This window comes from Myotis yumanensis, unplaced genomic scaffold (genome assembly GCF_028538775.1).
Source record: "Myotis yumanensis isolate MYYU_CA2020_CCGP unplaced genomic scaffold, mMyoYum1.0.hap1 SCAF_11, whole genome shotgun sequence".
In the NCBI taxonomy this organism is placed as follows: Eukaryota; Metazoa; Chordata; class Mammalia; order Chiroptera; family Vespertilionidae; genus Myotis; species Myotis yumanensis.
Genome location: NW_027223762.1, coordinates 49,953,890 through 50,025,978, shown reverse-complemented (window position 1 = coordinate 50,025,978; position 72,089 = coordinate 49,953,890). Strand labels below are relative to the sequence as shown.

Here is a 72,089-nt window from a genome sequence, read left to right as displayed (position 1 = left end):
CTGGGGAGTTGTCTTGAAAAGTTAGTTTGTTTGCTTTCCAGGAGACAGGCCAGCAGACGTCCTAAGGAGGTGTCTTATCACTATTTTTTCCAAGCCCGTAAAACACGCTTAGCACCAAAGTTATGAAAAGTTCAAAAGAGGCTTGTCTGAAGGGGCTGAGGAGTAGGAGCAAATTATCCTGAAGCTGTTAAAACAGCAGGAAGGAGGGGGTTGAAAGAACGCAGCCTTGAGAGGAGCTTATCTTGTCCCACAGTTTGAACAGAGGGGATGTCTGAATCAGAGGAGGCAATAATATTGGGGTTTAATTACCAGGGGCTTCTCCTAAGTTGTGTGAAGGCCCCAGCAAAGGAAAGGAAAGGCCAGTTTTCTGTTCTTGCAATTTCTACTTCTCAATTTTGACAAGTGAACACTGTCAGAACAAACCTTTGACATGGTTCACACTTTCCAATTTGTTTTTTCAAACAAAAATCACTTTTCCTCTTCCCAGTCAATTTCAGCTACTTCTTCTCCCAGGTTTGCCTATTCACTCAGTATCTAGCAAAAATCTATTCAATCTTTCCTTACAACAGATAATAAATAAGGACTAAGATACAGACAATCTCCTTTTGCTCCCAAAGGGAAATGCAAGCAATGCTAAATCAAATAGAATAATATTGAAATGCCCAGGTAATCTAGACTCTAGTTTATCCTAACTACTCTTTATTGCTGCTCAGTAACTCAATGCTGCATTATTCCTCTTGGAATCAAGATCGATGTAAACACATTCACAATTTTTTTCCAGCTAGCTACAGTGTGTGGCTACACAAACTAGGAACAAAACAGACATATTTTTGAACTTTTTTTTCTCTGCCTTCTTGTTTTAATTCTTACTATACAACCTTTCATATCTTTTAAAATATGATGTTGTGTTAGCAGGTGAGCTGTAGGAAAAGGTTTACATAACATGCTTTGCCTTGATAGATTCTGTCTTTAAATCTCCCTTTCATATGTACTTCAAAATTTGTTTAGATTTATGACCATATACACATTCCTTTTTATACTTATGCAACATTCTATTGTTATAACACTTGTCAGTTTTACCCTCCTTACCCTCATTGATAGGAAGGAGCCCTGTGAGTGACACGGCATTTGCACAGCTTTGCTTTCTGGTTGCTCTGAATAGCACCATCTGGAAAGGAATTTTTACTAACACAAAGCATTAAACTATATGTGTGAAAAGGTCATCTACATAATTATTACTTAAAAAGGGGGAGGAAACTGGCATATTATTTAAATAAATATTTAAAACACTAAAATTGTTAAGGAATATTTTGTGAATAATATGTTTTCTCTGAGTTGAGAGTAGATAAATGAATTGGCTAACTTTGCTGTTCTAACAAAAAAGGACCAGAATCTCATTATAGAATTTATAAGACCAAAAGCAGTAGAAACTTCAAAGTTACAATGATTGTGTCAATTAAGTAATTGTGATTTCTGCTTACATTGAGAACCCACTAAAAAGATAAGTAATGTTTATTTATGTTCAAAGCCTGGGTAGAGCAATTTGTCAAATAGGACAAATTTGCATTCAATTCCTTCCTTGGTACCTTTGCAAAATGTCTTTCCTTGGCACTGTTTCTGCTTCATTTCCTTATGCCCAGAATCTGTTTTACACAGACATGTATGGTATAGAAACTCACATCCGAGAGTCCCTTCATGGGAACCCAACTGAGGAATGAACCCACAACCAGGTCATGTGCCCTGACCTGGAATCAAACCCATGACCCTTCAGTGCACAGGACCATGGTCTAACTAACTAAGCCACGCTGCTAGGGCGCCATTGGTATCTTGATAGGAATTGCATTGAATTTATAGATTGCTTTGGTTAATAGGGACATTTCAATGATGTTAATTATCTCTATCTATGAACACGATATATGCTTCTGAAGGGTTAACTGGAAACACAGGCAGATGGGGCATGGGTCCAGTGGAAAACAAAGGGAGGTGGAACATAGGCAGAGGCAGACACAGCAGTTTAAGAAAGCCTTATCACAGAAACCAACGAAGCAAAAATAATAAAATGTTTTTTGGACACAGAGTGGGAGGCATGAGAAAACAAGGGAGGGCCTGCAGCAACAAGGTGTACATACACATGGAAACAGAGAAAGTTCAGGTCCGTTGCTAGGCAAGAACATTTAGGAAATCAATCAGATAGTGACACAGGTAGACATAGAGCAGGCTTGTAGCAAATATATATCCCTGGACTACACGGCTAAAGGGGACAACCTGTTATTTGTGCCCCCTCCCCATTGGGGAGTCTGAATCTGCTTGTAATAAATTTTCCACACTTTTGCTTAAATCTTCTGGTCCACGGAGCTCATTCTTCAGCATCATACGAACCCGGGGAAAAAACTTCAACTCACTGGTCTGGTTATCACTTCCGCTTATTTATATCTATTTTCAACTTCTTTCTTCAGTGTCATATAATTTTCTGAGTGTGTCTTTTATGTCCTTGGTTAAATTTATTACTAGGTGTTTCTTTTTTAGTATTTTTATGCAATTGTGAGTGGGATTATTTTCTTAGTTTCCCTTTCTGACAGTTCATTATTGGTGTATATAAAACAAATGATTTCTGGGTATTTATTTTTTATCCTGCTACTTTACTGAATTTATTCATCAGTTCTAGTAGTTTTTTTGGTAGAATCTTTAGGGCTCTCTATATACAATGACCTGTCATCTGAAAATAATGACAGTTTTATTTCTTCCTTTTCAATTAGGATGCCTTTTATTTCTTCTTGTCTGATTGCTGTAGCTAGGATTTCTAGTAGTATGTTGAAAAAGAGTGGTGAAAGCCGACATCCCTATCTTGTTCCAATCTCAATAGCAATTGTTTTAGTTTTTACCCATTGAGTATGATATTAGCTGTGGGTTTGTCATTTATGGCCTTTATTATAATGAGGTATGTTCCTTCTATTCCCACTTTACTGAGAACTTTTATCTAAATTAGTGTTGGATTTTATCAAAAGGTTTTTTGCATCTTATCAATATGGCATATGATTTTAATCCTTCATTTTGTCTATGGATGTATTTTGTTTATTGATTTATGGATATTGTACCAAACTTGCATCTACAAAATAAATCCAACTTGATCATGGTGATTAATCTTTTTAATGTATTGCTGGATCCCAGTTTGCTAATATTTTGTTGAGGATTTTAGCATCTGTGTTCACTAAGGTTATTGGCCTATAATTTTCTTTCTTTGTAGGGTCTTTATCTGGTTTTAGAATGCTGGCCTCATAAAAGGAGCTTGGAAGCCTTCCCTACTCGTGAATTTTTTGGATTAGTTTGAAAAGGAAAGGTGTTAGTTCTTCTCTGAATGTTTGGTACAATCCACCTGTGAGCCCATCTTGTTCAGGACTTTTGTTTGTTGGGAGTTTTTTTATTAGTGCTTTAATTTCACTAGTTGTAATTTGTCTTTCCAGATTCTCTGATTCAGTTTTGGAAGATTGTATGCTTCTAGAAATTTATCAATTTCATCCAGATTGCCCAATTTGTTGGCATATAGTTCTTCTTCTTCTTTTTTTTAATCTTTTGCATTTCTTTGCTGTCAGTTATTACTTTTATTCTTTCATTTCTGGTTTTATGTATTTGGGTCCTCTCTCTTTTATTCTTGATGAGCCTTGTTAAAAGTTTGTCATTCTTATTTATCTTTTCAAAGGAAAAGTTCTTGGTTTCATTGATCTTTTGTATTTTTTTAAACACTCAATTTCATTTATTTCTGCTGTGATGTTTATTATTTCCTGCCTTCTGCTCATGTTGGGCTTTGTTGTTCTTTTTCTAGTCCCTTTTAAATATAAAGTTAGAATGTTTATTTGGGATTTTCCCGCTTTGTTGAGGTAGGCCTATGAGGCTATGGATTTCCCTCTTAGGACTGCTTTTGCTGTGTCCCATAGATTTTGGGTTGTTGTGTTCTTATTTTCATTTGTTTCAAAATATATTTTTTTATTTCTTCCTTGATCTAATTTTCAGCCCAGTCATTGTTTATAACATCATTTAGCCTCCATGTCTTTTTTGTCTTTAAGTTTTTTTTCAACTGATTGATTTCTAATTTCATGTTATTATGGTTAGAAGCATGTTTGATATTATTTCAATCTTCTTAAATTTATTGAGATTTTTTTGTGTCCTAACATATGATATATTCTGGGAAAATGTTCCATGTGCACATGAAAAGAATGCATATTCTGCTGCTTTGGAGTAAAATTCTTCAAAGATGTCAGTTAAGTCCATTTGATCTAGTGTATCATTTCAGGCTGCTATTTCCTTACTGATTTCCTGCCTGGAAGATCTATCCATTGATTTAAATTACATGTTAAAATTGTATAATATGAATGTATTACTGTTACTCTCTCCCTTTATGTCCATCAATGTATGCTTTCCAAATTTAGGTGCTCCTATGTTTGGTGCATAAATGTTTACAAAGGTGATATATTTTCTTCTTGGATTGCTCCCTTCATCATTATGTAGTATCCTTTTTTTGTCTTCTATTACATATCCTTTGTTTTTAAGTCTATTTGATCAGATACAAGTATTGCTATCCCAGTTTTTTATTTTTCATTCCCATTTGCATAAAATATCCTTTTCCATCCTTTAACTTTTAGTCTCTATGTATCTTTTGTTCTGAGGTGGGTATTTTGTACACAGCATATATATGGGTCTTGCTTTCTTATCCATTCAACTACCTTATGTCTTGATTGGTGAACTTAAGCCATCTACATTTAAAGTGTTTATTGATGGGTGCATATTTGTTGCAATTTTATTCTTTTAATTATGTTCCTCTATTGTTGTTTTTTCTTCTTCTACTTCTTTTTTAAAATATGTATTTAGTGATTTCAGAGAGAGAAAAAGAGAGGGAGAATGAGATAGAAACATCAATGATAAGAAAGAATAACTGATCAGCTGCCTCATGTACACCATCTACTGGGGATTGAGCCTGCAACCCAGGGATGTGCCCTGACTGGGAATCAAACTGTGACCTCACCCAGCCAGTGTGGCTTTGTGGTTAATCATTGACCTCTGAACCAGGAGGCTGAAGTTCAATTCCAGGTCAGATTACATGCCCAGGTTGCTGGCTCTATCTCCAGAGGGGGGTAGGCATTGAAGCAGCAGACTATTGATTCTCTCTCATCAATGTTTCCATCCCCCTCTCCCTCTCCCTTTCTCTCTGAAATCAATAAAAAATATATATATTTTTAAATGTAATCTCCACTGAACAACGTCAGGCAACTCTCACTCCTTTAGTCACTATAATTAACAAACTTTTTCCTATATAATCCATCTCCTGGAAGTCATGGGGATCCAGGTCTTTGAGCATTGACTCACCTGTGACTTTGGGTGTGGCACCATCTCTTCAATTAATAAAGTAAGACTATCTTGGCAGCTATTGGGCTTTGATGCATGTAGGCAAGTGGACCCCTGCAGTCCAGTAACAATGGCAGTAGAGCATTTACAAGTAGTTAATGGAAGTTGTTTTCATGTTGATCACATGCATCCTCATGTGCAAGAATACCTATAAATTGAGCCATAAAGTCAACTATTTATTGTAAACAGGAAAAGAATGATCCCTTGTACTCAATTTGAATTACAATGAAGGTAAAAGACTCCTGCAGCCTGGAACTTATCAATCTTTCATTATTTATCAACATAGTAATGTGATTATTAGCAAATTGCTTTTCTTTCTTCTTTTTAATTTTTTTTCATCAACTTGATCCATTTGACTTTTTCTATTCATTTCTATTGTAGGAAAAATAACTTAATACATGCTAATGAATTCTAAATTTACATAAATCATTTTCCTTTGTGATTTATAGTCCTGAATTAAATATTTCTCAAAATACCCAGGGTGCAAGAAAAGTCTATTTTATGTGTAGGCATAATTCTAATAATCATGCAATTTATCAGCAAAAAAAAAAATTACATGACCTCAAATTACTCAGAAATGAGCCTTTTTTCTTGTTTTTCACTTCTTTATCAGTCTTTCAATTAGAGAAATTAGGTATATTCCCATCATGTTTCACTTTTAGCAGTGCATTAATATTGGATGGGTAATTCTTTTGCAAAATTAGTTTGATTTTCTTACATTAAGGAAAGCACAAATACATATGAATTCACTTGTTTATTTATTTGTTCATTCTACAATAGATTTTAATCCAGCTTAATAAATCTCAAACACTATTGTAATGGCTGGAGATAAGACAGTGAATAGGAAAGTATATGTATACACTTGCTCTTATAGAGCTTACAATGAAAAAAAGAGAAGAGATAGGATAAACAAGCAAATAATTCAACAAGCATGCTAATTTGGGCTGATTAAGGAAATAAATAATAGCATGGTCTGAAGACTTGTCAGGGGATGGTGTTCTGTTTTTAGTTTGGCTGGTTTTTAGGGGTGTGATGAGAAATGTAATCTTTGAAGCAGTGACATTTAAGCTGAGACCTGTAAGACCAGGACAGTTAGCCCTTCAAAGATGTGAGCCAGCCATGTTTCAGGCACAAGAAAGTTAGGTACAAAGGAAATAAGAAAGGCTGAGCTCATCTCAGGAACACCAAGGGCAGTGCCACTGAATTTGGTGAGGAAATAGTAGGCAAAGGTCAGATCGTCTCAAATCTATATTCCATGCTAAGGAACTTAGACTTTATTTTAGGTGTGATGGGAACCCAAGGCAGATATTAAACAAATGGGTAACACAGTCTGCTCAGTTTATGCTCCAAGAGAGACAGAATCTCTGTTTGTTTATTGATATTTCTAAAATCTCTCAAGCATTGTCTGATATGGAATATATTCTCAATTAATGTATACTGAAGTGAAAAAGAAAACATAAATAAAATTTTTTAATATATATATTTTTTATTGATTTCAGAGAGGAAGGGAGAGGGAGAGAGAGAGATAGAAACATCAATGATGAGAATCATTGATCGGCTGCCTCTCGCACACCCGCCACTGAGGATTGAGCCTGCAACTGGGCATGTGCCCTTGACCGGAATCGAACCTGAGACCCTTCGGTCCCCAGGCCCATACTCAATACACTGAGCCAAATTGGCTAGGGCAATATTTTTTTTTCCTGCCAGTTTTGGGTACAGGGAAAATCGAGACAATGTTTTCTGAATCAGATGTACAGCCTTGGTCTAAGCAATTGTGATCTGGACCTTCATCATTCAATGTTTAGGGTCTGATAACACAAAACAGAATAAACAAATGAATAACAGGTTCAGATCTCTTATAGCCCTGTGACACTATTTATAAACTACTATTTTTTTTTCTTGAATTGTAGAAATTTGTACTTTATATCAGGGACAAATCCTGAAATAACAAGGTTTCTTAGGCAACAAAGTAGCAAGGATTTCAGCTAAAAACACACATGAAGACAGGTTTGTGAGCAGAAATGTAGTAGGCAGTGAGACAGGCATAAGCAGATTATGAACAGGCCAGATGTGAAATGTTGCCAGTTCAGAAAGCCCCAGGTACCCAGCAAAACTAGGAAAAGAAGGACCTCATCGCCAGGATGAGCTTTCCTCCGCTACCATATTGATGATCATTCTGTTCCGTACCCTCCCCTGACCTTTCCTTCGTGGCATGTTGTTAGTCCTGTAGACCCACTTAGAGGAGGAATAAGAAAGCCTGAGAACAGCCTCATAACGCTCCCATACAAGTCTTTGTACAACCACTCCCTTAAGCATTAAGCCCTAGAGATAACATCTAGGCCTCAGTTGTGTTCAGTTCCAGAATCAAAAAGCAGCAAAACCAGATGAAGTGACACTGTTGCTGACATCAGGACCAGATGCAATGACTAATGACCCTCCCCCGCACCTGCCCCTATTACCAACCAATCAGTACAGACCAATCAGACCTGGAAAAGATGATGAATATTCTATTGAGACCCTCCCCTGGGACCTCCCTTAAGATTCCTGCCTTAAGCCCTAACCGGTTTGGCTCAGTGGATAGAGCATCGGCCTGTGGACTCAACGGTCCCAGGTTCTATTCTGGTCAAGAGCATGTACCTTGGTTGCGGGCACATACTCAGTGGGGAGTGTGCAGGAGGCAGCTGATCGATGTTTCTTTCTCATCGATGTTTCTAACTCTCTATCCCTCTCGCTTCCTCTCTGTAAAAAATCAATAAAATATATATATTTAAAAACCCTCAGGATGGAGGACCCAGTGTGGCTGTCTCTTGAGAACACTCACCTTTCCACACCCTCTTTTCAGGCAGCTCTCTCTGAGGAGCCGCCACTATATTTTTCCACTCTCTTGCCCCCAGGGGTGTTTTCCTTGCCTCTCTCTTTCTCCTAAGCTCCAAGGGCTTTTCTTTTGCCTCTGAAGTTTGTTTCCTAAGCCCATATTTTCTACGGCTCACTTCTTCTTTGTCTGTGGCTTTTTAACTAAACTTCCTCTTATAGTTTGAGTCTTGGATCTGAATTCGTTCTTAGCCAGAACTCAAATACCAGGGTTGCTGAACTGAAGTCTAGTCTGATACCTGGTGCCATTTTGCTGCCAATAGAAATTTCTTCCTTTCACTGAGTACAAGGGTTAAGAGAATCAAGATTTCTCAGAAAAGGGATATATTCTTTGGAGTTTTCTGTACTGTTTCCACTTTGACAAATTTGGGACATATCTCTTTTTCCTCATGCCTCATTCAGTAGAGAAAGCCTAAGCTCAAGATCCCCAAAGAAACTCAAAGCTGAGAACTGAATTCCCTACACTTAAAAAGTTTGGAAGCTCTTCAGTTTCCTTACTTGCCGGGGAATCAACTCTAAATTGGAAACCATTTTATTTAACTTTTGGAAAGAATGGTATGATCACATAGTAGTTTTACAGAAAGTGCATGGCATTGCTATTTATTCTTTCATTTGTTCTTGTCGATACTGTGAGATTGGCATGCGTTTGGAATTATTAAATAAAAAATATATCATTTAATATTTTAAGGGTTTTCAAAAAGTAAAGTCAAGTTCCTAATAAATGGGAAGACTTACTTTCTTTATTCTCTCCAGGGAGAAATAGAATTATGTTGTAGTGTCCGTTGTTTATTTGCCTGTGATCAGAAAATAAAGAAGGGGCATTCAGATGTGGTAAACATGCTATTTTTACACACTTTATGTCATCGGGTTTGGCACCTGTGTTAGCTTTTATGGTTCCTCCTAGCTGTCTGTTTTAAAGATGTTGTTTGGCTTCAGTAAACCTAACTAATGATAGCTGTACATGCCATTTTCAGACTCAAGATTGGCTAATGTTCAAATACTTTGTCAAACCTCTTTGTAATATTTGGCTTAAAGTAATGAAAATAAAAGAGAAGGCAATGGTGAGAGAAATTTGCAGGCTGTAAAATCAGAACTCGAAAATGCTAATCAACTGTATAAGTTAATTGGATTTTGAAAAGAATCAAAATGAGAATGTTGAAAGCAGATTAAGTTCAGACTTAATCATGCTAATATTAATTCCGATCAATTTGCCTAATAATTTAGCCACTCTCTTCCTTAAGAAATGGCATCCCGGCTTATATCGAGAAGATCTTTAGAATGGCAGCATATGGTGCAGGCATCTGTATGTTACAGCTGTGAATTCGAGCTGCCATTTATGGTTTGGGCAAAACCACAGCCTAAATAACTATTTCTGGAGCCCCAACATAATAAGAAACACAGTGCAGAGGCTGAACTTGAGCACACAAGGAACTATACACAGAACAAACCTTCTGCATCCCTAGAAACTAAGAATGTTTGAATATGATGTTCTCTGTCTACTGTCAGATTCCCCAACCCTTATGTTCACAGTGACCTTCAGGAGCCCTTTGGCTACACAAGTCCATGCCCAAGCCTCAGTCCATGCACATCTAACCCTGGACACATCAATTATTTGCAGCTTCTTCTCCTACCATAACATTAACTTTTTCTCTTTTATATCCCATGAGCTTGGGATTTCAACCTGTGAGCTAAGTACCATAACTGAAAAGATTCAGGGTGTTGTCTTTTGTTTGTTTGTTTGTTTGTTCATCTATATAGTAACTATTTATCTAGAGATAATGAGGCCCGGTCCATTAAAACTCTTGGAGTACATTTTTCTGCTTTGAACATCAAACCAAAGAATATCATGAGAGTTGCATAACTCAAAGAAGTACCAGATGGAATATTAAGTCCAGGCCTTTCACCCATGAATGCTATGGTTGGGTAATTGTCAATTCATATTGAACAACTGCAAGCTATACATAGTGTCATAGTATTTCCTTTGATTTTAAACTGAAGTGGTATATAGAATTATGTTTATCTTATACACAAATAAATGTGTGATACATTTCATAAAAATTATTAAAATGTTAGCATATTGGCACTTAAGAAAACATTTTAATAAAATAGAAAATTCAGTTACATGTGAAATTCAGCCCTAAATACTGCTGCATACTTAGAGTCCATTATTTATCTATAAAAGAGGATGTGAGAAGATAGAGACCGAGGGCTTAGAGTGACATTAAAATTTTTAAAAATGTGTTTTATGTTTTATAGTGGGGCCCAAGTTCTCATTCATGAATCTGAGAATGGAATAATACATTCAGAGTTCATGTAGTGTCATTCTTAACCATTCTAGGCTTTCTTCCTGGCAAGATTGCTCATTCTATCTGTTTAATTTGGAAAGATTGCAATTACAGTAAATAGCATCTGAAAAACTAAATTCAAATGGATATTGAAATCTGTTGAGATGTTTGATGTCCCATAATTTCTGGGATTGAGATCATGTAAATTCAAATTAGAAAAAGATCCATATAGTAATCTCATAGAAGTTACATGTGATTGCTTTCTACCATGGAATATTAAGTCCAGCCCTTTCAGCATTTGAATTCTTTTTATTTAAATTACAAGCTGGTCTACCTGTGGAGGGGGACCTTAAGAACATTCTGCAGTTATTTAATATTTTAAATAATTATTATTCTTAATTTTAGCTTATCCCAAAGTTATTCTTCCAATAGTCAATTTATTAAAGTCCGAGTTAGTGTCAGTATATGAAAGAAATAATTTAAAACCAGTAATATGCAGTGTAGAACAGTCAGTAATTTAGAGCTAAATGGTTTACTTCACACAGTAAGTATTAGAGGAGGTCAAAGAGGAAAGCTTTATTCCAGAAGTGGGATTGTAATTGGCCATAATTTAAGTGTTCTGAAAGGGAGAAAAGATATTTCAGCTAAGAGAGCTATTTCTCAACAGTAGTGAATAGGGTATGATTACAACAGGGCAGTTTACCAAAATCTGGAGTTTCAAAGCTCCCGTTATATTTTGGAGGTCTCCAGTTAAAGGTGTTATTTCCTGGAGGCCAAGACCACAGGTTCAAATTCACATACAAATTATAGCTATGCCAATTGGTAGTTGTGTGAACTGGGGATTTACTTAATTTCTCTGCACCACAGTTTCCCATTCTGGAAATTGACAAAAATAATAGTATTTACCAGTTGGGAGGCTAACAAGAGATAATCTAAAAACAATTCTAAAAAAACACAAAAATCACCTTTACTCTCTTCCTGGTATATAGTAAACCTGTCATTTCACTACTCTTATTTCAGAAGTTTGCTGATGATTTTAATTATAAATGGAGGAGATATGTGCCTTTAGTGTATCTCTTATGACATCATAAATTCTACCATTAAAAATGTATCCTCATGGGTCATGCCTACACCATTCTTTATATTGTGTATAATGGCAAATGCATATAATGGAATATATCATTTCTTGTCTTATATGCTTTGTCAATCCATTAATTGATCAAACATTTTCAATTCCTACTTTTTTTTTCATGGCACCTTTTACACGGTTAGTGATTATAAAATGGTAGAACCATGAAATAGCTGTGCTGCTATTAGGGAACATGATTAATAGAATTACCTGAGAAGTGTAATAGTCCCCATATTTTAGCTATATACACCACATTTTTGTGTTTTTTAAAACCACACAGTTATTTCCCATTCTAGATGTCACTTAACAATATGCTTTTCAATGAACGCCTGAGTTCACTTCTGTCTTGCACCCAACAGTTTTATCCAATTTTGATAGGAACTCCATCTAGTTGCTCTAGTCAATCAAAACCTGGAGTCATTCTTAACTATTCTCCTTAGTTTATATCCTACATTTGATCTGTGAAAAAAAGAAAGGAAAAGAAAATCTAACTAGTTGTGTACAGTATCTGTTCATTTCCCTCTAGCTTCTCTGTGGCCACTGTGGTCCTAGCTACCATCATCATCTTTCATTTGAAATGTTGCAATAGCCACATAACACATGATCCTGTTCCCACCCTTGACTTTGTATTATTTACTGCAAATTAAATAAATAATGGATTTATTTAAACACAAGACAACCTAGGTTCTCTTTTTAAACTCCGCCAATGGACCCTTGTTCTACTCAATAAAAGCAGAAGTACATTAAGGCCCACTTGAACTTGTCATCTGTTATAACCTTGATTAATGTTGTAAATCAAAGTTGAATATCCCCTGCATGGTTCCCTCCATTCCAGACCTACAGGCTTCCTGACTGTCCTCCAAACAGTAACCATGCTCACACCTTATAGTGAGTTCTCAAGTTCCCTCCTTTACCTGGACTGCTCTTTCCATAAATATGTATATCTGATATCTTCACCTTTTTCAAGCTAAATTCTCACTTATTTAAATGTCAGATACTTGCCTTATATTGGGTATTTTGGGGAATGATCTTTTTGTAATGTATATCAAATATAAGAGGGAGGCAGCAATCTCTCTCCTGCTCCAATAGATCCCGTATGTCAGCTGCCTCCCCATTTTAACTTAAACTCAGGTATTAGGAGCATTGGAGATGATTTCAAGAGGCCCAGTCTTCTGCTTTCAGGAAGACAGAATAAATTTCCCCTGTTTTTTATTTTATATAACATGAGTCTCAACCACATTAAGTAACCTGCTCATAGTCAGAGTGGAAGCAAGGGACTGGGAGACTTGTATCACCGGTGCCTTCTGCCTTCTGTTTGTAGTGCCACATAGAGCTCTGTCCCTGATGCCAAGAGTGAACAAACCCCAGAGCGGACCCCTCCTTGGCATTTGGAAAATGTATCAATGGTACCCAAAGCCAATCTAATAATCAAAGTTATGAAGCAGAGGGATTTGTCCGCATACATGGATCTCTGAAGAAAAGTCTGACCTGGATGTTTCATAGATGCCAATGTCGTCTCAAAAGCCATTGGGCTTTTTTTTTTCCTTCCTTTTTAATGTCTGACTATAAAAGTTTGAAATATAAAGCTCCAGCATGAAAACCCTGACGCAGCCTTAACTACTGTAAAACAAGCAGGAAAAGCTATAATAATTTCACTTTTATAATATAATCTGAAATTGAATTACTCTCATTTCATGGCAAAGTCAATATTGCTAATGGATTAGAAACATGGCTGATAAAAGTATCATTGAGTTCATATTTGGGGAATCACGTGAAAAAAAATGATTTTTCTTGTGGTCTATGGCACCTGAAACTTGGCACTGATCTGAAAAGTAACTTTAGTGTATAAACCACTTCAGTAGGTAAATGCTTAGTCAAAATAAATGAATCTAAAAGGGTCTGATAAAGCTGTTAAAAATCTTTCTCATCCTCCCCATTCTATTACTAAACTACCAGTGGAGGCCTGGGGCCCAACTGTGAAAAGGCCTAATCTACCAGGTGACAGTCATGGTGCGGGGCTATCCATGAACTGGAAGCCTGTGATTTCCTCCTGCATATTCTATATATCAACCAGTTGAACAATGAATTGGGAATCCTACACAAGAGAGTAATCCAGGCCACTTTTTAGCACTGTGAATTTGGGCGAATCATCCTCTCTTTGTGTTTGCGTTATCAACCAAATAAGAGGCTGGCCTACAAGAATGTGACTATTTTATGCTTCTGTAACTCTACAATATCCGGTAAGGTTGCTATGTTCCTCTCATTTAAAAAGGTTCCAGCCCAGCCAGTGTGGTTCAGTTGGTTGAGCATTGTCCCATGCACCAAGGAGAGGCTGCCAGCTCAATTACTGGTCAGGGCACTTGGCTGGGTTTCGAGCTCAGTCTCCAGTGGGAAATGTGCAGGAGGCAGCAGATCAATGTTTCTCTCTCCTTGATGTTCCTCTCTCTCTCTTCCCTCTCCCGTCTCTCTCTAAAATCAATAAAAACAATTAAAAAATAAAAATGTTCCCAATTTTCAAATGTTAAGAGTTACCTTGCATAGGCCTGCTTTTACACTGGATACAGCTAGCCTCTTTGCTTTAAAGATAAAAGTTCTCCATTGTAAAAAGCTGAGTCAAATAGTAAAGAAATTATGAAGTCAGATATTAAATAAATTCAAAATTATTGCAAAGAACCAGATGAAAAATAAACAATTGAACATTCTAATACAAAAAAAGTGACTGCAATTGCCTCAACAGATGGGCTTCACAGCAGATTAAAACAGTTGAAGAGAATTAGTGAATTGAATGGCATAAAAGAAGAAACTGTGCTGACTGAAGAATGCCAGTAAAAATAATGAAAAATTTAAAAAAATAGGAAAACTATAGGAAGAGAGTAAAAGGTGTAATACAGGTACAAAAATAGAATCTCAGAAGAATAGAACAATGAGCACAGGGTAAATGATAGAATAAATAATGAAAGATATTTTTCCAAAACTGAGAAAATACATCAAGCCATAAATTCAAGAAGTGCAACATAAGCAAGATAAAACTGTAAAGCAAATAAAGAAAAAGTATAATCTTCTAAAGAATAACACTACTGAATTTTCAACACAAATATGAAAACCAAAGAAATTATTTATTCTGAAAATAAATTATTTTAAATGAAGTTAACATAAATATTTTAGAGAAATAATAGCTATGCAATTTTCATGATGAGTTACACACACACACACAAAACCCTACCTAAAGTATATTTCAAGCAGAAAGTAGATGACTCCTGATAATAAACTTAGAGATGCAGGGTGGGATCCAGAGTGGGGAAGAGGGTATCCATGCGGGTATATCTGTTATAGTACTGACAATAAAAACAATTATTATTTACTAGCGGCCCAGTGCATGAATTCATGCATGGGTAGGGTCCCTCAGTCTGGCTGGGGGGTGGGGGGGAGCTGGCTGGCCAGGAGGAAGGGCCCTGGGAGGTTGGCCAGCCGGCCCCCTGATCAGGGCCTATGTGGGGGCAGGCTGACAGGGTGGAGGGACCGTGGGTGGTTGGCTGGCCGGCCCTGCCCCTGATCAGGGTGGGGGGGCCAATTGCGGGTGGGGCCGGCTGGGGGGAGGAGCCACGGGAGGTTGAGGGGGCCCAGATCGGGCCATTTGGCTGCTGCAGTGCCCATAATAGCTACCAGTCATTCTGGTTGTTCTGGTCATTTTGCCGTTCCGTCACTGGGCTTTTATATATATAGATTATAGAGTAGTAAGCATATATAGCATCAAAATACATGGTGATAACAAAACACTGGGCAGAAGTGGGAAAAAAAAAACAAAATATTTTTAGAACTTCTTCTTTTGAAAAGTAGATAAAAGACCAATTTATATTGGTCTTTATTAAATAAAGTGTATATTTTATAATAGCTATGGTAAACACTAAAAGAAAAAAATAAGAATGTATAAATAATAAAGTAATTGAGGAAGAAAATGGAACAATGCATTAATAATTAACTTACCCAAAACAAGAAAGAAGAGATTTGTGAATATAGAATGTGGATATAAAAACAAAAACAGTAGTAAAATTGCAGATTTAAACTTGAATATATGTCATTATATTGTAGACAAATTAACTGATTTAAGTTATAAAGATGGTCTGGTTAAAATAGAAGCACCTTAAATAGATAATATAGATGGATAGACAATAGAGAAATGTGTCAAAACAACCAAAGTGACTGATGTCTGTTACACTTGTTTATCCTAATGTTAAGCCCTGTGATGATTACATTACTATGTTATCATTTTACAAATACAACAAATTTAATTTAAACAAATATTAGATATTTGGTGAGTTTTAGTGTCACCATAACCCTGATACTATGAACCTTAACTTATGCCAACATTAAATAAATATCATACCAGGATTCTATTCAAAGTTTGTAAAGCCAATTAACCCAGCTGTGTATCACAGACCTATCAAACTTGTTATCACTCAAGTTCAAGTTATTATGGTCATGTTTCCTTAGGACGCTCATTCTCAGACAATGCAGAGCTTCCTTTCACCATGTCCTAATGGCCTGCTGGTCCCCTGTTCTCTGGAGCTCTATTACACACAAAAAAATTTTTTTAAATATATTTTATTGATTTTTTACAGAGAGGAAGGGAGAGGGATAGAGAGTTAGAAACATCGATGAGCGAGAAACATCAATCAGCCGCCTCCTGCACACTCTCCACTTGGGACGTGCCCGCAACCAAGGACGTGCCCTTGACCAGAATCGAACCTGGGACCCTTGAGTCCGCAGGCCAACGCTCTATCCACTGAACCAAACCGGCCAGGGCAACACATAAATTTTCATATTTATTTTTCAGTTGTCCCTTTGTTCTTTAATATGTCCCATTCTTGTGACCTTCATTCTATAAACATACAATTCCCTGGATCTTTTTCACCTGAATCCCTGTGCTTCTTTAGATATATTCTCCAACATATCACATTCTGGCTGTATTCTTTCAAGCCCAAGCTTGTTCTTTGCCTCCCATAATAACACATTTTCTGTCTGTGTCCTTCTATTTCATCACTCTTACTGCCTTTACCCTACCATAGTTATTGTGCATAATTTCCTTTGTTTTCAATTTAGCAACCCTTCCCTACCTAATAACTTTGTTTAGTCAGTGTAGAATTCTTAGTCCATCATTTTGAATTCACATTTATAAGCAGTCTCAATCCCCTGGCCCACTTGCAATTCCATAGCTCTCCCTGAACTAAACTGCACACTTGGACCAATATAAATAATTGCCTTTTTCCATTCTTGTGTAGCTAAAAGAAAATCACCCAACCATGAAGTCCTCCCCAATTCAATGCGATGGCAAAATCAGGATTACCTGGGTAGCATTCAAAACTTCAGTACTGGCCGCTAATAAATTTTCTCTACATATTTGTTGAATTAAATGGAGTGTTTCATATTTTGTGCAGTGCTTTTTCACTAAAAAAATAGTAGAAAGATAAATGTACAATCTTGCATCTCAATAATGAAGACATGTTGAAGTATTACACTGATGTACATATGCTAGATTAGAATACATCAAGATGTTTCTTGTTTGTAGAAGTAAAATAAAATAATAGAATTTTTCAATTGCAATGGAAAATTTGTGATTAGAATTAATATTAAGTGATTATTCATGCCTGTCCTCTATTTTAAGCTTTGGCAGATTTTTAATAATGTAGATGCTAACATGCATTTTGTGGATAAGATTCTATCAGTAGGATGTATATGTGGTGAATTTATGTCCATTAATTTGAAATGTGAGTTTGGGAAAAGAAAATCTATCTAATAGGATAGATTGTTCAACTTGTAAGATTTATTATTTCATTTTGAATTGATCCCTTCTATCAAAAAGCATAGGTTTATTTGATATAATTAAACAGCCAAGGTATTTGCTGTTATTTAGTAATCCTAGCATATTTACAGGGCATGGTGCAGTAGAAGAATTGATCTACCAAACACAATTACACCTGTTCATGGGGCTTACAAAAGAATATTAAGAAATTCCAATAAGTAATTTCAATCTGTTCTTATAAATGGAAACTACATCTGAAAAGCTGTTGGATATGAGACAAGAAAGAAAAGAAAAAAGGTTATTTTGTTTTGCAAATTTGTACTTTGATAGTTCTTACATTTATCTAGTGAAAATAACAACACACATCAGTCTGGCATAACAGAGAGTCAAATGTAGATTTTTTTTTTCTATATCGCACAGTCGTCTATTATTTAAATAGGTACAGAGTTTTCAGATATTGAGCAATTGTTCTCCATGCTTTCAGCACAGTGAAAAAAACAAAGCAAGGCTATTTTCAGACAGGAAAGATTATGCTGTAAAGATAGGAAAGACTTCTTAGATTTCAGTAATGTGGTCAGGGTCATCTAGCCCAGTGTAACCTCTAATGGTAATGCAGACTCCAGATATTTGTGTGGGTCATCAACGGGGTGAAAACAGCTGCTTTCAGAAGTCCAAGAGCAAGTGAATAATGAGATAAAATTTATTCATTATATTTTGTTCCTTAGTAACATGAAAGGTATAATACATATATAATGAGTTTGCAGTACTTTCAGTTAAAACCACAAAACGAAACAAATCAAAACCAAGCAACTAAGTCACTTAACTAATGGGTTTTTTGTTTTGTTTTGCTTTTTCTTCCACTCAGTAAGAAGTCTGGAAGCAGGCAGTCTATATCCAAGGCTGCTACTGAAGCTCAGTAAAGCTTTTGGGAGCAGAGCTACATCAATATTTTTACTACATTATCTTTAGTACATAGACCCTCATTCTTATGCTTGCCACTTTCACTATGTAAGATAATCTGGGAAATGCTGTGATGTTTAAGAACTCCTATAATTCAGAGGCTCAGCACAATCCACATGTATTTTGCTCATCCAAAGTCCACTGTGCATCCAAGTGAATCTCCGTGACAGCTCTCCTCCATGCAATGGCAAAGCAATTCAAACCACTTGGATCTATTGGTTAGGCATCTCAGCACATTGCTTCCATGGTCCCCAATGCAAAGGAAGAAAGAGAACAGAGTGGCACAAAGGTTTTTCACTGCCTCAGCCTGGAAGTGACATTTCCATTTATATATCATTGAACAAATTCAATATAAGGAGTAATGAGTATAGTTTGGCATCCAGCAGTGATGGGGGGGAGGGGATGTAGGATATTGGGAGTAATAGTAATGGATAACTTAACTCTCTGTATGGTTAAAATGACAGTTGTACCTTCAGGCTCTATATATGCTTCCCAAAGATAGAAGACAGAGAGAAAAGAGAGAGAGAGAGAGAGCAAAAATACTTTTACCTGCTTCTATTTACTTTTTATTTGGAGAAGCACATTACTACTAAGAAAGCCTTGTCATAATAAAAAAGTTTGGTTGTGCTATTTTGCAGAAATAATTTTGTAAGAATATTTTGCCTCAGAGAACATTACAGAGTGTTGTCCAGATGGTGGTGAATGCGCTATTTGAATTGCAAACATTAAGGATACATTTTCATTTATTATCTAGCTTTGAGAAGAAGAGGTCCCTACCGTCCCATCACACCAAGGTACTATGGTATGTGTTAATGTTGACAGCATTGGGCTCTTACATAATGTGATTCACGAAGCTTGGAAGTAAGTCTTCCTCCCAGGTATCACACAGGCCAAATTTACAGTATCCACCTAGGTGTCATAATGACGTGTTGGAGGCCAAGGAATCATATAAATTATAGAGGATTTTACAATTTGGAATGGAGTCAAATAAATTGCAAAGAGTGAAGCTTGAGAGGTAAATGCCGCAGGATGCTGTAGACCCTGGGCTAACAGCAGCCAAAAGAAGACCTGGTGAAGAACCGATCTGAAAGGTGCTAAGAGCCGCTAGTGACTTTTAAGCTGGAACACTATGTTTTCACTTCTAGGACCTTCTGCATGGCCAGTCTATTGGTGGAAAGGCGTGTTTCTGGCTAAGCCACAAGTGTACTGGCATATGCTTCCACAATATCAGATGGTGTGTTTGGGGAAGGAGAAAGCACTGAGGGAAAGTTAAAAACATCTGGGGACTTACTGAAATCAGAACCCCTCCCTCATACCTTTTCCTCTCTAGTAATATTTTTTTAAATATATTTTTTATTGATTTCAGAGAGGGAGGGAGAAGGAAAGAGAGATAGAAAAATCAATGATGAGGGAGAATCATGGATCAGCTGCCTCCTGCACACCCCCTACTGGGGTCAAGCCCAAAACCCGGGCATGCGCCCTTGACAGGAATTGAAACTGGAACCCTTCAGTCCACAGCCTGATGCTCTATCCACTGAACCAAACTGGCTAGGGCCTCTCTAGTAATAGTTTAAAATGCCAATGCTAAGAAAAGAGAAATAGTCAAAAATTACTATCATGATTCTTTCATTTTTAATTATTATGATTCTTAGTAGTTTTTCTAACTCAGGACTCAGAAGGATTGTAAATAGTATCAAGTTTATATCATGAAGATCAACCACACCTACAGTGAAGGAATTATAAATTAGTGACTTTCAAACAGAAAATATGCCACATACACCATGCCATATACCATGTTTAGTAGAAATGCCCCCCTGGTCTGCTTTGATTTTGTCTCTAGTTAATCATTACCCAAGCTTGATAGAGTCCTTAAATGATATGATCAGCAAGCAAGGTGGTTAAAACTAAATTCTGTAACCACATTTTGTGCATCTGATTACTGGTTTGGTTACTTTATGATCTTCAAGTAAGTTAATTAAATTATCTGATTTTGAGTTTCTTCTCATGGAAATCATTAATAACTACCTAAGATAATTCTTGTGAGTTAAAATACAAATGCATTTAGAGTTCTCTATTATTATTATTAGCCTGATGAATCCAGAAATACTTTATCTAAAATGGGGGACTTCTAGTACCAATAGCAACTGTTGCCCCAACATTATTGTCCGTGACACTATTAATAGCCGGGGTTGACCAGCAGCCCCTGAACGACGGATGAACAGATTATTCTGACACAATTTCACTTTGAAAGAGAAGCTAAGGGTCAGCCCGGCTATAACAGCCAGGCATCCTCAATTGCCTGCCTCAGTTAGGCATTTATTGGAATTTTTATCTTTAGATACAATCAGTAGGGTGAGTAATCTTGGGAGGACACAAGTGTTTACATTATCCTCTGGGCAAGGGCATCCAGGATTCCAGTAAACACTGGGGTATGCACATGCACAGACTTGTTTGGAAAGGACAGGGAATAATTAGGGGTACCACCTTTGACACTCCCCTAATTCTCCCCTAAGTCAGAATTCCGATAAACAGGGCAGGCGGCCTTCCACATACTTCCCTTTTACCAGAATGTCCTCCTTACAAACTTTCCAACCAAGTCTCGTGTGCTCCCCAACAATTAATGTTAAAAATAGTCTAATGAGTACAAGCAATAAACATGTATGCTCTTATTTACAATGATAGATCTGGTACACATATATATTAGTTCAAGAAACAGATATTACAATTTATATACAAATTTTTCATCAAACTTAAGAAAATGTGGAAATTTTTTTAAAGCAATTGAACACATAATTAAATTTTGAATTTTTTCAAAGTGTCTTAAACTTAAAGGGGACTTCCATTCCTTAAGTGCTACTTTGAGAATAAAATTATTAAAATAAAGATTTACTCTTCTTTATCTTGCAATATTGAGGCTGCTAATGTATTCCTGGCAGTTGTGATATTTGAAACTATCTCTCTTTCTAACCCTATGCCTGCTAGTCATATAATGAAGTTTTTGTTTCTTGGTTAAATAAACAAATTAACAAAAGGATCTAGCAAACAGAATAATTATAACTTTACAATTAAGTGTTACCAAACCAAAATAAATGCAATATTTATGCAATTAATCATATGTTTGATCTCGGCATATTTAGGAAAGTCAGTTTTTAAACAAATAGATCATTTTTGTTATGGACTGAGAAAAAAGGAATAATTAAAATAATTAAAAGTGGCCATATTTTCATTTAGTTGTGAATGTTAGTAAGCAGTGATATGTCACTGAAAATTGCTGTCATAAACCAGACTAGTCTATATTAATACTTTGTACCCTATTTTCATTTCCATTAACTAAACAAAGGCAATGGCCTTCGTTAATGTTAAATAAGTTTTCAAAATAATTATCACCAAATGGAGCTGGAAATTTGTACATCTATATTTTAAAAAGAACATTGACTCCTACTTTGCCCATACAAACACAAATGAACAAAAATATCAATTTCTAGAAGAAAATATAGAGAAAAGCTTCAAAAAATTAAAGATTTCTTAGACACAAAGCATATGATTCTAATGAAACACATAGATAAATTGTTTGAATCAAAATTTAAAACACTTACTCTTTGAAAGTCACTGCTAAGAAAATAAAAATACAAGCCATGGACTGGGAGAAATCATTTGAAAATCACATAGAAGATTTAAAAAAGTCATGTTCAGAGTATGTATATAAAGAAGCATCAAATGCTATGATAAGAAATAAGTAACCCAATAAAATATGGGCAAAAGATTTGAATAGATGCTTCACCAAAGAAGCTGTTTAAATGATAATCACTTGAGAACGTGGTTGTATTTTATGTTTTCTTATGGCATATATATATAATCTCACATCTTCTTTATCCAATTATCAATGGAAGGACACATTAGTTTTTTTCCATGTCTTGGCCACTGAGAATAATCCTACAATGAACATGGGGTGCATATATCTTTGAGGATAAATGTTTTCAAATTTTTTGTTAAATATTGCCATTTTGTTGTCAGGCAGAGAAAGTTAAGAACCATATGAATTCACCCATATGTGGGATAGAAAACTGAAAGCAACAAATGAACAAGCAAGAAAAAACAAACGAAGAAAAGCTCATAGACACAGACAATAATATGGTGGTTACCAGAGAGAAGGGAGGTTGGGGGGATAGTAAAAGGTAAAGGGGGTCAAATACTATAATGACAGAAGGAGATTTGACTTTGGGGACAGGAATACAATGTATCACAGAATTGTACCCTTGAAATTGACACAATCTTATTAACCAAAGTCACCACATAAAATTTAATTTAAAAAAAATGGTGGTCAACATCATTAGTCATTAGAAAAATGAAATCCAAATACCAAAACCACAATGATGTATAAGTACATATACACAAAAATTGCTGAAATTTAAAAACAGAAACAAAAACTGACCATACCAAGCGCTGGTGAGGAGACAGAAGTCATATATTTATGGAGGGAAATGTAAACTGGCACAATTACTTTGGCATATAAATTGCCAGTTTCTTAAAAAAAATAAATAAACATAGACCTACCATATGATCTGGCTTTTATACTCTTAAAAGAAAAGAAAGCATATATACTCAAAATAGCTTAACCACATAAAGCAGTTTTATTTGTAATAGCTAAATCATTGAACAACTGACATTCTCCATCAACAGATAAATAGATAAACAAATTGTGATATATCCATACAAGGGAGTACTACTTACTGATATAAAAAAGATAAACTATTAATATTTAAAGCAACATAGATAAATCTATCTCAAAATAATTATATGTGAGAAAATAAGCCAGACAAGATAAGAAGTCATGTTGTATGATTTCATCTCTATAAAATCTGAAAAACGCAAACTAGTAAGTATTGACAGGAAGCATACCAATGATGGTATGGGGGTGAGAGGAGGGAAAATAAGAAGGTGATTATAAAAGAGGCATCAGGACACCTTTGAAAATAATAATGTTTGTTATCTTGCTTATATTGATGGCTTTATGAATATATTATATATATATATATAGTATAAAGTTGTACTTTATTTTTTAATATATATATATATATATGTCTATTATATTGATTTCAGGAGAGGGAGAGAAAGAAACATCAATGATGAGAGAGAATCATTGATTGGCTGCATCCTGAACACCTGCCACTGAGAATCAAGCCTGCCACCCAGGCATGTGCTCTGACCAGGAATTGAACCATGACCTCCTGGTTCATAGATCTATGCTCAACCACTGAGCCATGCCAGTTGGGCAAAATTGTACACTCTAAATATGTGCAATTTTTTATGTTAATTTTACCATAATGATGCTATTTTTAAAAGCTCATCAAACTCTATATATTAAATTGTATTAATAAAATTAAAAGTATTCTAAAATAATGTTCAGTAAAATAACCCCTATAAACAATTTAAATAAATGAATTTACTAAAAAATCATAAATAGAGTATGCTTTTCAAACTGTGCCTTTCTACTTTGCTGGAGATTCATTATGCCTCTGGCACTTGAGAATTTCAGTCTAGAGGACTAAGCCTACTTATAGCTACTTAGCTTGCTGACTTCAAAACACTAGCATGAACTATTTTTGTTCTCTTTAAAAATAACTCTTCAGACTTATAAAGGTCTTTATAGGCAAAAAGCTCTAAGAGCCTCATGTATATGTGTCTACTACAAGAGGGTCAGCTTTGTGAATAATATCACACTTGTATAGGCCATTATGTTTTCAAAGAACTCCTACATATGTGGTCTTGTTTGATCATCAGAAATCATCTAATTCAGTCAGTCTCCCAGCATCCTGCTCAGAGACAGCTGATTCCCTAGTATTCTGGCACATGCTCCATTGTCACTACCATGATCACCTTTAAACAGAATCCACATCTGATCCATGTCCACCTCTGCCTCCAGCCAAAGTCTCTCATGTATGGTTATTTGTGTTAAAACCATAGGATGCCAGGGTTTAAGACACTTCCAGAAATCACCACAAATCTCTTACTTTACAGATGACACTGAAGTCCATAAAACTTGGTCTTACTTAGGAACCTAAAAGGAACCTGAGGACTAGTCCACCAAATAGAAAGTCCTCTATCTGACATGCAAAACACTCTGGAGTTATACCATGTTATTCCCGACAATATTGCCTTTGTTCCCACTAAAGTGCTTCTTTCTTTCTTTTTTTAAATATATTTTTATTGAGTTCAGAGAGGAAAGAAGAAAAATAGAAACATCAATGATGAGAAAGAATCAATGATTGGCTGCCTCCTGCACCAGTAATTGAGCCCACAACCCTGGCATGTGGCCTGATCTGGAATTGAACCAGGGCCTCCCAGTTCATAGGTTGATGTTCATCCACTGAGCCACACCAGCTGGGCAAGTGCTCTTTGCTTCATGGCATTATCATCTTCATCATTTAAAACTACATATCCATTTCTCTAAATTTTATTTATTATTTTCTCTCACTGGTACATAAGGCAGTAAGCTCACTGAGGACCATGTCTATATCTGTTTTGTATAACACCAGAGTTCAGCACATTGTCCAATACTAACTGCAGCACAGTAATTCTTTCTTGGGTAATTGAAAGGATGGTGAACAATGCTTGATATGTTCACTTCATTCCAAATACACCAGGCTTCTTACCAACAACATTTCCTGTTCAGACACTTTTTTCTTTTCTTGTAGAATGCTCATTTATGGTGAAAATAAGTAGATATTATCTTCAATTGAAAGATGAAGAAAGTGAGGAATAGAGTACTTACTCAATGAATATTACTTAGCCAGCACCAGACATGGTATTTATTGCTTAAATCATTACACTTGAATATCTCCCTCACACCATGGAGAATTAATTATATGTGGATTTCTCTCCAAATGAAATGGAAGAGCCCCAAATTTTCACATATTTTAACTAGGTAATTGTGACATACAGAAAAATGGTTCAGAGTCACACACATCAACAGTATAGAATTGTGCATTATGCATAAATATCAATTCTTTTTTACTTTCTTGAAACTGCAATTGTATATCAGGCAGCTTCAACTACTTCATATAGATCCCAAAAATAGTTTGTACCCAAAAAAGCCTGCAAAATGTTCTCAGATCATAATCCATTTGCTTTCATTTCACTCTCAGTTCTAGGAAGCATGGATATATGCTTTTGTAGTACAGGCATTTTGAAGCATTAAGTTGGAAACACTGAGGAAAGACACTAACTAGAGTCTGAATGAACATATGTAGTCGGCAAAAGGACTTTAGAAATAGACCTCTCCCCAAAACACTAGCAGAAGCAGACTCAAGAGGAGAGGAAACCCAGACTCATAATTACCACCAAATCTGAATGTTTTATTTTTTAATTATCTTGATATAATTTCAGACTTAGAGAAAAATCACAAGAATAGTACAAATTTTATGAAATCCTTTCATCCAGATTCCTCCAAAAGCTTACATTTCACTATATTTGCCCTTTCTTCCCTCACCTCCCCACATTATCTCATTGTTTCACTCTGAGCCTTTTAAGATTAAGTTGCAGACATAATGACAGTTGATCCTAAATAATTCAGTATGTATTTCCTTAAAACACAAAAATTACCTGAGCCCTAGCTAATTTGGCTCAGTGGATCGAGCACTCGCCTGCGGACCAAAGGGTCCCAGGTTTGATTCAGGTTGCAGGCTCCTCCCTGGCCCAGGCCCTGGTCAGGGAGCATGCAGGAGGCAACCAATCAATGTGTTTCTCTCACTTATATATTTCTCTTTGTCTTTCCCTCACTCTTCCACTCTCTGTAAAAATCAATGGAGAAATATCCTCGGCTGAGGATTAAAAATTTTTTACCTGAATTAACTATGAAACCTTTCTCAAAATCAAGAAATTAAGATCAATGCACCTGCAGGCCCTTTTCGATGTCACCATTTATTATAATAACATCTTTTATAGTCTGCTTTAACCTGTAACAGTTCCTAAACCCATCTTTTTATTTCATGACTGATATTTTTAACAGAGCAAGACAGTTATTTTGCAGAATACCTCTTAATTTTGGCTTGTCTGATATTGTCCCATGGGTGGACTCAGGTTTTGCAGATTTGGCTGTGAAAATACAGCATGATGCTGAATTCTCAGTGCTTCATATTAAGAGGCACATGTTGCTAATTGTTATAGCTTGGCAATGTTATCTTTGATCACTTGATTAACGTGGTATCTGTCAGTTTTCTCCACTGTGAAGTCAGTATTTTGCTCTTGATAATATATACATTACAAAGTATTTTGAGATTATGTAAATATAGTGTTATTCCCTATACTTTCACTCAATAGTTTCCATATCCATCCACAACTCTTGCTTGAATTACTATCATAATGCTTATCTAGTATTGATTTTCTAATTTCATCATGTCTTCTACATATGTTCTTGATCTTTAAAAATGAAAAAGAGCAGCTTTCCCTCTTCTCTCTCTCTCTCTCTCTCTCTCTCTCTCTCCATATAGACATAAATATATATATACTAGAGGCCCGATGCACGAAATTCGTGCAAGAGTAGGCCTTCCCCCAGCTGCTGGCACTGGCTTTCTTCCAGCCGCCGGCAGGCACCTGGGACCCTCGTTTCCCTCACAGCCCTGGCTTCATCCGGAAGGATGTCCGGTCTAATTAGCATATATGCTTTTATTATTATAGATATATGCACACACACATATACACATGCACATATATTCTTAGGTATAAATATTTAAGATTATATATATGTACATACATACACATATATACAACATATATATGTATATGTATTTAGGTAAGTATAGAAATCTTAGAATATGTGTCTGTGTATATGTATGTATGTATTTGGTCAGTGGGAGCCCCTTCAAACTGGCTCCTTATATCTTTTAGTAAGTCCCCATAATTCTTTGAGCACTTTTTTCTTTCTAGATTAATGCCCCAGGCTTCTAATCCGTCATTTCTCTGAAGAGCTCTGACTCCTTTTACTTGATATAGGTTTGGAAACCAAGATTAAAGTAGTAGGTATGTTCATTTCCATATGGATTTTATTTCTTCTAGGTGCTTTAGTATAGATTAAAAATACACACCCATGTGTTTGTGCATGCACACATACATACTAGTATATACACACTCACATATATTTTCATTCATTTTTATATCTATTTTATGAGTTCATATTGATATTTCCAATTCTATTCTAACACCTCTAAGATTAGGAGCAAAGATAAGATATTTCTACTAGCAACACTGTAATTAGACAATGCGATTAGGCAATAGCTAGAAATCAAAGGTATACAAATTGGGGGAAAACAACTTAAACTTGTTTCTATTGTCATATTATATGATGATGTGCTTAAAAAGAACTAGAGAATCAATAATAAACCTAACCCAAATGATACAAAAATTTAATAAAGTGGCAAATTATAAAGTTAACATGTATAAATCAATAACTTTCATATACACAAGAAATAATCAGTTAGGGATATAATAGAATTTACCCTACTCCAATTAATATAGCAACAAAAAAGAGTTAAAAAAACAACGTCAAAACACTATATTTTTAAAGATCAATTTTCTCTTTCAACTAAGAACTGTTTAATAGAAAGTTATTAAATTTCTAGTTTGAATGGATTTTTAAATTTTGTTAAAAATTTCTAGTTTTATTGCATTGTGATCTAAGAGTGTTTTATTTTTACTTTATAAATCTTTCTGTTGTTTTTGTGATATAAGGTATGGTCAATTTCCGAGGCTGCCTCATGCACACTTGATAAGAGGTGTGTTCTCCATAAATAGTGTATAATGTTCAATATATAATCACTAGAGTCCCAGTGCACGGATTTTGCCCCAGTGGGGTCCCTCGGCTTGGCCTGTGCCCTCTTGCAATCCGGAACCCCTAGGGGGATGTCAGATAGCCTATTTCAGCGCAACCCCTGCAGGCCTGATCCAGACAGGAGGGAGCCTGATCCTGTGCATTGAGCGTCTGTCCCCTGGTGGTCAGTGCACATCATAGCAACTGGTTGACTGGTCATTTGGTCATTCAGTCATTCAGTTGCTTAGGCTTTTATATATATACTAGAGGCCCGTTGCACAAAGAGATTCGTGCAATAAGTTTTCCCTTCCCCTGACTGCCGGCACCGGTTTTCCTCCGGCACCCAGGACCCAGGCCTTCGCTCTGGCCGGAGCCTTCAGTGTTGGCTGCTCCAACGCTTCACACCTACATATGCAAATTAACTGCCATCTTTGTTGGGTTAATTTGCATACTCTCTTGGTTGGCTGGTGAGTGTAGCAGAAGGATGGTCAATTTACATGTTTGTCTATTATTAGGTAAGATAGATAACCTTATTCAATCAATTTTGTACTGAGAATGAAGTGTTAATGTTTTCTTAGTGTTTTTATATATCTTCTTGCATCTCTGGTAAGTTTTGCTTTTAAAAGTGGTTGCTCTGTTATTTAGTATATAGATATTCATATTCATTATTTCTCCATTGTAAAATGTAAACTTTATCATTAGAAGTTTAGTTTTTATAACATTTAATGGTTTGTGGCTCAAATTTTACCTTGGTTAATATCATTATCAGTGTCCATGGTTGCTTGCTTATTATTTCAGCTTAACAGGTATACCTTTGTGCATCCCTTTCTTTTCAGCCTTTTAAGTGATTGATATAGATATGTTTCATATACACCATTTAGTGTCTTTTTACAGTATATCTTTAAATTTTATTTATTGATTTTTGAGAAAGAGAAAATCATCTTGTTGTTCCACTTATTTATATTTCGCTGGTTACTTCTTATATGTGCCCTAACCAGAGATCAAACCCTCAACTTTAGTGTATCAGGATGATGTTCTAACTAACCGAGCTACCCAGCCAGGGACTATATTTTTCTTCTAAATAGATGAGTTAAGCCCATTTACATATGTTGATAAGAGTACTCTTATTTTCATTCTACTTAAATTTATTTTAGAATTATGTGATTATGTGATTGTTGCTGTTTCTTTAGTCTTTTACATTTTTTAAATTTCATTTGGTAATTAAGAAGCTTTATATTTTTGTTCTACCTTTTTAATGCCCTTCTTTAACCTTCTCTGCTTTGTAACGTAATAGAACACTTTCTGTTTGTTTAATTTAATGAAGCCAATTTCTCTGGAATATTGCTAATATTATTGCTTTCATTTTTTGGTACCTTCAATGGGGTGGAAAGGGTCCCCAGACCTTGGTTATAAAGAAGAAATACCTCAAAAATAAAGGCTGGCAACCAGTAGCTTCTGAAAGTGTGGGCCTCAGTCATAAAGTAGAGAACAGAGTAAGGACTTGAAGTAGAGTCAGTTAATAAGTGGCTTGTTCCACGTTTCCTTATGAGGGACTCTGTGGCTTGTTCCACATTTCCTTATCAGGGACGCTGTGGCTTGTTCCACGTTTCCTTATCAGGGACCCTTCTGTCTTAGGGCTTCATAGCGCATAGACTCGGCATACCCAAGCCAGTATGTAATTAGTCTTCCTTTCTGCAGTGAAGGGTATCTTTATCCTTTTGTTTTGTAGACCCTTAACTTTCTCACTATAAATGTAATTTTAAAGTGTTAGCAAGAAAGAGTATCAGAGTCAGTAAGGGCCCTGGTCCATGCCCTTCTTACAGAAAATCCACAAAGTATACAGTAGCACCTCATTTACCAAAGACACTGTTTTAAAAAAAAATACATTTTCACATTTAGAATATGCTTCCTTCTGCAATAGTATCCACTCCCTCTTCACTCAGAAGCATCTACAGCTCTTTATTATGTGATTATCATTCTCTTGTGTTTCTTAATAGGTAAATACCTACACTTTTAAATAATATATTACACTTGTGACAATTTGGAGAACTTGTGGAGAGTGAATTATATTCTATTTTTCTATAATTTTATTTTTTCACTAAATACATTAATTTTTCATTAATGCTGTTGCATGTAGCTTTGTTTACTGAATTTTCAGCACTGAATGTGATATAATTTTATAAATATTATATTTTTGTTATATAAATACCATTATACAACCTCTGTTACAAAACTACAGTCTCCCATTTACCCTTTGCTGCATTTTTAAGAATTATTCCAAACTGGATATGAACACTAAACATGGTTTTGAGATGGCCTGGCACTGGGCTGATTCAGATTGAGTTTATTGTGTCTAAAACTCCATAGTGATTTTTACATATGTCGATGTTAAGATTACCTGCTCTAGTCTTTATAATGACTGGCTTCAACAGATCCAATGTATTTATTTTTGTTCAATTGCATATGATTAGAATTATCTCTTGTCTCAGCCTATGGGGACTTTTGGATCCTCAGTCTGTCCTCTAGCAAATTTCTCTATTCTTTTGACACATTTATATTTGATGATCTGAATCATTGGTGGGCCAGGGCAAGATGGACGTGGTGGCGGCCCTGACACACATGTTCAGGAATATCATTCAGAATGACAGCTCTGTTAATCAATTTCATTTGAGTGGTTATGGGGTTGTATTCTATTCTACCTAAATGCCCATCCACCTAGCCCCTCTACTATCACAGGGACTGACAACTGACTTCACTGGAATTCAGCTCTGTCTATTGAATCTTTGTCATGGCAGTATGTGAAGTCTGTCAGAGAAGAAATTGAGATTGGTTAAAAAGGACTTGTCCTTTGTGATCCCTGCTGGGTTTTATGTCAATTGTGCCATTTCTAATGTGCGATATTCACCACTGACAGATGTCATCGAGCAGATGGGCATGTATTTGGGAACTTAGAAGTCTTTTCTTTTCGCTTATTTAAAGCATATTAAGCATACTGATGACTCTTCTGCTCATTTGCAACACTTCACCCAAGTTCATGTGCATTAAAAAACATTGCCCTGTGTATTATTAATCGCTCATTAACCATAAAGAAATTATTGGAGCAGGACATGCCTGTATAGATCGTTTAACTCAGTGGTCTTGGTTTTTAAACTGTGTTCCTCTTAGATCTGTACATCCCTGGGCAGCCAGGTTGTGTCCAGGGGAGCTGCCCACAGTTTTAGACAGGTCCATCTGCACTTTAATCAAGATGTCTCAGATATTTTTTTATTTATAGTCTGCATTTCTATTGACTTTTTTAAAGGTTCTGCTATAATTTTTTTTTTCAAAATGCAACCAGTCCAGTTTCCTGCCCTTTTCTTTCCACCACATTTTTGACATGAAGTCATCTGTCCATCCATGGTGTCACTATATCAAGCAGATTGCTAGCATTTGGGGGAATGGCTCAATATTATCTAGAGTTCTGAGTTTTCTTTGTCTTTTTTGAGCAGAAAGTAGTGAGTGTGGTAGAGGTAGCGGTCAGCATAATGGAGTGAAAAAGCAGAGACTATGTGTGTACATATATTTGTGAAATACAAGAGCTCAACCAGATAGAAATTGTACTATAACATAAGTATGTAAATCTAATCAATGGATTGTTATTCATGCCATTCCAATGCACACTGAAGACTTTTAAAATGTTTAGAGATTGCTGAGGAAGCTGGAATCCCCCAGCAGTTAAATCCCTAGTTTTCTTATTTAGCTCTAGCTTGTTTCATGATACCCTATTATTTCATCCCTCCTTATCTTTTAAAATATAAGAATTTTTACCAGTGATTTTTACTCTCATGATTTTTTTACACTTAAATTGCTGTCTCTGAAGGGACTATCTCTGTGCAAGCATAAAATCTTTTTTTCCTTTGGAAAGAGGTGTACTAATAATAATTGCAAAGGCACAAATAAGGTGAGATGGTCAAGATACTATTGCTATATAACAATCAACAACAAATTTTCAAGTGTAAAACTATCATTTTATTACATTCCTAAAACCTGTGGGTCAGAAATTCAGAGAGAGAGAGAGAGAGAGAGAGAGAATATACTCGCTTCCTTCTGTTCCACAATGTCTGGGACCTCATCTGGGAAAACTCAAAGGCTGGTAGTGACTCAGCCTTTATTAGAATCATCTGGAGATAGCTTCACTCACATGGCTGGATGTGGTTGCTAATGTCAGCCAAGGATTCAGCTAAGTTGATGGGCAGCACTTCCAAGTAACACCTCTCAAAGTTTCCACATTGAAAATGAACATTTCTCCCAGTGGGTATTTGGGCTTCTTTTTGGAATGCTGGTTGGTTTTTAAGCACAAGTATCCCCAAACCACAAGGCAAAAGGTTGTGGCGCTTTTTAATCTAACCTCAGAATTCATGCAGCCTCCCTTCTTCCATATTGTAGAGGTTGTGCAAGTCAAAAATACCCACCAAGAACATGGATGACCATATCAGGAAAATTCAATGTGCCCAGAGTCCATCCTCTGATTATAGCAATTTACATCTCTCCCACATACAAATTACCTTAATCTCAACATCCAGACTCTCCAGTCTCATGGCATTATGGCATCTGGTCCAGTCTAGGATCTAATCATCAGAATCAGGTACAGGTGTAATGAAACCTTTCATTCTATTCCTCTCAGTCTGAAGATCTAATGAGACTACAGTGGGGCCTTGACTTACAAGTGTCCTGACTAACGAGTTTTTTGAGATATCAGCTGTCTCTCCACCGATATTTTTGCATTGAGTTGACAGAGTAATTTGAGTTAACAAGCTCCTTAAGGAGCTCGGTCTCAGAACGAATTAAACTCGTAAGTCAAGGCCCCACTGTAATTATCTTCCCTACAAATGCAACATACAGTGGTGAGAAAGGATTAGGGTAACTGCTATGGACACTGTCATAAAAAAAAAAAGTAGAAAACACACTTCCACATTTGTGGAAATGGGTATATTGTTTTTGTTTTTAGTTTAAATACATTATTTTTTTTTTAATGTGGAAAATAGGAGAAACAGTTTCATAACAGTTCTGACATCCAGGTGTTGCCGATTGCCGGTGAATTGACTAGAGCCCACTTTGCATTTTCAACATTATTGTAGGAGACTGTCGACAAACCTTTTATAACTCTACTAGAGGCCCGATGCACAGAATTCATGCAAGGGCTCAGCCCTCGCAGCCACGGAGGCTTGCCTTGGCCCTCATAGCCCTGGCTTCATCTGGAAGGTTGTCCGAAGGTTATTTGGCTGTCTGATCTAATTAGCATATTACACTTTTATTATTATAGATAACAAAGTTCTCTTTTCCTCCAGCTTCAAAACACATTTTCCTTACTTTTTCTTAGGCCCTCACTGACACGTGAGGATTAACAGTGTCCCTAGCCCTGGCCGGTTTGGCTCAATTGATAGAGCATCAGCCTGCCGACTGAAGGGTCCCAGGTTCAACTCTGGTCAAGGGAACATGCCCAGGTTGTGAGCTCGATCCCCAGTAGGGAGCATGCAAGAGGCAGCCAATCAATGATTCTCTCTCATCATTGATGTTTCTATCTCTCTCTCACTTTCCTTTCCTCTCTGTTTAAAAAAAAAAAATACACAACACAACAGTGTCCTCTAAGTCCTTACATCCTTCCCCACCCTGCCCCCAAATTGTCCCAAAGATAATGCAATATACCTTGGCTTTTTTTTTTTCACAGAAATACCACTTTTCCAGATACCAACATCTCTTGGCTAATTATTGCTGTGTCACAAATCAAAACTAGGTTTCTTAAAATAACAACAATAATTATTGTACTAACAAGTCATCAGTTTGACCAGGGCTTTATGAAAATGAATTTTTGCTATTCAACTGGGCCTAGAGTATCCACTTTTGAGATAGCTGCCTCACCTGATGGGCATGGCAGCGCTGGCTGTCAGCTGAGAGCTCAGATAGGGCTGTGGGTCAGGGCATTTGTTCTTCTCTCTGTAGGGTCTCTCCATGGGCCGCTGGAGCTAATTTATGAATAATAGCTTGATTCCAAGAGCGAACATGCCAAATGAACTGAGGAGAAATGAATAGTACTTATATGCCCTAGTTTCAGAAATCACATACCATTACTTCCACTACTCAAACATAAGAGTATATAACTGGAATAAACATTCACCACAAAGAATATGTTTATAGGTGGATATATGTTTAATTTTAAAACTTCACCTGCAAAAGTAACAAAGATTTATTGAAAGAAAAGGGAATAAAAAAATCCACATGAAATAAAACATGCAAACCACACACACATTAAATCATTTACTTGATCTATTAATACCAAAACCTTCAAAAAATACACAGCCATCAATCACATCTGTGATCATTTTCTTTATGATTTAGTATAACTATGCATTGCACATCAACCTTACTCTCATAATGTTGTCTTCAATGGCTCTGCTATGTAACAGAATTTGGGGCTGCTGAAAAACTTGGAGCTTTAGCTGGAAGAATTGCAGGCCAGCCTCCCACTGCTATATATCTATTCAAGGTTTTAGTGCAATGTGCACTTCTGGGAAGAACAGACTAATTTCTCTCCCTAATTTAGTAATTTAATATAACAATATATTGAGATGTAAGAGTGGCCTCTTGGGTAAAGGCTGAATTGAGAATCCTGAAGTCTTCTTTGTGAAGTTCAACTCCATTAACTATGTTTAAAGGACCAAAAAGGCCAATTTAACAGAAAAGAGGAGCTTCTTCTGTGAGAAATAACCTGGTATTGCTTTGCTCAGCTGAACTCTTTGGGGAAAAGACTGCAAGTGTGAAAGCAGAAAGAACATAACTATGAACATTTAAAACAATTTGACCCCAAACTTTTTCTATGGAATATTTGAATTGCAAGTGATCATAAATGAAGTAAAATTTTCTGTGAATTTTCAGGGAGCACTACAGCCTTGGTACGTCAGCAAAGACCTTGAAAGGTGGCCATGAAAGTAGTGAGGAGGACACCAGAACTAGTGACCAGAGACTTCAAGGGCCATACGCTGTAAGGAAAACAGACTTTATCCAGCCAGTGTGGTTCAGTGGTTGAGTGTTGACCTGTGGACCAGAAGGTTACGGTTTGATACCCGGTCAGGACATATGCCCATGTTGCAGGCTTGATGCCCATGTTGTGGGCTCCATCCCCAGGGTGGGACACCCAGGAGGTAGCCCATCATTGATTCTCTCTCATCATTGATGTTTCTATCTTTATTTTCCTTCCTCTCTGAAATCAATAAAAAATATATTTTAAAAAAAGAAGACAGACTTTAGACAATTAGTTCAGAACAGTCACAAAATAAACAAATAAAAAGAACTGTAGCCTACAATACTAACAAAAATCACTTGTGAAGAGGAGTAATCTGAATTCCAGACTTGCCATATTATATTATTTAATATGTCCAGATTTCAGCAACAACAACAAAATTTTGAGATATTCAAAAAACCAACAAAGTATGGCTCATACAATGAGAAAAAGTAGAAAGTGACCTTTAGGAAGGCAAGTTATTGTATTTAGTAGAGAAAAGTAAAAAATAAAATTGCTATTTTATGTGTGTTAAAAGAGATAAAGAAAACCATGTCTGAGACTAAAGGAAAATATAACTGTAATGTCTCATAAAATAAGAATATAAAAAATAAGATAGAAATTATACCAATGAACCCAATAGAAATTCTGAGTTGAAAAGTATAATAACTGAAATAACAATGTAGTAGAAGTTTGGACAGCACATTTGAGCTGGCATAAGAAAGATTCAGAAAAATTAAAGAAGGGTCAGTTGAGAATATTCAGTTTTAGGATTAGGAGAAAAAATGGCTGGGGGGAAAAAGGCTGAGATTCAGAAACCTTTAAGACACCATTAAATACACCAACATACAGATAATGGGAAACCCCAAGGAAAGAAGAGACACAAAGTGTCAAAAAGAACATTGAAGAAATATTGGCTGAAAGCCTCCCAAATGTGATGAAAAATATGGACCTACACATCCAAGAAACTCAACGATTTATTAGTGGTATAAACTCAAAATGATCAATGTACATATATGTCAGAATCAAATGGTCAAAAGACAAAATCTTGAAAGCAGCAAGAGAATACAAATATTTGTAATAAACAAAAGATGAGAGAATTTGTTCCTCAGAGACAAGCCATACAAGATATACACAAGGGAGAACTTTAGGCTGAAATAAAATGACACCAGAGAGTAACTCGAATCCACATAAGAAAATAAAGAGTGTCAGCAAGGCTAACTGCCTACATAAATATACAAGGCAGAATACATTTACTTTTTGGCTTATTTTTTTATTAAAAAGACGTCTGAATAATGCAATAAAACTAACACTAAGTTGTTGGGCACACAATGTATAAAGATGAAACATAAAAATAACAGCAGAAAGGAGGGCAGTGGTAAAGGAGCTATAGAGAAGCAGAATTTTTAATGTAATATTGAAAATAGATTGTTATTAATCTGGACTAGATTGTTATATATTAACATATTAATAATAATATTCAGAACAATCATTAAGAAAATAAGTTAAAATGTATAGCAAAATAAATTACAAGAGAATTAAAATGAGATGCTAGCAAGTATTTATTTAACACAAAAGAATGTGGTAACGAATGAACAAAAAAAGGCATAAGACATATCAAAATGACATATGTAAGTCCTATCTTCACAGCATTCACACTAAATTTCAAAGATTGAACTCTCTAGTTAAAAGGCAGAAATTAGCAAAACGGAGTTTTAAAAATTTTTCAACTGGTATATGTTATATACAAGGAATACACTTCTTATTTAAATATTCAAATGAGTTGAAAGTAAAGGATGGAAAGAGATACACCATGTAAACTATAACAAGAAGAAAACGAGGGTGGCTATACTAATATCAGACAAAATAGGTTCACATGGTACTTGATCCAAGATAAACCATATGTTAAGAGTGCAACATCAGAAGGAAATGAGAAATTAACAATATGTAGAAATTTAGCACCATTCTTCTAAGTAATCTATAGGTCAAAAACAAATTCATGGGGAAAATCTAAAAAGAATTTGAATTTAAAAAATCAAATAAAAACTCAATATATGAAAATGTGTAGAATGCAACTTAAGTGATTCTTAGAAATATATATATATATATACCCAAAGTATTTAAATTAGAAAAAAGTAAAAGTCTAAAATCAATTATCTAAAATTTTAACTTAATCTAGAAAAAGAATAGTAAATTCAACCCAAAGCAAAGAAAAAGGAAAGATTAAAAGTAGAAACCAAATAGGGAACAGATAACAATGTAGAATATCTATGAAATCAATGGCCAGTTATTCAAAAGGATCAATAAAAGTTTTAAAATCTCTAGTAAGTTGATATTAAAACAAAAGAAAGAAAAACATGAATTTTTGATATTGAGACTGAAATAGAAGATTTTATTACAGAGTTTTACTCTCACCATTTCTTTTTCTTTCTTTCTTTCTTTTGTTTTGTTTTGTTTTATTTGTTAATCCTCACCCCAGGATATTTTTCCACTAATTTTTAAAGAGTGTGGAAAGGAGAGGGAGAGACAGAGAGAAGCATCAGTGTAAGAGAGACACATTGACTGGTTGCTTCCTGCACACACCCTGACCAGGGCCGGAGAACCTGCAACCAAGGTACATGCCCTTAACCAAAATCGAACCTGGGACCCTTTAGTCCAATGAGCAAAACCGGCTAGGGCACTATTTCTTTAATCAAGATTGGTCACGAGTTTTAATCAATGCATGGGGGGTGGGGGGGAGGAGAAGAAATGAACATAGTACAAAATTAATAGGAAGTAAAACCTTTTTAAATTGCAAAAATAAATAGAAAATTCTAAAACATTTATAACAAAGCTACCAGAACTAATAAGATCTTAGCATACTTGCAAGATTCAAGATCAATATGTAATATTGTTTCTAAACACTAGCAAAGAAATTAGAAATTAAAATTTCAAAATATGTTTGCATAAAAAACATAAAAATAAATTAAAATAAACATAAAACAAAACTTTGGTCAAAAAACTTTTAAAAGGCAATTCTCCTAAAATTGATGTACAGACTATGATTTAATGTGAAAATGGCAATTCTACTCAAATTGATGTACAGACTATGATGTAATACAATACTCCAACAGCATTTTTGAAAAAATTGAGGTGAATATCAAATGTATATAAAAAAATAAATGCCTAAATTAGCCACATTGATATTTTAAAAGAAGAACAAAGTCTGCCTTCCTGATTTCAAAATTTACTGTAAAGCTACAATAAACAAGACACCATGACATTGCCATAAAGATATATCAATGAAATAAAAATGTATCCACGCTTGTATGAACAATTCATTTTAACCAAAGTGACAGGGTAACTCAAGAGAAAAAATATATTGTTTTCAACAAATGATGCTGTAACAAGTGGATATGTATATTGAGGAGGCAATTAATCTCAAGTGACACTTCACATGATATACAAAAATTAACTTAAAATGAGCCATATGCATAACATAGCTAAGTGGATAACAATATATGTTTTAGGAAGATAATCATGACATCATATTTGACAAAATTCTTTAGAAAATATGCAAAAAATATACAAGAGAAATCTTAAATCAGATTTCTTTACAGTTTGATTTTTTTTTTTACTCTGAAAGATACTGTTATGAGAATGTAAAGTCAAGTCATAGGGAAAATACTTGTAAAATATATATTATTCAAAGAATTCATATCCAAAATATATTTTTAGAAGAAGTTCTCATAGTTATTATAATTATACAAACAACCATTTTTTAAATAGAAAAATAATTTGAAAACATATTTACCAAAGAAAATATGCCAATCATAAATGCATGCATACTAGTAAAAATATTTATAATCAGGTAAGTGCTAAAATAACACAATTCAAGAAAGCAGATCAACTGTTGCTTGGACTCAGAGTAGTGGGGAGAGAATTAACCACAAAGGGTCAAAAGGGATATTTTGGGGGTGATAGAAATACTCTATATCTTGATTATGGTTACCTGACCGCATACATTTTTTTTTTCAAAACTTATCTAATTTTACATTTAAAATGGGTGTTTCATTGTATAACAATTATTTTTAAAATTAATTTTTAAAATCATATAGATGTTTATTTGGCCTTTGTCACACAGGGCTATTGAGAAATGTCAAGTTAAATCTTTCTCCTTTGTTGGCAATATATCTTTTACTCTTGAACAACTGCCCAAGACAGTGATAATTATTTCACTATACTTAGCATGCCATCTGTACTCGGGAAAGCAACAAATACCACAGTGGCATGGCTGCTTAGAATGGATTAAAATTTGCTGGCCTTTTTGAAGGCTTTAGGGGTTTCTAGGATTAACAAGTTCACATCCACATCTCCAGCAGTACCCCACAGAACATGGTGCTAGTTATCTTCTGTTGGATATGCTTGCACTTGTTTCTTGGTTGATTGATTGATTGGTTTTCACCTTACACGTGGAGAATCGCTAACTGGTCATTTCTCTTCTCAACCTACCTTTGCCTACAGTATATCTATTGCCATAATTTCTAGCTGTAGAAGCCACTCGTTTTCATTTCAAAGTCATTATAAGATTTACCTCTTTACTTATGGAAAGAAATAGACCTTTAAGGAGGTAAATGTGTGGGAATAGAGCACCATATTAGAGAAGAGGCTTTCAGAATTTCAAAGAGAAATGGAGATGATGAAAGTATCACTGCTTCTCTTATTCCACTATGTATGAGATCCTAGGAGCATACATTGAAAAAAAAATCTCAAATTCAAGTATTTTGTAATTAGGAAATGAACCTTTGGCAATTATGCATTACACAGGTGTCAGTTGCTTTAATAGAAGTGAAATCAGTCAAAATCTACATTGACTTGAATACACAGCTCTGTCAAAAATTAAAACCCACTGTAATGAAGGACAAAACTTCCATTGTGCTGGTCCAAAATCCTCATGAAGAGGATTTATAAAATCTTGATTTCTATAGATATTTAAGTTGAATACTCACAATTATACTGCTACGGTTGGTTGAGTGATACTCCACACAAAAGAGGAGCTGGACTAACATTTCTTTATAATTTTTACTAAAAGGACATGATCATTCCTTTTTATTTCATACTTCTTTAATTGCCAAGAGGTAAGAAACTTTTGTTTTGTTTCTGTATTCCTTTATTTTCAAAACACCAATTTTGGAGCTATGTCCAATTTAAGAAGTGGGTGAAAAAAATAAATAAGTTTTTGCTGGGAACAAATATGCATGTCACAAAATGTAATTATACAATATAAGTGCTTACATGTAACCAATTCATAAATGAGAGAACATGGAGCATACCTATTGTGACTTGGTATAATTTTACAACATAGCAAGACAAAAATATGATGAGAGAAAACAGGAAGCATAACACATTTGGAGAGACAACAACTTTAACAAATGAACACATTTGGAAAAAGTCTGCAATAGAAACATGAAAGGGAGTTGATAAGTACAACTGAGAAGCGCATACAACATCAGAAGCAAACAAACAAAAAAGAATCAAATAATGTTTAGTTCTCCAAGAGAGAATAGATACATGATTTAAAACAATATGAAGAAACTTGCAAATCCTAATAAGTCAGCCAATACTTATCTCCAAGCTGAGAAACAATTGCAAATAGCTAAGAAATCCTCATGTATTTTTATTTACTAAAGCATCACAGTTTGAACACAGGCTCCTTCTTAGACCCTTAAACACTCACAGGTATCTTTTCAGGGTAAATAATGCACAAAGTAGGCTCAATCTCTCCTTTTAAGAGGAATCAATTACAGTAGAACCATAGAGTTCCAATGAGCAGACACAGCTATGAGATTCAGAGATGGCAAGCAAATTCAAGTCATTATGTGAATATCAGGTCAAATACAACAGGCCAGAGTTGATGAATGTTCTGTCTTTCCATTTTTCCTAAAGATTAAAGCAAACAATTGCCCATATTTATGGGACAGAGACCTCTTTGAGAAAACTGATGGCTAGCAAATTTTGTCTCTGTTGCCCGTGCCCATGCGTTACTTTTACCTGTGGCCCTAGTTTACTTCCAGGAATCTTATTTCTAAACTCCAATTTTATGAGGACCTGCTCCAAGTATCTGTTAACTAATAAATAAGGTTTTAGCACCAGAACATTACTTACTTGTTTTAACATAGTTATTATTTTTAGAGAAACCAAAATTCTCAGGCCTTGTAGCCAGAGTCCTGGTTCATTGCCAATAGACCAGTTTAGATCTTTGACACCAGAGTCAAATTTCAGTAACTATAGCTGTGGATCATGGTGGTAGAAGCATGACTCTGTAGAAGAATCCTGTTTCCAAATGGGCCCAGCAGACCTGCCTTGGTCCCAGTCCACATCCAGCATCAGGTTCAGGAGCCCTAAATTATGAATGACTTATTTCTTAGACTAGAACTTATCCATGTTAAAGCAAAAAATATGCTTTAACATTATCCACCATAAGCCTGAAATAGAATATGTGGTATGGACATATCTATAATAATAAAAGCATAATATGCTAATTAGACTGGACGTCCTTCTGGACATCCTTCTGGATGAAGCCAGGGCTGCGAGGGAAGCCCAGGTCCCAGGTGCCTGTTGGCAGCCTGAGGGAAGCCCAGGTCCTGGGTGCTAGAGGGAAGCTGGTGTCAGCAGCCGGGGGAAAGAAAGCCTACTCTTGCACGAATTTTGTGCATTGGGCCTCTAGTTTAAAATATAATGCTTTGGATCTTTACTAGGTGGCCCGCCATATGTGTATATTCCATTAATAACTATTTGCATTAAAATAAAGAACCTTGGAGAAACTATGACTTACCTGCTTGGGAAATTATAATCATTATTGCTATTCATCAGATGAGTCAACTAAAGCTCTGAGAAATTACGTATCTTGTACAAAATCATTTCTGGGAGCAAGATATGTTCAGATGACCTTTTAATTATGTTTTGAAAAATGAAATTCTGGACATCTATGATAATGGTTGCCAGATAAATATAGTTTGCACAAATAAATTTAAATTTCAGAAATATGAAATAATCTGTTACTATATGTATATACCAAGTATTGCACTTGGTATATACATATAGTATACACTATATATATTGTCTGTTTATCCAAATTTAAAACTTAACTTGGAGTCCTGTCTTTTTATTTACTAAATCTGGCAGTGCTACCAATGAGCCATATATATTATCATACATTTTGCCTGCATATCAGTAGATATCATGAAAAGCTCAGAATAATTTTGACAATACATGAGAACATATTAAAAAGCAATATTTACTCGTGAAGTACTGTGCTGAAATAGAAGATATATAAGGGAAGGTCCTCTACTTCCAGAAAGTTTATAATCTTGTCATTCAGAGAAAAATAATCCAGAGAAGGTAACAGTGAATAAAAGAATAATAATAAATGAGCTAGTAAGTACTAAATTGTGGGTTAAAAAGGGAGGAAAATCAAAACAAGGCAGAGAAGAGGTAATCAAGGGCATGGAGAGGATGAATAGCTGGAAAGTGATCCTGTCTAGGGAGAGTATTATTGTAAATTGCATCTGATTCCTTCATGTCTGAAGCATGGCAGAATTCAATAAATGTTAATACCTGTTGTTGAATGCAATGGAAGTCCAAGCTCTTCCCAAGCAGAGAGAGCAATAAAAATGTAGCCATAAAGTAAAGAATAATGAGCCCTAGCTGGTTTGGCTCGGTGGATAGAGCATTGGTCTACAGACTGAAAGGTCCCAGGTTCAATTCTAGTCAAGGGCACATGCCTGGGTTGTGGGCTCGGTCACAATAGGGGGCCTCCAGGAGGCAGCTGATCAATGATTCTCTCTCAATATTGATGTTTCTATCTCTCTCTCCCTCTCCCTTCCTCTCTGAAATCAATACAAATATATTTAAAAAGAAAAAAGAAAAGAATAATGAATACCTATAAGAGAAGGCAGTGATGTGCAGATAAGAAGACAATTTCGAATAAAGTAGAAGAGTTGTTCTTAAAGTGTTGTCCCAAAATAACAGTATCAGCATCACCTAGGAATTTATCAGAACTAAAAATTATCCAGCTTCACTCAAAAACATACTCAATAAGAATCATTCATTATTTTAAAAGCCCTCAGTGATTGTGATGTGTAGTGATATTTAATAACCACTGAAGTAGAGTTTGTAAAAGCATCTTCCTTTTCCTATCCATCAGGACAGCTGGGGTAGAAAATGTCTACAAAGGGTGGATTTCCAATATCAACTACAAAGTTTACAGATATAAAGACAATATCCAGACAATGAATTGCCCCAAACCTCTGATTTCTCCTTGAAACCATTCAAAGTCCCTGCTAGGTAGCGGAACAGTCTTAATGACTAGGAGACCAACATTCTTTATCAGATTCTAATATTAAAAATTCTGCTCCTGGAGTCATTAATTCCCACTTTCCAGACCAAAGTAATCATTTTGTTTTTACAACAGTTACCTACTTGGCTTACTATTATTAAAATAGTATACTATTTTTTTTTTTTTTTTGCTAGTAAATCTCAGTTGATTTAACTAAAACATAATGCAGAAGGTCTTGAGAAAGTTTCTGATAAACTTTATGATTTTCAAATAGAACTTAATAAGCACCTCAATGGGATATTTAACTGTTAATGTAAAGTTTTAGGTCAGGTAGTGGTGAATAATCATAATAGCTAGTACTTAGTGATGGCTGTAAATCAGATTCTCTTTGGAGCAGCATGTATGCATAATCTCAGTGAATCTATACAAACTCCTTATAGGGAAAACTTATCCCCACTTTTATATGATAAAACTGAGGCATACAGAAATTACATAGTTTGCTTGAATTCATAAAACTACTAGTGGGAGAGCAATGTTTAGAGCTCAGGAAAATTTGCCTGCAGAGCCCAAGCTCATAACCATGACAATGGTCTACTTGCTATGTTTTAGCAAGAGCTCACCATTAACAATTCTGTGGGGTCACTTGATAAATACTACCTAGATTATAGAAAGACATTTGCTTCTCAAAGGAAAAACATCATTATGATATAATTAGGCAAAGGACTATATCAGTTGAAATTTGAGAAATTTTGTAATTATCTATCAAAATTAGTATTAAAAGGAGATACATTTTTAATGTAAAGAAGACAAAAATACAGTGTAATTTGAAATAGTGTGATTACAATAATTAGTCTTTTAAAATTTTGAAGCACTCCATGCAAATTAATTTTCAAAATATCAAAATGTTACAAATTGAAACCATCTGTAATGGGAATCTTTTTCAACCAGTTCAAAGGCGCACACACACACACACACACACACACACACATATACACATAAAAATATAGTTTTTTCTATCCCAGAAAGTATTAAATATAAATTAGACTTTCTATTTTTCAGAGTTGACATTATAAATATTTGTTCTTGTTCTGTAAGGTGTTACAAATGTTGGCCGATGTAAGGTGTATTTGCCTAGTAATAAACTGTATTTTCTTCATAGTTCTTCATATACATTAGGCATAAGATTGGAGAAGTAGACTGAGGTCACATCAAAGAGTGCTGTTTTAAATATTGAACTTTGAATTTTATTTAACATGTAACAACATTAGCAGTTTATATTTTAAATCAGGAGCTGTATAATAAAGGGTGAATTTCAGGAGGTAAAATGTATATGATAGATGGAAAAGGAGAAAATAGGCACAGAAATGAATTGTGAGGTCACTAAAATTGCTCAGCTGAGAAGCATTGGAGGTTTAGAGTGTTTCAAAAGGAGTTTGAAGGAGGAGTCAGAAATAAGGGGTATTACAGTTTCAGAATTAAGAGCAGGTGAGAATGAGAGAGAGGTAGAAGCTAGGGATGATTGTGAGCCTTTAAGCCTTTAGTCAGCGGTTCTCAACTTGTGGGTCGAGACCCCTTTGGCGGTCGAAGGACCCTTTCACAGGAGCCGCCTAAGACCATTCTGTATATCAGATATTTACATTAGGATTCATAACAGTAGCAACATTACAATGATGAAGTAGCAACGAAAATAATTTTATGGTTGGGTCACAACATGAGGAACTATATTTAAAGGGCCAGAAGGTTGAGAACCACTGCTTTAGGTGATGTGTGGAAAATGAAACGGTTAATGAGAAACACTGAAATCTGTCCAGCCACCTCCACCATGGTAATCACTACTATGACAACTGTTTCTACTTCTGGAAATGGCAAGATGAGATGAGGTTGCTCTGAGGTCCCTTCAAGCTCTCGAATTCCATAATATTATAAAAATATATTTGAAATTAAAAGTAACTGGGACAATTTACCAGAAATATAATGAATATATAGACATAGGCATTGGCACTAGGTTGGAAAATGTCCCTTTGTCAATGTTAACATAGTATTTATCAGCATGCACTTACAGAAAATAATCCTAAGTATGAGAAAATTGAATCAATTCTTTTTCTTATGTCCCTTTCAGCAATTTGATGACCCCTCACTTGCTGGCAACAAGTGCATCACTTTTATGTTACTCAGCATGAATAACTTTGTAGGATTTATGTTTTATATTTGGGCAATGACCTTGAGAATCCTAGCTGCCCTTCATCTTAAAGAAGTGAAGAAAACACACAAGTAGCAACCCACAACTCCCACTGCATGGCAATAAAAGCTTTTCTGCTAATTTCCTTGAAGAATAACTTAAATGTACTCTTTCTTTTGCACATCTGTTGGGCAATGGAGTCTTTAAAATCAGTGATTCAAATAATGAATATAGTTCGGGGAAAAGAATCTGGCTGAAAGTCAAGATGTACCAAAGTATTGTTCTTTTCTAATCATTCAATGTCCTGCTGCTTGACTTCCTAAATTCACTTTAAAATTTACATAATAGAGAAATGAAAACTGGGAGAATACATACATATTTTTTTTCACTGAAATAGAATGAAATCCCAGGAATGAGGCCAAGCTTTCCAGTGAGCCACCATTGATCACCTTTGTTCTACAACTGTCATATTTCCCTCTTCAAACAACTCTAAAAACTCCTTGCTAGAGCAAGTTTTCTTTTACTACACGGCCTAAGATTTGTTGGTATTTTCTTCTTTCCAAGAAGACCATTTTTGAATCCCTGTTGGCCGTCAATGTCCCTCAGAACCTGATCCTACTTAAATAATGTATATTTACCTTATTTTGATTTTGGGTACGACTCCCGTTCCATCAACACAGGCCATTCCCTACTACCTGTACATTTCTCTATGCTCCTCCTTAGGCCTAGAGTGACTCCTCCCCGCTCCTCCTCCCTAAAATCTACAGGTTTAAGAAGTGCTGCTTGAGATCCCCCTTTTCTATGATCCCTTCTCTGTTCCACACTGATATTCATCTTCTTGGGAATTCTACTGAATGTCTGATAAATGTACTTAGGCTTAACTCTTCCATTTGTTTCACCACTTTAGCTCTGTATTTTCAAGATTTTTTTTCCCCTGCAACAATAGGAAATAGATCATCTTTTTTTATTCAACAATTTCAGTCAGTATTTGGCCAAGTGATGGGGACACATTATGATGCATTTATTGGTTTTATGGGGGTCTTTTGTGTGTTTGTTTAAGGATAGTTAAGTTGGGAGTGTTAAGCCAGGTCTTATCACACAGAACTTTGTATGTCGTATTTAGGGATTAGTGTTTTATCTTATATGTACTAGTAATATGTGATGGTTAGAGGAAGCCACTAGGAGATGTCTTTTTTGTTTTTTGTTTTACATTGTATTTTTAGGCATTTAAAGTTTTTCTTTTTTTCTTTTTCTTTTTTAAATATATTTTATTGATTTTTTAGAGAGAGGCAGGGAAAGGGATAGAGAGCTAGAAACATCGATGAGAGAGAAACACCGATCAGCTGCCTCCTGCACACTCCCCACTGGGGATGTGCCCGCAACCAAGGTACATGCCCTTGACCGGAATCGAACCTGGGACCCTTGAGTCTGCAGGCCGACGCTCTATCCACTGAGCCAAACTGGTTAGGGCTATTTCTTTTTTATATTAAATAATATTATGATAAATATTCTCATAGCTAAATATTTTGTGCACATAATTATTTCTCAAGGTAAATTTTTCCCCCTTAAGGCCTCTTATTTCAAATTTCTCATCTCTAAATTGAGATAAAGTGGTTCATAATGTATAGAGTTACCATAAGGACGATATGTGTAAAGTATTTAGAACAATGCCTGGCCTGTTGAAGCACTATGAATGTGTAAATTATTTTTTTTCACCTTTACCCTAACTTTCCTTCTCTTTGTTAACCATCAGCTATAACTATGAGTCTGTTTCTGGTTTTTGTTTTATTTTTTTAGATTCCACATGTAAGTGAAAAAATATGATATTTGTCTTTCTCTGTTTCACTTAGCACAATACCCTTAGGGTCCACCCCTATTGTCACAGGTGGCAAGATTTCATTCTTTTTTATTGCTGAGAAATATTTTATAATAATGTTATATATTATGTTTTATATATCACATATTCTTTACGCATTTACTCATATTCATTGATGGACACCTAGGTTGATTTCATATCTTGGCTAGTGTAAGCAATGCTGCAAAAAAACATAAGACTATTATATATATATATATATATATATATATATATATATACACACACACACATATATATACATATATATATTCAAATTATAGTTTGTTTTCTTTAAATAAATACACATAAATGAAATTGCTGAGTCATATGGCAGCTCTATTTTTAATTTTTTGAGGAACATTCATATTGTTTTCCATAGTGACTGCACCAATTTATAATCCTACCAACAGTGTAAGAGAGTTCCCCATCCTAGCCAACATTTATTTGTTGATTTTTTATGATATCTCCTTGTGGTTTGATTTCTATTTCCTTGCTGATTAAAGATGTTGAGCATCTTTGTGTGTGTGTGTGTGTGTGTGTGTGTGTTAGGCATTTGTATGTCCTCTGTGGAGAAATGCAGGCCTTCTGTCCTTTTTTTTTTTTTTGATTTTTGGTTTGTATTTGGATTTAACCCCTTATTGAATGTATTGTTTGCAAATATCTTCTCCCATTTAGTAGGTTGTTTATTTTGTTTTTGTTAACAGTTTCCTTTACTGTATACAAAAATTTTTAGTTTGAAATAGTCCCGTTTGTTTTGTTTAATTTTCTTTTGTTGCCCTTACCTGAGGAGATATATCCAAGAAGATAATGCTGAGAGCAATGTCAAAGAGTTCACTCCCTTTGTTTTCTTTCAGATGTTTATGATTCCAGGTCTTACATTTATATCTTTAATTCACTTTGAGTTTATTTTTGTATACGACGTAAGAAAGTAATTCAATTTTATTTTTTTCATATATCTGTCCAGTTTTTTCAACACCACTTTTTAAAAATTATTCTTTATTGTTGAAAGTATTACATATGTCCCCCTTTTCCCTCCCATTGACCTCATTCAGCCTGCCCCACCCCCCTAGCCCCAGGTCAGACAATAGGGTACCAAAACCACTTATTGAAGAAATTGTCTTTATCTTGTTGTATATCTTTGTTGTAGATTAGTTGATCATATAAATGTGGATTTTTCCCTGGGCTCTCTATTCTATTCCATTGATCTATGTGTCTGTTTTTTATGCCAGTACAATGTTATTTTAATTATTGTAGCTTTGTAGTATAGCTTTAAATTCAGGAGAGTAATACTTCCCACTGTTCTTTCTCAAAGTTTCTTTAGCTATTTTGGGTCAGTTGCAGTTTCATATTTAATTTTAGAATTAGTTGTTCTAATTCAGAAAAAAAAATGGCATTGGTATTTTAATAGGGATCGCATTGAATCTATATATTGCTCTAGGTAATAAGGGCATTTTAGCAATATAAACCTTTTTAATCTATGAGCATGGTATATCCTTCGATTTACTTGTATCTTCTTTAATTTCTTCAATGTCTTATAGTTTTCAGTGTACATGTCTTTCACCTCTTTGGTTAAATTTATTCCTGGTGTTTTATTTTTTTGATGCAATTGTAAATGGAATTTTCTTAATTTCTCCTGGACATTCTTACTGGTTTATAGAAACACAACCAATTTATATATACAACCGATTTTGTATCCTGCAATTTTACTGAATTAATTCATTGGGGTTCTTAAAAACTTTCATGTTTGGTCATAGTAATTGAGGTCAGTAGCATCTACCCAAAGTATGTGTGTTTGTTGGTTTGTTTGTTTGTTTAATGGCTTGATTTAAATTACAGTCATTGTGTTCATGTTGAAAAGACACTGAAATACCTACTATGTTAGACATTGTAATAACTATGTAGTCCAATATAATGCTACAACCCTGGCCTGTGGGACTCAGTTGGTTGGGCACCATCCTGTGCACTGAGGGGTTGCAGGTTTGATTCCCTGTCAGGGCACCTTTCCTGGGTTGTGGGCTTGATCTGAGTCAAGGGTGTGCAGGGGGCAGCTGATCAATGTTTCATTCTCAAATGGATGTTTTACTCTCTTTCCCTTTCTCTTCTTCTCTTTCTGGAAATCAATACAGATTATTTTTTTTAAAAAAAGGAAAATGGATGCCCTATCTTATGTGGTAGTTGAGTGTCTTCCCATGCACTGAAAGGTCCCTGGTTTGATTCCCAGGCAGGGCATATGCCCAGTTTGCAGGCTGGATCCCCAGTAGGGGGCATACAGGAAGCAGCCGATGGATGTTTCTCTCTGACATCAATGTTTCTCTTTCTCTCTCCCTCTTCCTCTCTTTCAAAATCAATAAAAATATACTAAAAAGAAAAGCGGTGATGGAAAAAATAAAAATAAAACCATACATTAAAAAAAATCAATAAACATGTCCTCGGGTGAGGATTAAAAGATTAAATTTTAAAAAGAGAGATAATTATAAAGCTACAAAATAAACCACCAGAAAAAGCTCAGTGATATACAATGATAAGCACTTATTTCTCTATCACATATGTCTACAGATCTCAGGTTCAAATGACCTAGGCTAGGCTTAACTGGGTTTAACTCTGAGCTCCCGGTATCACTGATTACCCTTGGATTAGGAGCAATGCAAGGTGGTTCTCTGATGGCAAAAGACAAGAGGAAAATAATAGCATAATAGCACAAAGTCAACCATACAAGTACATTCCAAGAGTTTCCTGATAGCATGTCCATTAATTTTATGTTGGTCAAAGCAAGTGTTTATATATATATATATATATATATATATATATATATATATATAGCCAGTTACCAGAACGACCAGAGACCAGAACACCAGGGCCCCTGGCCCAGGCTGGCCCCGCCCCCCGGGGAGCAGTAAGGAGCGCCCCTAGGCCACGCGATAGGGTTCGAGTTTGATGGGGGAAAGTCAAAGAAATAGAGGGGAAGGTCTTAAGGACCTGCAGGGTTGGGGTAGTCGACCCAGAGTAGGTTTGGAGTGTGCTGGGGAAGGAAGAGGAAGATGCCATTGGAAAAGGCTCAGCACAGTACCTTCCTCCTTGCGAACCAGGACGGCGCCAGCCAGGGACAGCATGGGCGGTTGTCTCATGACTGCGCTTGGGACCGACATGTTCAAGGCAGCGGCAGGACTCCCAAAACTTCACTGATTCCAATAGTAAACAGCTATCAACGCCAAAACAGAAAAATCCTCTCCAACTAGAGGCCCTGGACTTGACATTTGAGGAAAGGAAACACCACTTAAGGAGGAGCTAGAAAAACCAGAAGTGTGACCAGAGGATTGTGGGATTGTGGAGGATGCCTGGGCGCCTAGAGGATTGTGGGATTGTGGAGGACACCTGGGCACCTGTGGCTAGAACGTGAGCCTGCTATTGTGCATGTACATAGTCAGCCCTATAGTCCTCAGTCTCACAGTGTTTGAATGTGACTTCTGGCAGGAAATTATTTCTATTGAGGTTTGCTTTTCCCTTGCAGCGAGGAAGATCAGAATTAAAGGTTTCGTTTGTTACCTTGATTTGAAGCCGAGGACAAGAGCCGCGAGTACGACCAGCTCTAGGAGAAGTACACACGCACCTCCCAGGAACTGCCGATGAAGCCACCGCCATCGAAGCCTTCAATGAAACCATCAAGAACTTCCAAGAGCAGGGCCAGACTCAAGAGAAGTGCAGCCAGGAGTATCCGCAGCGCTTCCGGCGTGAGGGCCATGGCGAAGAGATGCAGAGGATCCTGCTGAACTCAGAACGGCTCAAATCTCACATCATCCGCATGAAGCTGGAACAGGAGCTGCGGACACAGGCCTTGGACAACCGGGAGATCGATAAGTGCGTGAACAGCCTGAAGCCAGACCTCATGCAGCTGCGCAAGATCCGAGAAAGGCTCCCGGCAGAATAAAATCAATCAGTGGTTGGGAATCACAAATGAGACTGAAGACCAGTATGCACTGATGGAGGATGAGGATGACCTCCCCCACCTTGAGGAAGAACCTGGTATGTGGGCAAGATCAACCGCACGCAGGCTGAGGAAATGTTGAACGGCAAGTGGGAAGGTACCTTCACATTCATGAGAACTGCAGCGGGGCTGCTATGCCTGCTCTGTGGTGGTGGACGGTGATACCCAGCACTGTGTCATCTACCGCATGGCCACTGGCTTGGGTTTTGAGGCGCCCTACAACCTGTACGGGTCTCTGAAGGAGCGGGTGCTGCATGACCAGCACACCTCCCTCGTGCAACACAACGATGCACTTACTGTCACACTGGCACATCCCGTGCAAGCCCAGGGCTCCGGGCTCCCCCGCCCCCAACAGCCTGCTGACTCATACAGAGCACGACTCCATCTTTCTGTTTGTCTGTCTCTCTTCTTTGTGAATCTTTCTCTCTCAATCTCTCTCTTGCTTTCTCTGGGTCTTTCTCTTCCTGTCACTCTTTCAATCCCCTTTCTGTCCTCTCTGTCTCTCTTAGTTCTGTACCTCTATGTCTCTGTTAGAGGAACATACCTCCTCCACCCCATGCCCCCTTTCCCCATGGGCACTGCCTTCCCCTGGCTCTGGCTGCCCCCACCAGTTCCTACAGTTCCTCCAAGCTCCCCCTGTCTGTACCTGCCATGTTTACAAAGGCCCCTGGGGTGCTCAGCCCCAGCCTGGTGCCCTGATTTTTTAAGCCATAGACCTGGGGTCAGGGCAGGAAGGAACTTCGCTGGGCCACTTCCAAGAACCTCAGCTGTGACATTTGGGGCCAGGCTGTCCTGCCCCACAGACCCAACTTCCCCTCCAAACCCTGAAGTGAAACCCACACTGGTTACCCCCACATGGAGCAGCTGCCCAGACGCCCTCCTCCCCCAAAAGCAAAATTATTAAAAATAACCTCAAGAGCCGGGCCCTATCTGACCCCAGGCTTCCCAGGAACGGAGGCTGTTGCAGGGACTGCTGGGCCAGCTGAGATACACCCCTGCCCACAGCACCTCCGCTCGATGCAGTTTCAAGGCTTATTGACCATGTTTGGCTCTGATTTTGTTTCCTTGACTGTAAACCCATTTTCCCCTCTTTTGGGACAAGAATCCCGGTTTTCTATGCTGCCATGGACCCCCCTCCTGACTGCCCAGCTAGGCTGGCAGGTGGGTTTTGTATGGTATGTTAACACTGATGTGGATATAAAATATTGAACTCAAAAAAAAAAAAAAAGGAAAATGGGATAGTGACGAATAAGAAATTTGGAGACAGTGAAGGGCAGTTTGTCCAGACTGTTGAGAACTAAGAATTAGAGTTTAATTGGGATAGAAATCCTGCTAATAGCACCTGAGGCCTGAAATCTGAGCACTCTACTTTTAGGTTTTCCAGTTCAAGTTTTTGGAGACTGCCTATTAAAACATCCCTGGTTGGAAAGTGTTGGTATAGAAGCCCATAAGTACTAAGTATTTGCTGTGTTTACCATGCTTAGCTCTCTGTAAGTAATAATGTTAAACACCTCACGTTCTCTAGAAGCTTGGCTTTTAAAATAAAAAAGAAAGAAGAAATATAAATATTAAAAACAAAAAAAAGAAGAAGCTTGAGTTTTAGGGGTGAAATCTGGCAGGCAGGCGAGCAGTAAGGGGCGATCAGGCAGGCAGGTGATTGGTTAGGAGCCAGCGGTCCCAGATTGCAAGAGGGTGCAGACCAGGCTGAGGAACCCCCGCCCCCCCCCACCCCCCTCCCTCGCCCCAGCCTGAATGATTTCCTGCACCAGGCCTCTAGTAGGTAAATAAGCACCAAGTCATAGGACAGGGGAGATCATGGCAAGGGTGTAAGGGTGAGCATGGGTATAACTTCTATAGGGAATTGGTATTTTGAGAACAATACTTTATCTACACTAATAAAAGAGAAACATGGTAATTAGCGCACGACCGCTACCCTTCCCATTGGCTAATCAGCATATCCTTATGCAAATTAACTGTCAGCCAAGATGGCGGCTGGCAGCCATGCACTGAAGCAAACAGGGAGGCTTGCTTGCTCCAGTGATGGCAGACTCCAACGTTCCCCGCCCCTGCCGGTCTCTCAGCTGCAACTCTAAGAAACTATGTTGCAAATATAGAAGCTAAACAAAACCCCAGAAACCAGCTTTAGTCAGCCGGGCTTCAGCCAGCCGGACCGCAACATTGTATCAAATACAGAAGGAAAAACAAAGGCCAGAAACCGGCTTTCAGCAGCCTAGGCCTCAGAGCTAAAGCTGGCCCAGAATAAAAAAAAAAGAAAGAAAGAAAAAAAAGGAGCCGTTGGGAGCTTCAGTCACCCGCCAGCCTGAAAACGGCCCTCAGCCCCTCACCCAGACTGGCCAGGCACCCCAGTGGGGACCCCCACCCTGATCCAGGACACCCTTCAGGGCAAATCAGCTAGCCCCCACCCGTGCACCAGGCCTCTATTCTATATAGTAAAAGGGTAATATGCCTCCCGGCACGGGGATCAGCAGAGCTGCGAGGCCTCCCTGCACTGGGATCAGTGTGACAGGGGGTAGCGCCCAAACCCCCTAATCGCCCTGGGGCTCTGTGTGTTACAGGGGGCGGGGCCACAACCCCCTGCTCAGCCCTGCTCTGTGCCTGATAGGGGGTAACTCCCCAACCCCCTGATCACCCTGTAGCTCTGTGTGTGACAGGGTGCAGCGCCCCAACCCCCTGATCGGCCCTGCTCTGTGTGTGACAGGGTGCGGCGCCCCAACCCCCTGATCGGCCCTGCTCTGTGGGTGACAGGCTGCAGCGCCCCAACCCCCCACCCCACCATGGGCCCTGCTCTGTGTGTGACGGGGTAGAGACATAACCTTCCCATCGGCCCTGCCCTGAGTGTGACAGTGGTGGCGCCCCAACCCCCTGATGGGCCCTGCTCTGTGTGTGATAGAGGGCGGCACCCAAACCCCCTGATCTGCCCTGCTCTGTGTGTGACAGGGTACGGAGCCCGAACCCTCCTGATGGGCCCTCCTCTGTTCATGACAGGGGGCAGCACCCCAACCCCCTGATCTGCCCTGCTCTGTGTGTGACAGGGGGCGGTGCCCCAACTCCCCTATCGGCCCTACTCTGTAAGTGACAGGGGGGAGCTCCTCAAGCCCCTGATCGGCCCTGCTCTGTGTGTGACAGGGTACGGAGCCCCACCCCCCCTGATGGGCCCTGCTCTGTGCGTGACGGGGTGGCGCCGCAACTTCCCTATGGACCCTGCCTTGAGTGTGATAGAGGGCGGTGCCCCAACCCCCCAGTCGGCCCTACCCTGAGCGTGACTAGGGATGGCATCGCAACCTCCCGATCCGCCCTGCTCTGTGCATGACAGGGGGCGGTGCCCCAACTCCCCAATCGGCCCTGCTCTGAGCCCGACCAGGGGCTGCACTTAGGGATTGGGCCTGCCCTCTGCCACCCGGGAGCAGGCCTAAGCCAGCAGGTCGTTGTCTCCCGAGGGGTCCCAGACTGCAAGAGGGCACAGGATGGGCTGAGGGACCCCCCCCCCCCCCAGTGCACAAATTTTTGTGCACCGGGCCTCTAGTTCTATTATAAAGAAGCAGACATACAAAACTGATTTCTACTCAATCCTGTTATCCTGCACTTTATAGTCCCTTTAGGGAGAATGATAAGTTAAAAGATGATTCAAACACAGTATAAATGTGAAACATGTAAGATTCTTTCCACACTAATCTCAGGTGGTATATGAACACTCAGTTTGTTAAGAAGGTGTAGAATAGGTACTAGCTGATATCATGGTGGTTGGACTCAGCCTAGACATTCATGGGAAGTAAGAAGTTTAGAAGTAGCTATAATTAGAAAGAAGAGTATTGAAAGAGTAAAAAAAAAAAAAGTATCTTGGGCACTAGTTTTATTTTTACCATTTTTCACTGTACTGTACACTGAACTGGAGTAATGAGAAAATGCCTGAATTTCAGCTGGTCATACAGCAGGAACCTCCAGCAAAATCAGCACACTGGGTACTAGGGCAAAGTAAATCTCTGGAAGTAAACTACTTGATGTTAGACACTCTTTAATTTATATTTTCTCCTCCCAAGGAAAAAATAGCTATCATGATATTAAAGTGCAGCATGGTGATCATATAAACACACCCAAAGTTAAGAGGTGTTCTGATATGATCAATGCCAGAATAAATCCTCAGGAATAGAAAGTGACAAGTCCATACTAAATAAAACTTTTAGAACTAAAAAGGATTTGTAAATGGAAAAGTAAGCTTCCATTTCTCCATGTCCCTTTAAACAATTGTCTTTGTGCATTTTTTATTCCTTTGTCAAACACTCAGTTGTTGGCTCTGAGAGTTCTCTGGAGGAGTCATCCAGGACAAAGCTAAGTTCAATTTGGCATCTCAGAAAGAAGAGTCTTGTCAATTACTTTGTCATCATTCGATGGGAATGAAAGAAGATCAAAGGAACAAGATTAAGTGTGAATCTCAGAAAAAAATCAATAGAAGGTCACTATCCTCCACTAACCAGTGCTTTAGATGACAAATAATGAGTCATCTTGACTCAACTAATTGCCCACCTGTCCATAAGAACAGGAACGTGAGTTTAAAATTCCAAACAATATTAAAGCATACTCTCTGTGATTAATATAATCACAGGCTGCCATGAAAAGACTCAGAACCATGTTCTCTGCAAAAGGGACTTAGAATCATGTTCTCAGCAATGTATCATGGTTAAATATATCCAAGTATTGAAGGAGGAATGCAGTGATTCTGGTACCTGGAGTTAGAAAAGATTAATTGTACTATGGATTTCTACAAACCAAGATACAACATAACTTCCTTTCATTTAATCTATCCCAAATTGAATGCAAGTTTCCCTGTACTATCACTGCTACATATTCCAAATTTCTATTCAAAATAGGTTCAGCATAAAATGTAAATGAAACACATATCTCAGAGCATGCATGGCTCTTTAACTGGAGGTCTTGTTAAATGCAAGAGGATGGAATGAATTGGTAGGAATTGAAAATTGGAATCACAAAAACATGAAGGAGAAACTGGGAGCTAGAGGAAGCTAAAGGTGTCAAATGAATCACAGCACAGTAGGCAAGATAAGAATCAAAAGCACTTGCACTCAGTGAAGAGACCTGCTTACAAGAAGATATGAGTAAGTCTAGATATCTAATCAACTCAAAAAATCTGTGACATTCAAGATAGTGGTAAAGCAGTTGGCACTGTGGAATTCGTAAGCTGGTCAAAGGGCAGCAGTCATCAGAAACCGGATACTTCAGAGAACTGTGTGTGTTGTGTAGTTTTAAAGACAGAATCTAAAGCATTTGGAGTTGGGGGGAAAGCAGTTATAAGAACTAGAGCCTGGCCCTGCCCAGTGAGCTGTTGGTTGGACCATCATCTTGATTTCCCAGGGTTTTCGGTTCAATCCTCAGTCAGGGCACATACAGGAGTCAACCATTAAACCAATGGGTGCATGAATAGCTGGAGGAACAAACCTCTCTCTCCCTTTCTCCCTGCCCCCCTCCCTCCCTCTCTCCCTCCCTCCCTTCCTCTCTCCCCTCCTCTCTCTATAAAGTTGATGAAAAAATTAAAAATTATATATATATATATATAAAACGGCTAAGTGTCCATCTGACCAGTAGCTATAACGTGCACTGACCACCAGGGAGCAGACGCTCAACGCAAGAGCTGCCATGACTCACACTGGCCATTTAAAAATAAACGGGCACCAGGGACCTGGTGCCAACAAACCAACACTCGGCATCCCCCAAGTGGGACACAGGCCCCACCACCACCCCAGAATGACACCCCACCAAATCACAGCCAATGCTGCCAAGACCCCATGGTGCAAAATGTGGCCCACAGCCCAGCCCAGCCCAGAATGCGTCACATAGCAATGCCTGGCTTCCTCTCCCTAGCAACTAGCCTCCTTGGAGTTTCTTTGCCCCAGGAACCCAACTTACTTTATAGCCAGGTGCAAACATTTTACAGTTTAACCAAATGCTTGTGATGCATCTTCCCATGCCTCATCTCATTTGATCCTCACAGAAGTCCTGGAGTAAGTAGATAGGAGACTCTGTAGAATCCTATTTTCTTTTCATTAGCCAGAAAACGGAGATTTAGAAAGTTTAGAAACTTGACCCGATTGAAAAGAAGTAAGAAATGGTGGGACTTGAAAATGATTTCAGGTTTTCTCACTGCGTATAGTATAGTCAAACACTGGTACAGTTAAAGATTTTACCCTATGCTCTCTCTGCGTGATCTGCAATAATAATCTCCTTTGTGTTGATATTTACTGCTGTGCTGCTGACAATTTTCTGAAAGAGAAGTTGGGGTGCTTCACTGGGCTAGAAAAAGTTTAGCTACACCAGAAAGCAGGTCTAATTAAGCAAGTTTATTCTATATATACATATATACAAAAGGCTAAGTTGACTTGTGCATGCATGATACATATAAAGCTCTCGCTGGTGCCAATCGTATGCATGTGTTTTGATCTGTCATTGTTGATCATGAATTTGGTTGACACTCCTATTATAGAGAAAGGGCAAATAGCAATATTAAAATACTTCTTCTAATTAATTTACTTTCAATGTGCACTAATCCATGCACTGGGACACTGGTAATAAAATAATAAAATAAAATAAGTAAAAAATAAAAGAACTAAACTTCAAATTCCAGGAGCAAGGCAAGGCATGGTATTCAGAACTTGGGAATTTACAAGTCAGAACCAAATGATGAGCAAAAGGTGACCTGTTGAATTCCTTAGAATTAGGTTCTGAGGGTTTAACTGCTTCAGAACTGACCTTAAAAATTGGGTAGAGGCTAATCTTTTAGCTAACTCAAGAAATAGTACCTGTGGATAAAGAAAATAAATAAGAAAAAAGTTAGTAAATATCCATTATAGTCTAAAACAGTGTGGGTTGATAGCTTCATGTTTTTTGGTTACTAAACAGGTCTTGAAAAAAATTTCTCTATTTTAATTCCCTGCAGCAATTCTTAACACTATGCTAGGTCAAATGCAGCTTTTTTTTTTTTTTTCCAAAGTCTAAAAAATCTTTGCCTCTGGTCCAAATATTAGCAAAATAAATTAATATCATCTATATGACACCATATTGTAGCCTACTATTAATAAATGAGGGTATACAATAACTTAACTTCACTTTTAAGACAATTCTCTGTACGAAAATAAAAACATCCCTCAAAAAGTGAGGCATTGGGTTTTCATGTTTAGGTAGGTTTTTTTGCTTGTGTGTTTGTTTTTATAAAAGAAAAGGTTTATACCTAGGAAGGTTTAAACCTAGAAAGAAAGGTTTAGCCTTAACCGGTTTGGCTCAATAGATAGAGAGTTGGCCTGAAAACTGAAGGGTCCTGGGTTCGATTCCGGTCAAGGGTATGTACCTTGGTTACAGGCTCGATCCCCAGCCCTGGTTGGGGCGCATGCAGGCAACCAATTGATGTGTGTCACTCTCTGTGTCTCTCCCCCTTCCTTCCACTCTTTCTAAAAATCAATAGAAAAATATCCTTGGGTGAGGATTAACCAAAAAATTAAATAAATAAAAAGTTTTAATAAACTTTAAATAAATTTTAAAAGGTTTTAAAAAAGAAAGAAAGGTTTAAAACTAGAGAGTTAAATGATTTCTCTGAGGTGAAAATGCCAGTCTTTTAACATTCACACAAGTTTGAATATTAAATACCCACATTGTAATGTTCCACAATGTTTTAGACCTGACCTGTGATGTGTGAGCTTATGAATTCTTCAGAGAGGATAATGATGATGATGATGATGATGATGATGATGATGATAGAACATCAATGATTAAATAATAATATTAGTTACCATTTATTGAACACATAAATTATACTATGTAAACTTTATTATAACATTTCACATATTGAAAATCTATAATTTAGGTATTATTATTTCAGCTTATGAATCAAGAAATGAGCTCAAAGAATCTAGGTGATTTCCAAAGCAAGTAAATGGAAGTTGTTTTGCAAACTTAGTCTCAACACTATGATGCTGGGCTTCTATTCTATGGTCAGAGGAGTGACATCCTAAGAAAAGTCATAAGAAAGAAGGCATCATCTCTTTCACAAATGATTTGCAGCTCTGTCCATGCATGCCTCTTCCCAACTTGCTTCCCACACACAGATATTTGAGGATTTATCTATATACTAGAGGCCCGGTGCACAAAATGGGGTGGGGGTTGTCCCTTAGCCCAGCCTGCACCCTTTCCAATCTGGGACCCCTCTAACTGCTCCCCTGCCGGCCTGGTCTCCCCCAACTGCCCTCCCTGCAGGCCTGGTTGCCCCTAACTGCCCTCCCCTGCCAGCCTGGTCACCCCCAACTGCCCTCCCTACAGGCCTTGTTTCCCCTAACTGTCCTCCCCTGGTGGCCTGGGCACCCCCAACTGCCCTCCCCTGCTGGCCATCTTGTGGCGGCCATCTTTGACCACATGGGGGCGGCCATCTTGAGTGTTGGAGTGATGGCCAATTTGCATATTACCTCTTTACTATATAGGATGCCTGCAGCTCCAACAGGGGAAAGCCTAGACATAATCCTAGAGAGAGAGTATGGCTTGGATATATGTAAAATAACATCCTTGGCAGGAATCAGCTAGGAGGCACGCAACTTGCCGGCACTGATGAAATACCATAAATCTTCTGAGAAGGTCACAAAAGCAAGAGCTGCTGGTGTCATTGAAAATGTAGAAAATCAACTTGTAGTTCAGCATGGTAATAGATGCTCATAGTCAGAGATAGCAGATGCCACATGTAGTCACATCTAGCTTGCCATTAAATCAACCATCATGACAGAAGAATGAAAAGATGCAAATGGCTCTTAAAAAAGCCAATCACGTGTAAGAGTCTGAAAGGAGATTTCTAATCCCTAAGACTTCTAATTCTTATTTAAGAGTCACTTTGATTGTCCCCCGCAGAAAGATTGAGGAAGTCAATCTACTTTGACATTCTGCAGCAAGCAGGCAAACATGCCTTTCCATTGTCATTTCACAGAGCAGCCAACAGGATTTCAGACTGATAGTGATCGATCTGATGTCAAATGATTAGTCAGTGGCAGCATCACTAAATGCACATCTTTTATTTAGTTCAGGATTGCTATGCACTAAAATGTGTACCATCCCTCCAACCCTACCACCATCACCACCACCAAATTTTCTTTTTTTATGTTGAAGAAATAATGACAGTGAGAGGGTATTTAGAGATGGAGTTTTGGGTAGGTAATTAAGTATAGGTGCAGTTCTAAGGGTTTGGCTATTGTGATGGAATTTGTGCTTTTTATAAGAGGAGACACCAAAGAGCTCACTCTGACACAGTAAGATGGACATCTGCAATTCACAAAAAGAGCCCACACCTGTGAGACAGGCCAGTCAGCCAGGACAAGTGCACAGAGAAAATGAGACAGCTAGCTGAACAAACTGGCGGAGTGGTTTACAGAAGGTCACCTCCCTGAGATACCATGTAGGCCTCAGAAAAGCAGCAAAACCAGGTGGGTGACACCAGGACCAGCTGCAATGAGTAATGACCCCTGCCCTGGCTCTGACCAGTCAGTGGAGACCACGATCCTGACGAACACACCTGGAAAATGGATGGATATGCTGCTGAAACCCTCCCCTGAGACCTCCCCTAAGATTCCCACCTGCAAGAGAGAGATAAAAGCCTCAAGACAAAGGACCCAGCCTGCGCTCTCCCTCTGGGAAGCATGCCCACACCACTCTCCTTTCCCCTCTCTCCCCCCACAGGCACACATTTCCCACGCTCTAAGGGACCTCATTAGTCTTGCAACCAGGTAAGCAGTGGGCAGCAGCAGCTGGTCCCAGGCTAACCCCCTGAACCTGTCTCCAAGGCCCCCTTTACTCTGAGTTCCCAGTGGGCGAAAGCAGCCCTGCCTAAGCTCTCCTGTTCCTTCTTCTATGCTAAGCCCTTTGTTGTTCCATTGTCCCCAGCTTTAGTAAATGTTCCCCCATAGTCACCTGGACTCGTGTTATGAAATCTTTCCTGCGTGAAGTCAAGAACCCACACACTACAGGCTGGCCCTAGGCCGGTGGTTCTCAACCTTCCTAATGCCGTGGCCCTTTAATACAGTGCCTCATGTTGTGGTGACCCCCAATTTCATTGTTACAAATTGAACATAATTAAAGCATAGTGATTAATCACAAAAACAATATATAATTATATATGTGTTTTCCAATGTCTTAGGCAACCCCTGTGAAAGGGTCGTTCCACCCCCAAAGGGGTCATGACCTACAGGTTGAGAACGGCTGCCCTAGGCAGACCCACTCAGGGCCAAGTTTCCTATTCGGTAACACCAGGAACCAAATTAGCCTATTTGTTAATCTTTGATTTCCCAGCCTTCAGAACTGTGCGAGAATAAATTTCTGTTATTTAAGCCACTCACTCTACAGCATTCCCCAGCTGCCTAAGACAGGACACCTTCTCCCCCTACCCACTGCCTGGCAGTGTGAAAACTGAGGGACCCCAGGCTTGGAAGAAGGGCTCTGAACACAACATTCCTAATCTGCACCTGCCTTTGCATCCCTTTCCTTACCTTGCTCTCATCCTCTGCCTCTCTCTCTCTCTCTCTCTCTCTCTCTCTCATCTGAAGACAACCCTGCTAACACACTTTAACTTTGCACTGCAGGTTGCAAGATTCTGAACGACTCTCCCAAAGGCATAAGCGGCCTCGATTGTGAAGTCGTGCATTGAACTCTGAGGATTAGTCCTATTCCTCCTGCAGTATATTTCTCCCACTTTCTTCTGAGAGTTGTCACAGCCAAATGTAGCCACCAAGGAAGCTACTTCCAAAATGTCCATGGTGATGACTTCCATTCTCAGTTTTACTTTTGCCAAAGAAACTAGATGCCAGGGTTATTTTGAAGGAGTATGCGCATCCAAGTTAAAGACCATTTACGGAAAAGTTCATTGTGCTTAACTGATCCTCCTGATGGCTGCCTCTGGCCTTTCCACATTCCTTTGGATCTGCCAGTGGATACATGAATAGGCATAAAGGACTAGAAATATCCATAAAAGGTAGGGATAAAGGCAGAGAAAAAGATGAAGGCAGTTCATATCTTAAACATTAACAGTAAGTGTTGCTAATGGAGGAGATGGCAAAATATGAAACCCAAGGAGAACATAAAATTATATGATAAAAATTGGCAAAGCATTGGTTTTGTTGCTGGAGGTGGACGGGTCTGGAAACAGGTTCTTGTGATGTTGTGGGAAAAAGCATTTGAGGGACAGTCGCAAAGGAGGATTTGAGCCACACTGGCAAGATTTATGAGAGCCCAAAAGTATGGCCAGAGAGAAGAAAGGGCAGGCAGGGTACAGATGTCCTTGAAAATACTGCCACACTTGATGAGGCTCTTTCCCAGAGGGTCTAGAGGCAGCAGCTGGTCGACATTGTCGGTCTGCCCCCAGGTACACCACGCCCCATGTCTCATCCACAACCAGATGGTTCAGCTCCATCTCGCTGTGGAAGAGATCTAGCTTCCAGGGCAGTAGGCTGGCATTGGTGCCCACCGGGCCCAGGAGGGTCAGGGCCCAGAGGTGCAGCGCCATCACCCCAGCACAGAGGCTCCAGGAACCTATCCCAGTATCTGCTCCTGGCTGGCATCAGAATTCTTAGCTGTGTGACCTTGAGAAAGTTACTTAACTTCTCTGTGCCTCACTTCCCCCACCTGTAAATCGGTTGCCAAGGCTAGATAACGCCAGGGCTGCATGCTGCCCCTTGGCGATGGCCTTTGTTAAATTTTAATGATATTTTCTTGGGTTTGGAAAGGGGAAGGTTTTTTTTTTCAAATTATCCAATTTCTTTCCTGGCTTTTCCCAGGTTATGCTAATGCCTCCCCCATCCAATCCCTCTCCTAGATCTTCTGGGGTTTGGTACCCTTATCCTACCCAGTCTTCTTCCCAGACTTTCCCAGGGTGGTCTCCTCCCCTTTACAGGGGCCCTTTTGTCTCCTACTGTGAAGGCCCCATAGTTCTGCTTCATCATTTGGCTTCTACTGCGCATGTGCTTAGTGCAAACACTTTCTTCTCCTCCTTTCGGTGCTGCTTGTTGCCTGTGGTGATTGGAAAGCCAGTCCATCAGCTGTTAATGTGTTTAACAGATCGATGAGGGCTGTTCCCTGGAGTGGAACTGCCCCTTCTTAGTTAATCAGGCTGGGTCAAATGTTTGCTCCCTTCCTTTGTGTTCATATCTAACCAACTGCCTCCTGTCGCAGTTCCCTGAGTTGGAGAAGCTATAAGGTACAGAAACCCAGGACCGACAGTAGCTTTCCCCGCTCCTTTTTTCAACTGAAGACACGACTCTCCAAAGTGCCGTGCCTGCTGGGACATCTCCCGGGGCAGAGGCAGTGCCCCTCAGGCACGGTTCACATAGCAATTCTAAAGCTCCTGCGCGGTGGCTCGAGGCAGGGGGTGTTTACGTACCAAGTTCCTTCATCCTTCCTTCATGGAAGAAAGATTCCATGTTGTCCTCTTTGTCGGTGATGTCCTCCACTCATTATCCTAGTAATCCTTTGAGACTTAGTTTGTCTCATCTTTCTAGGCTAACTTGAGCCTCCGTGGTCATCTGTACATTGAACAGCAACAGCACAATGTACATGGAACTGTATATAAAATTACCTTCCCTACCAACTTTTATAAAGTCTCAATATAAAGCGTGCCTTTATTTCCCACTAGAATGCATACAGGCAATACAAGTTCGTTTGTGTGGTTTTTTTTGTATTCAATTAAATACATATCCACTGGCTATTTCATACATAAAATACAGTGCTAGGCACTGGGGAGAGGGGACAGAGAGTTGAAGAATTTATGGCCCAAGCCTCAAGACTCACCATCTAAGAAAAAAAAAATCTAGAAACTGGAGAGCATTATGCTAAGTGAAACAAGCCAGTCAATGAAGGAAAAATACCACATGATCTCACTCTTTCATGGATAATTAAGACCATTACAAACTTTTGAACAATAATAAATACAGTGGCAGAGCTGCCTCAAACCGATTGTCGGACTGCAGTGGTAAGGCCAGGGAGGGTTGGGGGACAGGAGGGAGGGGAGTAGGAGATCAACTGAAGGACTTGTATGCATCCATATAACCATAACTAATGGACATAAGACACTGGGGGGTAAGGGAGGGCAGGGGCTTGTCAAGGGTGGGGGGGAAAAAAGGACACTTATGTAATACCCTTTGTAATACTTTTAGAGAAAAATAAAAAAATAAATAAAATAAAATAAAATAAAATAAAATAAAATAAAATAAAAAATCTATTTCACAAAAACTAATCGATTTCACTTCTTAGATAAGGTAAACTTTCTTTTATTTTGTTAAACTTTATTTTGATGAGGACACAGCATGAGATCTAACCACTTAACAAAAGTTTAAGGATACAATACACTATGGTTAACTATAGGCACAGTGTTGCCCAACAGATCTCCAGAACTATTCCTCTCCTATTACTGAAACTTTTAACCCATTGGTTAACAATTCCTCATTTCTCTCTCCCCGCAGCCTCTGGTAACCATCATTTCACTCTCTGATTCTGAGTCTGACTATTTTAGATACCTCATATAACTGAGACCATGCTGTACTTGTCCTTCTGTGACTGGCTTATTTCACTTAGAATCATGTCCTTCATGTCCTATGTTATTGCATATGACAGAATTTCCTTCTTCTTAAAGGATGAATAATATTTCATTTTATGTGTATACTACATTGGTTTTATGCATTCATATACAGATAGAGATTTAAGTTGTTTCCACATTTTAACTATTATGAATAGTGCTATTATATATTTGGAGTCCTGATTTGCATTCTTTTGCATAAATATCCAGGATTGGAATTGCTGGATCACATTATAGTTCTGTTTTCAATATTTTGAGGGAGGAATCTCCAGACTGTTTTTCATAGTAGCGGCATGGTTTTACATTCTCACCAGCAGGGTATAAGATCCCCCATTTCTCCGCATCCTCACCAACACTTGTCATTTCTTCTTTTGAGGTGATAGCTCGTTTTGGTTTTGATTTTCATTTCCCTAATGATTAGTTGAATTTGAGCACCTTACTTTTATATGTACTATAATTTTAGAGTTAATAGTATAATAGAGAGAGAGTAATTAAGTATGGAGAAATGTGGGAAGGCTTCTTGAAAAAGGTGGGCTTTGTTATGAAATTTGAACATGGATAGAATTCTTGATGAAGATAACAAATTGAACAAAATAATACTTATTGGCTATATCCTGTGTTTTCTTTTTTATTTTAAATATATTTTTATTGATTTCAGAGAAGAAAGGGGAGGGAGAGAGAGATAGAAACAGCAATGATAAGAGACAGTCACTGATCAGCTGCCTCTTGCACGCCCCTACTGGGGATTGAGCTGACAACCCGGGCATGTACCCTGACCTCCTGATTCTTAGGTTGACCCTCAATCACTGAGCTACACTGGCCAGATTATCCTATGTATTCTTTTACTTACCACATTTCAAATGTACTCCTGCTGAGAAAGCTTTTCACTCTGGTGAATTAGATCTCTACAACCTGTATTATAATTGTACTCTTAGTATTTATAATGTCACTTTCAAAACATTGTTATAAAACATCATTTCAAAAATATAATAATCACGGACTCCATTTATTGATAAGCAAATGGATATTCAGGCAGGTAATCGACAGATGAAAATAACAGGTTTTAAAATTTTATAACTAATAAATCTCTATTTTGACAGAATTTTTTTAATTTAGAAAATTTTCATTTTATTTTGGATCTGAAGTAAGAAGATAATATAGAATATATCATGTCTCCTTTTAATTTGAGAAAAATGTACAGCTTACTCAATGTTAAATGTTATGGAAACCAGAGACACCTGTGCACGGTTCCAAAGGTGGCATGTACAGGAATGTCACCAGAAAAGACTGTGCCAGGAGTGCGCCTGCCTTGAGCCAGCCTTTAGCGTGTGGGTTCTTCATTTCATGCAGGAAAGATTTCAAAACATGAGTCCGGGTGATTTGGAGAGCACATTTTTAAAGCTGGGACAGTAAAACAAAGAAGAGCTTAGGAGAGAAGAAGCAACAGGAGAGAGCCTGGGTAAGGCTGCTTTGGCTCTCTGGAAACTTTGTAGGACAGAAGTGAGCCGTGTGGAGCTGCATGAACTCACTGAGAAGTAAAAGTCACAGTGACAGAAGTGAGCCAAGATGAGCTGCTTTTAGCTCAATGCAAAGTCTAGGATAGAAGAAGCATCAGGAGACAGCCTAGGCCAATGGTTCTCAACCTTCTGGCCCTTTAAATACAGTTCCTCATGTTGTGACCCAACCATAAAATTATTTTTGTTGCTACTTCATAACTGTAATGTTGCTACTGTTATGAATTGTAATGTAAATATCTGATATGCAGGATGGTCTTAGGTGACCCCTGTGAAAGGGTCGTTCGACCGCCAAAGGGGTCGCGAGACCCACAGGTTGAGAACCACTGGCCTAGGCGGTGATCTGTGTTGGTTCTCCAGAAATGTTATAGGAAAGCAGTGAGCTGCTGTTAGCTCACTGAAAAGTCAGAGAACAGGTGGCCTTGGAGGCAGGAACAGGAGGTTAGCTTGGGAGGAGCTGTCTCTTCTTCTTGCTTCCCTGGTTGCAAGTCTCCTGGGGACCCTTACAGCTCAGGAGGAAGGGAGCAGAGATACACGCCTGAGAAAGAGAGAAGAAAGGCATGGGTGTGCTCCCCAGGGAGCCTGTGCTGGCTTTCTTCATCTTCAGGGGTTTTATTTGTTTTCTAAATGTGGGGAATTTTAAGGGAGGATTTTAAGGAATCCTCAGGGAAGGATTTTAATAGAATATTCATCAGCTTTTGAGGTGTGTCCTTCCAGGTGTTGGTTTCCACTGATTGGTTGGTCAGTGCTAAGGGAGTGGGTCCTTAGTCATTGCACCTGGTCCTGAGGTCAGCCATGGGGTCACGCCATCTGATGTTGCTGCTTTTTGAACCTGGAGCTGAAACAAAACGGAGGTCTAAATATTATCTCTATTTTGACAAAAACTCTGTCTCCATGGTAAGCAGACCTGAATCTTTGTTCCTAGGAGTATTTGATGCGGGTCAGTACTTCATTTTTCTGAGGATCCAGTGGTTAAGGGAGTGGTCACAGAAGGGCTTATATGGGAGTCATGTGAGGCTAGTCTCTGGCCCCTTGTTCCCCTCTAAGGGGGTCTACAGCATGACTAGCCATATGCCAGGGAAGGGAAGGTCAGGGAGGGTCTAAATGCAATGACCAATAATATGAAAGGTCATGGAGTTTAAGCCACATGACCAGGGGTATGTTAGGGGAGAAAAGGTCACCGTGGGAGCAAGGTCCTTGTTTTTCCAGTTTTGCCCATTGCTGGGCACCTGGGGCTTTCTGCCCTGGTGACCTCCTATGCTTGGCCCAACGTCCTGATTCTGCCCCTGTCTGTCTAGCTGCCAACCACAGGAAGATATATAAAGACAAAGATAAACTTTAATTAGTGATGCACTTATCACATGTACAAAATAAGATACCTACATGGATATAAAAAAGAGAAGTAACTTTTTAAAAAGTTGTGGTAGCAGTGTTTTTATTAATGATGTATTATTATTTAGAGCCCTCCGGGTGTGGAACTGTCTCATTTTCAAATACATGTGTTAGAACTTCCTATTTTTATAATTGTTAAAAGAGAGTCTAAAATTATTAAGAGAGATTCTCCTCATTCTCTTATCTTTATTTTTCCTTCTTTCGTCTGATTCTCACTTGGAAGGATGACTTATTTTCTTCCAAGATATCTTATAAAAGGTTGAATGCGTATATTTTGTGGGGGCTAAAAAAATATTAATACTTCTCCTCTTAATTTCTAAATTCTTCTGGCTGGGCTAATAACCAAATTAACAGAGACCGATTAACAGGAGAAAATCAAAGTTTAATACCTGAGCATTGGGAATTCACATAAACATGATAAATCCATGAAAATTCCAAAGACAATGAGGCAATCTTGGGTATATTAGACGTTTTAGACAAAGGAGAAAAGGGGGTAATGGGGTATTAGAAGTGAGAATGGGCAATTTACAGGTGGCTGAGGAAGAGCTGAACACATGGCAGGAAAATCCTTGCTAGGTGAGGCAGAAACAATGGGAGACAGGGGGCATGTAGCTAACAGGCACCTGCCTTCCACCCTCTTGTTTACCATACTTCATTTAAATCAGGCCAAGGCAACAAAGAAAAAATAAATAAATAAATAAATAAATAAATAAATAAATAAAAGGCTAAGGCAGCATCCTAGGATCTCCTTCCTGAAGCAGAATCTCTGTCTGAATCCTTGGGCAGGACAGGGGCGAGGGTCAATGATTTTTCTCCTGAGTCTTGTTTCTTTATAAACAGCTTAAAACCAATATCCCCAAAATCATTTAAAACATTTGAAGCAGAAAACAAGTGATGAGCTGATGAGTGTGTTACAAAGAATGATGGGTGAGAGAAAGTTGACAGAGTGATTTTTTCATTGTTATTTTTTTCTCTAATTTCTCCCCCAAAATGGCTTCATTTACAATACTACTGACAATAGATGCCCACCATTAAAAATAGTTAAGTGTATACTTAGTAGCTCTTGGCACAGAAACGGGTCATTTAAAAATCAATCTTATTTACTTTCTGTAGAGTCTGCCCCCCAACATGTCAATATATACTGAAATATGACAAAAATCCTAAAGGTTTTTCTGATCCAAAAACTTGGTCAGCCTCAGAAAGAGTTCTGAAAATTTATTGTCTCCAAAAATGCACTTAGACCCAGATTTTTGAATCAGACCCACTTTTCTTTTCCAATGCCAACCCTTTCTACTAAGCCTTGGAGAGCTAGATTAGGCAATGCATTACACAAAAGTGTTTGTAGAGAGTTCATCAATCTCAAATGTGATGATTCAGATCCTGAGGATTCCACCTTCCCCCTTTCTCTTTTTACTCAATTTTTTTTTGTACCTAGGATTTAAAATGTAGGTTATTTTCTGTGAGAAAAACACCAGAAATAATCTATGTTCATATATCTCCTATACATTAAATAGTGAATTTAAAAAATCAATATATTTAAAATCATATAATCATATTCTGTGATTTTGTACAAAAATATTTGTAATATATAATCTAAATAAAATTTAAGTCCATTTGTGTTATTGACTAAAGTAGGGCTTTTAACATTATAGACAGATACATAGAGGTTCACAGAAATGCATAAACATTTGTATATTACAATTCAGTTTAAGGATTTCATTACCAAGTTAAAATTTTTAAAAAATAATATGGAAAACATAACTAACTTGTGCATAACAAATATGGACTCTGACAATTATCTCATGATTGTCTACAAAATGAAGAAGGCCTAATGTATTTTTCCATCACTAATAACTTCCTATTTGTGGAATAGTGAGTTGTTATAACCAGTGCAACCTCTCTCAATTATATTTCTGTCATCTGTAAATAGGAGTAACTATTATCTATGGGACCAGCAGGTGGCTGGCCCAACTGAAGCTCTAGTCACGACTTCTGTGCTGTAATTTAAAGTGTCAAGTCAGAATTAAGATGTTGATCAGCAATGTATTTATTATCTCCTTTAGTTCTATCCCATTTCTGTTTTTTCTCCATAATTTGTAAGATGATAAATTATTACTATTTTGTATCATTACAAATATAACCTCCTTTATATTCTTAAAGAAGCTTTACCCAAAAAAAAGGAAAGAAAAAATCTGTTTCATACCAAAACTAATCACTGAGATACTTTCCAGCTCCAACACTAATAGTCTACATTTACCACCTTCCTCATCCAATGAAATTGACCTGCCTGCATGCATTTTCTGTCGCAGAGATGTTGTCAGATTGAAACAAACATTTATAAAAGGCTTTGATCTTCTGAAAAGAAAAAGCCTTATGAAAGATTATTAGATCAAAAGTGCTTTCATGATTAGGTGTATGGGTTTTTTCAAATGCCCTAGGCAATAGAATAATTTTAGAAGATTATTATAATGATAGGGAATCTGACCCTTTTATTGTGGTGGTAGCGCTTATAGTCCTCAGCACTGGGATTTAATTAAAAGAGGAAGAGATTTTTAAAATGTCCCAATGTCCTCAAACAGTCTCTGTTAAGTCTCCATGTTTAAACTCTATATTTCGGGACACAGAGAGAGAGTTATATTTTGAGATATATATATCAGGTTAGTGACTTTGAGAGACTTTATGAGGATGAATCACTGAATCAACAAGATATTGGGTCACTCTGCCTTATAGCCATTTAGTTTCTTCTCAGTGTGTTAAATAACTAAATGGAAGCCCTTAAATGGGGCCTATTTTGGTAGAATGAATTGTTTAATATCCACAATATAGTGAAATAATTTTGTTGCTAACATTTCTGCATGATTATTCAGGTAGAGAACAAGTGTGTGGAAGAAGGAGGCTTCTTCCTCAACTTGGCCTTCCTCCTGAATTAAGGAACTTAATCACTTAGCACCAAGTTATTAACATAGGAGTTGTCATGTGAAGACTATAATTCATGAGTCCAGCTAATTTTTCCCCTCAAAATTATTCACTCTTTATTTCACCGGTATTACTCTTATCCTCCTCCTCATAATTATTCTTGCCCCTCTCTGACCTTGGCTTTCTTGCCTCTAACCTCTATTTAGCTGCCAGAGTGAACAAGTCTATTCTCTGCAAAATAGCCTTCACTTACTTCAGTGCTTTGAACAGTGGTTGCCAAAGTGAATGCATCACACTCCCTCCCAGAATACACTTAGTAATTTATTAATATGTAGGAATAAAATATTAGAATTTTTATTTGTGACTTATTGCATCCTTTTAAAACATGTTTTGTTTGTGTGAATACTTTGCAGTGTTTTCAATATATTGGTACAATAATACCTGAATATCATTTATAGATAAATGTTTGCATTAAAATGTATTGTTAAAATATACTTAAAAAATAAGATACCACTTTACATCTATTAATATAGCTAAAATTAAAATGACTGACCTTACCAAGTGTTGGCAATAAACTTTGGTAACCAATATTTTGCCACCATGAAGTGCCTTTTCAAAATGTTGATTTTGAGCAGTTTATGAAGAAACAAGAGATTCAAAAAGAAAGTTTGACCATGGCCCCTTTGCTGCCCTAGAGATTCAGAGAAGCCTGCATAGAGAAGGAGACTTTAGGATGTCTGTTCCCCTTAGCCTAATTTGAATTAAGTCTGGTAAATAAAAGGACTTTAGGCCAATGCCTTAGCTAGATAACCCCGCGTCCCATTGTTTTTGAGTTGCCTAGCAAAGTTTCCTGCCATGGATGTTCAGCTCTTCCTCAATCACCTGTAAATCATTCATTTTCAGATCTGAAATCTAATACCCTACTCCCCCTTTTCTCCTTTGTCTAAAAATGACTTTTATACCTACTGTTGCCTTGTCAGTGTAGGTAGCTAGATATCAATAAAGGAAGGGAGCAAAGGGAATCGGACAT

The 72,089-nt window shown here is 37.7% G+C and overlaps 1 pseudogene; it reads left to right on the top strand.

Moving 5' to 3' along the window:
* The first annotated feature begins 44,937 nt into the window (after positions 1 to 44,937).
* LOC139019243 (phosphatidylinositol 3-kinase regulatory subunit beta-like) lies at positions 44,938 to 62,318 on the top strand (annotated as a pseudogene).
* Positions 62,319 to 72,089: the final 9,771 nt, after the last annotated feature.